The sequence below is a fragment of the Camellia sinensis genome, chromosome 4 (assembly GCF_055761805.1).
Source record: "Camellia sinensis isolate YWXY chromosome 4, ASM5576180v1, whole genome shotgun sequence".
NCBI lineage: Eukaryota > Viridiplantae > Streptophyta > Magnoliopsida > Ericales > Theaceae > Camellia > Camellia sinensis.
In genome coordinates, this window is record NC_138964.1 from 222444620 (window position 1) to 222516708 (window position 72089).

The following is a 72089-nucleotide window of genomic DNA, read 5'->3' on the forward strand; positions in this document are numbered from 1 at the left end:
TAAAATGTACTCCCTTTTATATTTTGTGTTGTTCTTAAACAGAATATCATGTCATGGATGATGAGTTTTGTTAGGCTGGTGCATCAAAACAGGTTGGGATTCAGCATAATTTTAGTGCATTTTAAGCATGTTTGGCTTGTGTTGAGAAAGTTTCTAGGAAGATTAAAAATCGAAATCTATTTGCATTGCTTGTGCCATCACAATGCCTTGTGACCTAAGATGGCGGACTTTGTGTGAGGGCTTGTGGGGTGGTCACGCTAGTGACAGACTTCGTAACAAGGTTCTGGGGCAAAACGAGCTGTTACACAGACTTTGTGAAGTATTTTCAGTCATTCAACCTCATAGATGACCCATTGTTCTTGCGGACTATAAATCGATCAGAGTCTGTTTCCATCAATCCGTGTCTCAAACCCGGGGGGAAAAAAAATTAAACGTACTGCAGATCCAGCATGCAGAGTCAACTTTTTACGAAAAAAATTTTCTTTGGTGATATTTTTTTTTTTATAGTTGTCTAATTTTTTTGTTTTTTTCAGTCCATTTTATGTAAATAAATTTAAATAATAAAAAATTAATTAAATTTTTTTTTAAAAAAAAAAAGTTGATTAAAGACGAAAATAAATATTAATGAGTGTCTTGATTTGGAAATATCTTTAAAAAAATTAAAATTACTAAAAAAGTTACAAAACCATACCAAAAAAAGATTTTTTTTTCTCTTTATTTTTTTCATGTATTTTTTCATAAAAAGTAATAAAAATAAATTAAAAATAAATTTTCTCTCTATTTTTTTCATATTAAAATTAAAAAATTATTATAAACATATTAATTTTTTTCAATTCATATTTCAATTAAAAATTTTAAAAAGTTATTAAAATAACTTATTCTCAATATGTGAGCAATAAGGCCTAATTGCAGTTACCATTTAGTTGAAACTTCGCGTATTTTATTGTACAAAATGGTTCACAGCACCACAGTACACCTAATAAAAGGAAAAAATATAGAATGATTTCAAGCTGACAAGCAAATGATGTGAATCCAATTCATTTCTGTCAAGTCTGGATAAAAAAATGTGACCATTGACAAACATATTGTCTCAATATTATACTCTTTCTGCCAAAATTTTGGTTTCAAAATAGAGCAATTATGACAAGATCCTGAGCCAAAAGAGTATAAATCAAACAAAAATGAGTGAGACAAGGAGCATTAATAGCTCTAAAGTGGTGTGGGTCTCACATGATGGGATGTTTTGCTCGTGTTTTTTCTTTTTTTCTTTTTTTCTTTTGAATTTCCACCTCATTAGTAGCCAATTAGTGCTTCCAAATTAGTGGAATAAATCATTGTTGTAAATCAAATTTCATTTTGCTCAAAAATACTTACAACAATAAACAATTGCCGCGTCTGGGAAACGTAAAATAGAGCTACCAAACAAAAAGAAACCTAATTACCTCAGCCTAAATACAGGTGTCACCCTCCTTCTAACTATGTCCTGGATCTGCTCCACTGAGAAAACTGAGGACTCGTCATCGAAGTTGGCCGCCTCCATCTGCTGGTGCAACTGTAAAAAACACAACACCAAGCTATGAAAGTCTATAGGCATTTTGTGTGTGGAGAGAGAGAGAGAGCGCTTCAAAGGATATCTCCTCTACAACCAGTGTCATTAAAGGCGATAGGCGCCCTGCTGGGGCCTAGGCGCAGGCTTCACCGAAGTGAGGCGGACTTTGTACGGAAAAAAATATATAATTTAGAGTTCAACACAAACAAAATGTAATGTTAAACATTTTTAGTGTTTTTTGGAGATTAAGAATTAAGGCTAATTTTTATTCTATCATTGATTTGGGATTGAATGCCCAATGTATTAGCATCTGTAATGAGAGTAGGGATCTTCTGTAACTGCACCATATTAAATCAATGGTCATATTTTAAACGAAACCAATTAAAACAACAATAAAAAAAGCCCTCAAGATGCAAGCCTTGAGCCAATCAAGCGCTTTATCACAGTCGTTTAGCCTAGAACACTACAAGGCACGAACCTTGGGCCTGGACGAGACTTGGGCCTAGGTGCGACTTATCGAAGTTGCCTAACCTGAAACACAACAAGGCACAAACTTTGGGCCTGGATAGGACTTGGGCTAGGTGCGCCTTTAATAACACTGTCTACAACCATGCAGTATGTGCTGTTTTTAATCAAACTACAAGGCATAAAAGTTAAAAACAACGAAAATTCAATCTCCATCACATGAAGCCCAATCATATGGGTATTAAAAAGGCATAAAAAGAGACACATACATTCTCGAGGATTGTAGACTGGTCATCCAGGTGAAATTTGCGCATGTGCTTTAGCATCTCCAGTTGCTGCAAAAAGAATCAACACTGATGTTATAATCTATCCATTTGCACCTGAATTCCTGTGCAAAACTGAATTAACTTCTACCTGTTCTTGTAATTTAAGTTGCATTTCCATTTTTCCAGCAAAATTGTCTGGCCCAAGCTCAGCTTCCTCACAAGCCAACTCTTCTCTGTCATTTCCGTACTATTAACAACATTAGCCACTTTTGTACAATGACAGATGATCACAGCCTTTTATACCATTTAAATTTTGAAGAAAAAAAAAACAAAAAAAAAAAAAAAAAAAATCAGAAAATATGTGATAGGAAAAAACCAAATGCCAGGACAACCAGAGAATGCAAGAAAATGTGAAAAATGATTGCCAATCAAGAGGGGGGGGGGGGGGGGGCCAGAAAAGCGTTGAAATTCTTGTTTTTTTGTCTTCATATTTTCAGTTTTGTACATTTGATTGAGTGAATATGTATCATTGATTCATTAGAGATGGGCTACTGGATCTTCTTGATTAATATCAGAGTGGCGAAAACTAAAGTGCCAGAGCAATAACAAAATCAATTAATCATGCCACGCATGCATATCATTGTCAGAGGGGAAAAATCTCAGCATGTTCGTCGAATAAACATATCTTTCTTCAAAATTAAAAATAAAAACAAAAAAGTGGAATATGGATGTTATACAGGCCTTTAATGTACGTCGGAAACTAAGGCACCAATCTTTTCGTTTCCTTTTAAGAAGAAATGGTGTTTTGGTGGGGCAAGAGGGGCAGCTCATTGAACTCCTTCAGCATACAAACAAGAAGACAGTCCATATATATTTCATACTCCAAAAGTATATAATTTACAAGAATTGAACACGGATGCTTCAAATGTGAGTAGGAGACAAACACACAAATTATTAGGTCCCAAGCTAGGGATTCGGTCTATAGACCTGGCTCATGAGAGTGCAAGAAAAATGAATAGCAGCCATGCACGCACACTTGGAGACAAACACACACACACACACATATATATATATAGAGAGAGAGAGAGAGAGCTTACTTCACCACAAATCCATAGAAACGAATCATCAAATCTTGATCATTCTCATAAGCCATATTTACTCTTCCCAAGCAAGCTAGACCAAACCTTGGATCTGCAATAGAGGGAGATAAATTTCCAGTATTTACTTTCCTAACCAAACCTTAGAAATGATAATAATAGAAGACAATTATTCTTCCAATGCCATACAATGTGTGCTTTTTTACAGCAGTAAAAAAGATAATCAAAATTGTCAATAAAAAGGACAAGTGCTTGTCTTGATCAATCGTCTATAACAAAGCTTTACAGTTGCAGCGGTAACTCACAGGAAGGGCTTACAAATCCAGACACAGTATATATATAAATATATTTGAGGAGTAAGCACAGAGAAACAGATATCAACAAAGCTTTGAGTTAATAAATACCACACTTCGACCATATTATAAAGTCAACGTATTATAAGTCAGCAAAGCCAAACTACCGTTCCTTTTCCCATCGATCACAACAACATAATCTTACAATCAAACATGCACAAACTTCAAAAATCATTTATTTCTTTATTCACGTGTTAATCACTAAAATGCTTATTGCTATCTACTTCCTTCAACTCACTTCAGATTGAATTCATTCTGTCAGACCTATTGTTATCAACATTACCCGGGGGGGGGGGGGGGGGGGGGGGGCGCGGGATATCAATGTCACAACCCGAATTGTGGAAAGTATGCTAATGCGGTCACAGACTGAGCAGGATGCTTCAAGTGAGACACAGTAACACCACATTCATAAAGATCCATCAAAACTAGGAAGAAAAAACAGTCCAAGCAAATTAAATTCAACCACTTTTCAACTGCAAAAGGAAGCATCATGTATGACGTCCTAGGATGTATTTTTTCATTGGCATCAAACTTTTGCGGCACTGAAGAATTGTAGGGAGTTTGGAATATTTATATTTTTAACAAATTGATATGGAAGGGATAAGAATCATATCCCAAAACCGTGTTCTGCCAGTAAAGCATTTGGATCAGAGGTGTAGTCTGCCTCCAGTTGCATGCAAATTACAGTACATGCACTAACATTGACAAGGAGTAAGGAGTACATGCACTAACATTTTACCCCTTGTGAGGCAAGGAGTAAGCCTCAAGGTATCGAAGCGTAAGCATTTCAAATTTTGACTGTATATTTAATAAATAAATAAATATTTTTAAACCCTAAAATATATCAAAAAGTAAATATAAATGTGTAAAGTACTTTTCTCCTTGAGGTGTCAAACATTTCACTGTTGTGTTTTTTTCTTGGTTGGTCATTTACTTGTTTTTTTTTTTTCATGGAATATAGTTACAAAAGAGGTGCTTCTTTATTTGTTTAAACCATACGTTAGACAGATTTAACAACCCCCCAACGCAAATTCTTCATATGTTTGTGCACAAAAGGTAAAAAGGCACACCTGAGGCACACACGTCAGGTTGTGCTACACAAGCTTTTGGGGAGAGTTGCCTAAAAATCAAAACCTGGATAAAGGATTTCATATTTGTTCTCCTACTATGTCAAGTAAGACAGACTTACCAACTCCCATCTCCAAAAATATCTCCTCTTGGATTGCCGTGGTTACAGCGACTGCTTCCTACACAGTATTAGATTTAAATGTTCAGATGGGGGCAACAAAAAGATAATACAGATATTGCAAGGATAACAGCTTTGACAGAGAAACTTCAAGGAGTATTACATGTTTCAAATTGTCTAACTAACTTTCAAGTCCATATCTTAAAAGGAAAATGTTCCACAGCACATGTTGGTCAAATTTATCCAAACCAGTTAAGCAAAAACGATGCTTGGAGAACATAAGAAAAGGCTATATGCTATTGTGCTGGAGATCAATTAATGTCTAAGTCTTTTACATCACTGTTCTATATTTTGGAGATTGTTTTGGTGGATTATAAGGCATTGAGTGTAGTTCATGGTAGATTCTAGAGGTATTGTGGACTCGATACTCTAACTACGTGAGATTCGGTCAGTACAAGGAGCACACACGCAAGTTTGTGGATTTGTCCAGGGTTGGGTTGTAAGTTGGAACTTGTATTTGTTCTTTATAGTGGAATGGTCAGGTAGACTACAGTCCCGAGATTTTTTCCAATTAAGTTTTCCACGTAAAAAATCATGAGCTGCTTTGTAGTGTGCTCGATTTATTTTTCATGCTTGCAATTTAGATTGTGTAGTTGAATTAATCAACCAAAGCAAATCCATATGAACGAATCTGATTTTTTTTTTTTTTCGTCTCAAAATCAAAGCCACATCATAATGTCAGTATGTCAACTAGTGCTCAGAGGTTGCACCCCTTCTGGAGTGTTTTGAATACAAACTGTTCCCCAAAAAAATGTTGAGGTGCAAGTTTTCCTAGACAATTATTGGCAGATTGCATCGATAAGACAGAATACAGTTTGGAGAATAGATCCCTGAAGAACATTAGCTCAAATGCATATTGCATATTCTTTGCTTCAGATTCAAAAACTATCACAATGTAACAAAACCAAATGACAAAAGTTAATGTGGGAATATAAATATATAAGTACATACTACGTGGCCTCAAATAGCCAACAGAGTCCTTCACAGACTCAGTGTGCTAGTTTGTGCCCAAACCAATAAATAAACAAACTTATGTTGTTTCATGATCAAACAAGTTGGATTACAGTTGCATTCCTAGGGCCATTTTAAACATGAAAACAGTGGGGCTGGTCAAATACACTAATGGAGATAGATATATCATACAGCTTTGTCTGAGAAATCCTACATCAGAGTCTTCACATTAGATTTCTACTATGTTTAGTTTCCACTAACCAAGCACTACCACATGAGTGGATCTATGTGTGAAGCAAAGTCCCACATCGCCAAATTACTAGAGTAATGTTAAACATTCAAGCATAAGGGCATCCTCACCCTCAAAAGCTAGCTTTTGGGGTTGAGTTCTACCCAAGACTGTGTAACATGGTAAAACTGGAGTACTTACGGATGGATAAGATGCATGCCCCTGGCCTACACACTGCAAGTGCTGCCAAGTGAGCACACTGAGCATGAGGGAGGGTGTGAAGTGAAGTCCCACATCACCTCCTTAGTAAAGTAATGTTAAGCATATAAGTGTGAGGGTATCCTCACCTTCAAAGCCTAGCTTTTGGGGTTGAGTTTTACCTGAGACCATGTAACACTATGAAATAGAGCATCTATTCTTCCCTGTACAACTTCCACATCCATGAAAACTTTGCAACCGTATACTGCTAGAGTGATAGTAATTATCATCCTCCCGTGTAGACACAGATAGTAGATAGTACCAAAAATGAGAAGACTCGTAGCATCTAAATTCAATCGATAATTCCTTTTACTCACGAGGCTTCTCCCTGACCCCATCCTATATATCAACACTAAGCCCTAGGGTGGCCTCAAGGGGTAGTTGGGAAAATGCATTCGATGATTTATTCATAAGAGATACAGCAGAAAATCCCAGTGAAAGCCCATTTATCCTCACCACCAAAGCCTCACAAATGACTGTACCAATTCAACTCCTATCCCCCAAAGATTAGTTCGACCTAACCAACATATGCTAACACTTAAATTGATATCACTAATCATGCGAGTTTTATCTATTGTTAACACATAATATCAAACAAACCAAAAATTCTCAGACCAAAGTGTTTCAACTTACAAAATCAAAATTTGAAAGAAAGAAAAAAAATAAGGGATAGGTTAATAATAAATTAATTCGGAGAAAACAGTTCAAGTGAAGAGGGAAATTTACCTGTTTGTCATCCACAGCGTCTGCAATTCGTTTCTTCACCTCTGAATGTTATGCCAAAAAGAAAATAGGAAATGCAGATTATAGCGAGAAAGCTGGAGAGAGCAGATAATCGAAAGAGAAGAGGAAATGAGAAGAAAAATAGTTTTACCAGGTTGGGAGGTGAGAAAAGCGAAGCGATCGAAGAGATGAAGCAATTGATTTTTAGAGAGCATTCCAGAGCTCTGGCACTCGCCATCAGAGCCAGACATTATTATCGTTGTGAGAAGCTTGGTTGCCCTCAATCCTCAAACCTATATATCTGACCAAAAATGCTAAACACCTCACAAATTTTTACTAAAAATTCTATCAAATAGAACTCATATTTTTACTAAAAATTCTAAAATTTTATCAAGTAGAACTCATATGGCGTATTGTAATATTTAGTTAAAATTTTAATAATTATTTTTTTTTTTTTTTTTTCATTACTCATCTGACATTATGTCTGTCATTACTATTACTATTATTACTAAGGTCTTGTTTAAAAATATATTATTTTAATAATTTTTTAATTTTTTATAAAAATCATATAAAAAATTAGAAAAAATAATGTAATAATTTATATTTTTTAAGTTTTTAGCTAAAATATATAACTAACAAACGAAATTTAAATTCTCCAATAATAAATTATTATGTGTTTTATTTATTTTAAATTTGGATATATACTATTTATTTGAGTACTTATTTTAAAAAATGCATTTATCAACCTCTCTTTCACTAATGTTAAAATAAATAAAATTTTGATGTATAAATACATGATTAACTAATTATAAATAAATTATTTACCAAAGGTGGGGATACAATTTTTGTTATGTTTTTTTTGCATAAAAAAATTAAATTCACCCGGTTGTAATTATTTATTTATTTTTATCTTTTATATTGATTTTTAATATTTTTTTATTATTATATGATAGAATGAAAATTGTATTAAATGTCATGAATTAAGAACATCATAGAGAATACAATGTAAATATGAGCTGAACTTAATACTCAATAAATCTTGTTCCAAATTAATAGGCCCATATTTCTAATTTTATTCTCACAATCCAACTCATTAATTCACAATTCTTACAATAAATTCACTGTTTTTTTTTAATGATTAACAAAAAAAAAAAAATTGAAGACTAATATGCCCATAATAATTTCAATAAGGATTTTACCCATTTTTACTATCTTCATTGTAAGCCTAAGCCACTACTAAGGTTCGGCATCAGGATGGCCCAACTCGGGTGGGTCTGCGAAATTGATGCCCAAGCCTGGCAGATTATGTTTTTGGGCAAGCAAGGTTGGGCTGTATGGGCTTGGTCCAGATGCACTAACGAACGAAATGTTATTCTCTTCCACCTTCCACTATCATTTGTTTGATTCTCTTTTTAGTAATAAATTTCAAATTCAGAGCTCGATTACCTTCTCTCGAACGAACTCGATTCAATCACTGGACTGGACACATCGCTCCTCCGATCATAAGAAAATCGTGAGGTTGATTAGCAATGCTTGAACTTCCAGATAGGCCACACACACAGTCTCTTTTTTATTTGCAACTGGCTAGGTTTGATTGGTGGCGGATTCTTTGTTTTTTGTTTGAATTTAGATGGAGAGATGTTGATCGGAATTCACCTGAAGACCACCGTCCATAAATTTCAGTCTCAACTCTCAACTTGTGTAAGGTCTGCTCTGCTCTGCTCTGCTCTGCTCTGCATATTTATTTTTCCCAATTCTGTCTGCATTTATATTCATTCAATCTTGAATTCAATTTTCATCTTTTCTGAAGCTTTGGTCATTGTAAATGTCAATTCTCCATTTTGCTACTGTCCCTCCCTCCAATTTTTAGTATCTGTTGTCTTTTTCATTTAACATTCAAAAACGTAAAATTTTTGTTGTTAAAAATGTTGTCTTCAATATGTTGCCCATTGATTTCTTTCGTCTTCTTGAGAAAACTGAATCTCTAACTTGATTGTCTATTCAAATGAGAAATCCAAGTTGATCTAAACAACTTGTCCGATGTTTTGTTTTTGTGGGCACGAGTGAGATATTACTACACAAAAAATATGCCCAGGAGAAACAAAATAATGTTAGATACCTACAAGCATAGACATCGGGCCGTTTGACACTCTAAGGACCATAGCTGGTGCTGCCTTCCTCATAATTTGAACCCCCCGTGAAACTTGCTCTTGCCAACTGCCTCAACTTCTTCATCTCACTCTTTGGCTCTAGTTTAAGTCCCTTGAGTTGCTTTCCTTCTCCTGGTTTATGCCTACTAAGTGTTGCCTCTGCAGTTGTGAAGCCTGTCGTCTGAATGGTGTCTAAGTTGGGTGATAAACCGGGACTGCTCATAGGGACCACTGTTGCAGTCATTGCACTTAGTGGTTCACGATGTGATGTTGTATTCCGTCTTCCAAATTCTGTCTCTGGATTGAAAGGAGGGACTGGAGCCAGGCCTGTTTTTGGTTGGGACGATCCAGCAATAACTCTTGACCAATGCCTCCTTGGAAGAAAAGGGAGGAGAAGACCCTTGGCTACATTTTTCAAGCCTAGCTTGAAAGAATTCTGTCGCGGCTGTGAGAGTCTAAGAAGGCATTTTATGATGGCATACCATTCATTTATGATCTGAGAAACATAGGTAAGAAAGAGGAAACCCAGCATTGCATATCCAACTTCGTGTTCCCCAACCAAATTTGAGCCATTTAGACTTATAGATAGCACTAAGTGGCCTGCCTCACACAATAATGACACACTCTCCACTGCATGGACACCCCTGCTGATATATGGTTTAAGACTAAACAGACACAGGAACTGTACCAAAGTGATCGTTAGTGTGAAAAGGCTTTGGTTCAAACCTCCTGATGGGTAAGCTCCAGCTATTATCCCGAAACTGACTCTTCTTAAAAGATCAAGAATGATATATGAGGATCTAGTGCATCCCAAGAGCCTCTTGGACATGGGAACTTTGGTTTCTTCGTTACTGTCGTCTGAAGTGACAGCCCTCCTTCTTCCGATCCCACTTAAGCCACTTTCTGCCCATTTGGGTTTGCTATTTGAGTCATTTTGATCTACTAAGACAAACAACGGAGGACCCCTCCGATTCTCGAAAAGAATCCCAAATCGTGGGAGGAAAGATGAAGGCAGACCTTCTCTGTAAAGCCATTTTCCAATGGTAGGCCTACCGGTGAAGAAAAGCCACAGTTTTGTATACCATGGTTCCTTGTTGTGCATGTGCTTGACTTCTGTATACTGAGCAAAGCTCCCAGAAAAGATAGTGATTATAAGAAAGAGGCATACTGATAAAATGAAACCCGCAGGGATGGCTAGCAACAAAGTCCCAGTAAGGATTCCCCCTGTTGTACCACCTGCATATAATCTTACTCTTGAGAGTTCTGAATTTCTTATGAGACAATCAATTTCTTAAGTAGGATAAACGGGATTACTTGCCTCTGATGACAAAAGCCGCAGATTGAGAGATACAAGGTAGCATGAGAATCAGAAGAAAGAGTTCAAACCTCGGTACTGAAAATATCCCGTAAGCTGATGGACGAATCCTCCATCGTAGGAAAAGAAATATCAGTGTGTGGGTTACTAGTAAACCAACTCCTCCCACACCAAGCCAGAACAAATTCATCTCCAAGTCCTGCCATCTATTGAGATAACAAATTTAGCATCATTCTTATCATTGCTATGAATTATGAGTTACTGAATGACCTAGCTGAAAGATAACAACGTCTCTTTCTTGTTGGTAATAGTTGACCATGGATATGGAATTGTGAGATCATTGGAGTATTTCAATTGATCAGTAAATTTTAAACAAGAAATGAGAAAGGATATCTACCCTGTGTATTTCTCCATTCTCTTAATGACACTGCTAGCAGATAATGGCTCTCCTCGCTGCAAGTACAGTGATTCAATACTAGTAAAACGTCTATAATTTATTGAAAATTTTAGTATCAAGCAAATACTCACCAGAAAATAAATGAAATATTCTTTGGAATCTAAGGGCAGCCCATATGGAATGTTTTTCATGGTTATGTTGTGCTGTTGCGGGAGCTCACCACTTTTGGGGTAAATTTCTGTAGGAAAGGGTAGTCCTTCTTGCAAGTAATAAGAAGAGAAGGTTAAATTCAGTTCATATGCATGGTAAGCTCTTTTATGGGATAGGAATCCAATGGGTAAATGATTTTCTTTCATTACAAGCTTGGTTTCAGTCAGATATAAATGGTTGGGCCACATAGAAGAGCTTTCCTTCTTCCATGGAAGCTTTTCACGAGGTAGAAGCCACCTAAGACCTTTTGTTGTCTCGGAATATTCTACCGGTAGGGAATCTGAGAGCCAGTCTGCGAGGACAAACACTTGCAGGTGTCCCACCATTCCCTGTCATGAAAAAACTTACTTGGAAAATAAATACTCCAACTAAAAGTTAAAAGTCATGCAGGAAATAGAATTAACTATATACCAAGTGCCATAAGGAAAATATAGATACTTACGTGCAGATTCATTAATGGGTCAGAAACAACAGTGTCCCCACTAGCTAGAGTGCCTACAGCTCCTAGATTTGCAGAAGAAAGTGAAAGAATGGCAGCTGCTAGTGATGTTGCTAATATACCCGCAGTCATGAACGAGTGGAGTGCGATTGATATAGAAGGGGCCGAGTCTGTGTAAAATTGAGAGTCAAAAATAGGGAACAAGCTACACAAACTAAACATTTTGTTGTTCAAGGAAAAGCAATATATCTTTTCTTTGCATTTGCAAACATAGAAATTGATTACATTGATTACACTGAAACAATTGACTTATGAAATAACAATAATTGTAATAACCTATGAAGCACGGGTACTCCAAAATGGTGTCGTATGAGTACTGGATACTTACCAGGTGCGGGTATACGTACCGGTACGGTGGTACACGTACCGGGTACACCGAATACATGTCGGGTACAGCAATTTCGTTTGGGTACATCCGGGGTACGGCATAGGTACAGCACGAGTACAGAAAGGTGATTTTTTTTTTTTTTTTGCAGCTGTTAGAATTTGTTGTAGCCTTTATTATTATTCTTTCAACTTCAAAAATCATCAAGTAATTTATTTTCAACACCCTTTATCCATGAGTCATGGTTTTGCTATCTTTTGCATCCTATTTTAGACAATCGAAAAAGAAAAAGCAAGAATTATATAATTATTTAGACAAATTATTCTCTTTTTAGTTTTGGTAATGAAATTTTGATTTGTATGTTGGATGTCTAGCCATAAATTTTTTAAAAAAATATTAACATACACCAGCTGTACCCGTACCCTATTTTTTTAAGAATTTGACATATCGACATACCCACATCGTACCCATATCCGTACCTGCACCCATGCTTCATTGGTAATAACTGTTGGGGTGGGAAAGGAGGAAAAGAAATTATCTATACAATGCTTGACATTGAGCACATTAGAAGCCAAGTTCAGGTTTCCTGATATGTCGTTTACTTGTCCTGCTGGAACAATAACCGATACATCCTGAGATACTGCCTGGACTGTCATTGAGTACAGAGCTCTTGAATGTTCTTCAAATCTACGTGAAACAAAATCTCAACTCAGCAACTATTCTTGTTCAACTAACATGGCATTAACTAAACAAGTAGTAAGTAAAATTTTATTCTCTGCTGATATTTCAAATGCCTTCGAATCAAAGTTTATTGTTCTCATTTGTGCCTTGTGTAGCAATATTATTCCAATTTTAGTACTGTTACACAATATGCACCTGCCTTTTGAGACTCCCCCCTTCCACTGCTACCTTTGAAGCCTCAAAGCCGAAAACTGGCTTTGTAAACTCAATTATTATGTTGACATTGGACTCTTTTGTAACTCTCGACGAGCTTGTACTCAAGCCTACCCCAGGCTCAGAGGAATCTAAGAGAAAAACCCATTAGGTAGATTTCAAATAAGGCCACTAGAATGATTTTCAGGAACAACTTTCAAAGAGCACCAAAGTGTGAAATTACATACCGTAGAGGAATGTAATTGGGGCAACAGGGGAAACAGGAGTGCCTGTTCTTCCAATCACTGAAGCAGCTTCTAGTTCAACTATGACTATTTCAGTACTTGAAATATTCTTAAGCTACAAAAACAAATATGGGAAAATAATTGAGGTCCTTTTTACGTAATGCTGATATTACAACAAAATTGAAGCTTGAGGCTTACTTCAAAAACAAATCCTCGATTTCCATGATTTCCACTATGACTAGGTACAAAGTTGCCCGAATTCACATGTAATGCACTTAGAATCTGTTTGGTTGAATTTATAATAGGACTGCTGAAATCCAAGAAAACTTTCAAGTCCTCCATTTTGTTAGTTGCAATTATAGTTCTTGGAACCCCATTAATCACCAACTCATAAGACGGAACAGACATCCATAAATCCACTTGCACTGGTCTTCTATCTAGGACCACCATTGAAGCTTTAGTGCAGGAGTAAAAATTAAAAACACAAACCTTGGCTAGGTAGCACATTTAAGGAAAATGGTGAGTCCGATTTGTCCTTACCCAAGTGAACAATGAAAATTGAACTATTTGTTCTCGTGAACTGGTTCCCTGCCTGGTCAGTACAAAAATTATCTGCCATTTTAATAATGACACGAGCATAAATACTTCTCTGGGAGAAAATAATACTAAGGCCATATTTGATGTCAGGTTTTATGATGTGTAATGAAGAGGCATCTAGATGGGCAGGACCATTTACGATTACCTACAATATAGAATTACATTTAAGATCAAGGCATGAAATTGTATCAACTTATATTATATAACAAGTCTAGAGCGTGTAATAATTTGAGTGAAATACCTACTTACATCACAATTTGATGAGTTAATACACTTGAATCCACTGCAAGCTTCACTGAACGTGATATCAATTTCTACTTTTTCAGCATTTGTGTAACTCTGCTTGCTAAAAATTGTTGCAGTTGGTGGTATTGTATCTATTAGATATGAAACAAAACAACGGTTTAGATGCATTTGAACAGTTCTGTTAGAGGTTTTGGAAGAATAGACCTCATTCCCAACTGTCAGATGACATAAGGACCTTGTGAGTTGTGACTGGATTAGGCTAACAAGGGTCCTTTCTGGGCACAAAGGCCTAGCCATCTGAAATATATTTAAACTTCAAAAGAAGTATATGGGCTTGTTTGGTGCAGCTTCCAGCAATCTGAAAACTAATAATAAAAAACTAAAGGCACCTCTCCTCACTTTTAATAGTTAGCTTTGCAACTTATTTTTATCTCACGAGCTGTAAACAAACCAAGCATTCTGACACAAACTTCAAAAAAAATAAAATAATTTATAAGCAGCTCTATAAAATACACCAAACAACCCTTTATGTATGTGAAGAGATAAGGCTTACCAATGAACCACGAATAAGCCGATGAGTTACTCTTTCCATCCCAAGTTCTGATGTTGAGAACAAAATAGTGTTTCTGATTTACTGTCAAGTTCTTGAATACTATGATATCAGCAGGACATGACCTCAATGTTTGGCCATCAAGCTGTTCAAATACCGATAAAATTCACCTCAGATCACTATCATGATACACAGATAGAAGATTATGAACTTTTAGACCATGTATTGTTTCAAGCATGAACTATTAATAGCTGTTAATCAATGGAATATGTAGGTTTACTGATCAGGAATTTATGTACCAAAGAACTGTATATAAAATCTTTAGGTAAGATATGAAGAAGAGAAGATACAGTTATTCAATTCAGTTGCATAGAGATTTTAATTCTTTTGCATGATGGTTTGGAGATGAACATAGGGACAAATATTAGGTGGTTTGAACAGGTTGAAAGTTGCCCCATATTGAATTCAAAGTAGATTTTGGTGTCAGTAAATTATATGCTCTCATTAATAATGGATAATTTCTTGCATTCATTCTATATTAGGAGTATAAACATTCCCTTGTATGCATATGAAAGTCAACTTTTGAATCAAAAACAAAGAGGAAAAAAAAAAAAAAAAAACTGATAGGATTGTTTACCTTGCAGTGAATGGAACAACCACCGTTCTTGCAAGCGTTGGAACCGTTCATCTCCACGACCGAGTACCGGAAAACAGCAGTGGAGAATCTTGATCGAGTTGGCGGAGTTTGATCAAGACGAATGAGAACCATTGATTGAGTGGAGTTGAACACACCTACCAGCAACAATGCAAAATAAAGATAGAGACGAAGAAGACTGAGCGGACCCATGTTGGAATCTGCTCTGTAGTTTACATTAAAGCAATGATCGGAGAGGATGAGGCTGGTAATTGCTGGATGGTGGAAACTAATGGATGTTGGGGAATGCTATGCAATTCAATGTCATCCAAGTAATGTGCTGAGGATATGGGTTAAGTTTTGAAGAAGAAGAGCAACCAAAAAAGAGAGTAATTCTGGGCAACTACCCACAACAATTGGTGTCAGAGTCATAACTGCTGACTTAAAGAAGTTCATACACCTCCTTAACTGGCCCTGGCGAACTGATGAGGCTTCAAGCCTTAGCTGCGACTTTCAATTTATTGGGTAGGTTCTTTTTTACTGTGTCAAAATTGACTGTTGGTACAGCTTAGAAAATTATTAGATACGCTCGTAGTGACTATGTAGTCTTCTCCATGTGATATTCTCGATCAATAAGAAGCTGAAATACACATTAAGGCTTTGTTTGGGAATAGGCTTGTTTAATAACTTTTTAATTTTTTGGCTAAAATATGATGTAAAAAAAATTAGTATATTTGTGATGACTTTTTGATTTTTTACGAAAAGATGTACAAAAAATAGAGAGAAAATAAAATCTTTGACTTTTTTGTATAGGTTGTTAGTTTTTTGATTTTTTTTAGTGACTTCTTGGCTAAAAAATCACTTGCCAAACAAGGCCTAAGTGATATTATGTCTTCAACCACCTAATAAAAATGAGTTAGTACGTTTCACTAGTAAAAAAAATTTGTTTTGTGATGGATGGAGACTACTGAATAATTTACCTAGTAAAGATTTGAAAGTCAATTAAAATTTGTGGCTAAAAAAATGGAAGTTTTGGCTTTTTGATCTCTCTATAGCCATTGAAGAAAGAAGGAGATGACTTTTTTCTTTTCTTTTTTTTGATTGGGACTTCTTTCTTTTCTTTTCTATAATTGATTGGGACTTTCATTAACTGCTACACTCGTAAATTTTTTACTTCAGTTGCATTGTTGAGCTTTACTAGGTGGACGGAGGAATTTATTGAGAAGACACGCAACACCATGGACCTTGATGGACAATCTCGCTAATTGATTTTACAGTCGTAGCAAATTTTTGTGCTCTGGCGGTAATCTCCTCCTCGGTAGGATGGTTGCCAAGAATACACGGAGACGACGGCCACGGCACCTTTGATGTTTTTGCTTTTTCAAACCACATATGCGATTATTTTTTTTGGATTGTAACTGTTATTTTTTTTATGATTTTGTATTTTGTTGTTTGTTATGATTTGTATTTTGTTGTTTGTAGTTCTTAGGTTGTTTGTTTGACCGTTTAGGGTGTTATTTTTTTTTTTCTTCTTGATCTGTATATTGTTTATTTTTATTTTGAGGGCAAACTTCTTTTTATTCCTGTAGTTTGGATCTTGTATGGTTTAAAACACTAGGGTATTTTAATCTTTTTATTAAATCGTTAATGGACTTAATAATGCATTTTAATCCACAAATCACAATGAGATTATATAATTATTTTTAAATACAACTGCGTTAGGTAGCTCGAAACATCATAGGCTTGAGTGGCTCGAAATTCAAAACATCATAGGCTTGAGTGGCCCGAAATTCAAAACGACGTCGTTTTGGTCTTCTTTTTTTTTTTTTTTTGCTTTTTTTTTTTCATAGTTCGCAAGTTCCATAACTCCGAGCAGAGAGATTCAAACCCAAAAATTAAAAACCAAAAACAATCAGACAAATAAAATCCAAAAATTAAACCCAGATTCAAATCAAAACCAAAAATCAAACAAATCCTCTCTGTTTTTCTGTGTGGGTTTGATTCAAATCAAAACCAAAAATCAAACTCACAAATCAAACCCAGACAGATTCAAATTAAAACCAAAAATTAAAATCAAAAATCAAACCTACCCCTCATCAGTTGCCTTTCTCTTTCACACCCATGGGGAGGGCTGCAGTGTTGTTTCCCCTCAACAACTGTTGTCTTCCCCTCAGACAAAGCCCTCTTTCTCGCATTTGCATTCAATCAACAAGAAGCAATGCTATTATAATTCTGACACAGAGAAATCATTAAACCCATAACCAATTCTTCATTTGTAATGTGCAGGAAACAAATCATCCTTATAATTCTATAAGAAAGGTGTAACCTTACAGAGAGAGAGAGTTCTCATACCCAGTGACATAGGTTGTGCACGGGCACCATTGTGTACAGTATTGGTCTCCTCTGTGTGTATACAGATCCCCCCTCTGTTTTTCTTCTTCTCTTCCTCCTCTCCGTCTTTTTTTTTCTCCTTCTCCTTCTCCTTCTCTTCCTCCTCCCCATCTTTTCTCCTTCTCTCTCTCTCGCCTCTTTCTTCCTTCTGTCGGTTTCAGAGAGAGGAAAGAAAAAAAAAATTTACAAAAATACCCAAAACGACATCATTTTAGGTATTTGAGCCATTTCGGACCAAGTTTTTTCCAGCTCCGAAGTGTTTTCCTTTTAAATATTAGGAGGTAAACTGCACATGACTTAGAGTACATGGGGCAAAGTGAAATTTACCCTTATTTTAATATAAGAGCTTTATAACTTTCTTAACAAATTATAACTTATTAGAGATATTAGTGACCCTGAATGATTTACAATATAAACTACCAACTTTTCATAACAGGGGAGGGTTCATTGTGAATGGTTAGTATCTTTGCTATATATATATAAATATAGAGAGAGAGAGAGAGAGAGAGAGAGAGTTGTCAGAAATTAAATTTCAGCTGCAACCAAGCACTATGGTACATTTGCGAAAACAGCAAAGCCAAAAGCCGAACACTTTATTGGTTGGCCACAAGAAATTGTCCCACGCCAAAGCTTTTTTGAGAAACCATGTACATCAAATTGATTGGGTCTAAAGATGAATATGACATTTCAAGCACAATTCAAGCAAAAGATTGAGAACCAACTACCACTGCTCAAACCTCATTAATGTTTTGAGTTGTTTCAAGTCAAAAGTAGAAGAAAACAGCCTTCACTTAAATTCAATGTCACAACACAGCAATACATGCCAAGGCCGCACACATGGAGAGACAAATCATATGAATCTAAACAGATGGGGTTTGGTTTCAAAGTTCTTTCAGCTAATTGTCAATAATTCTCAACTAAAAAACCAGAGTGTGAATCTATTTAACAGCTAATCAGCTAATCAGAAAAATAAAATATCATGTGTTAAAAATACTAACTTATTATTATATCAGTTTACATGTGGTGAAAAACATAATAACTCAGGCCAAAAATTAACTTGCGAAGTGCAGGGCGATTTTCAACAAAATCGGAGGTAAGGGCTCTGATGGAGATGTATTTCCCACAAATACCTCGGACATGGGCCATAAGCTCAACTTATCTTGGAGGTGGCGGAGGAACATGAGATTTTGCAAAACCCACCCATGCAACAATCCCAACTGCGAGGATTATCCATCCAAATATGTCGTACTTAAGATCAGTGTTCTTCTTCTTCGTGGTCTGAAAGGAAAATAAATACAGTAAAGAAAAAAATTATCAAACACACCAAGCACGCTATCAAACATTTAAGACAACATCAAAAAGAAACTGCAGCACATCATTGGAAACAAAAATATTCTCCCTGCAACTATCTTGCTAATCATCAATTTTGAAATGCAAAAGAGCTTCATAACATTGAAGCGAGAGTCCTTTCTTATCACATGTAGTGTTTTGTAAATGTATTTGTTACAACAGGTAGTGTCTCATTGACGAAATGGAGGAGAGATGTTCCCCATTACAGCTACATTTCTTGGAAAGATATCACCAACTAAACCAAATGCCATGCAAAAATTTCAACTTTATGCTTTCAAGCTTAAAGCCTTAAACACACACAGACACAAACAAACACACAGGTTTTTGCTGAAAGAACAGATATTTCTTATTTCTTGTTCCAATTTCCAAAAGTAGAAAGAACAACACCTTTTAATGCAAAATCAGCAGAGAAGGGTCTCATACACTGGTATGGCATGAACGAATATAATTTGCCAATCCTACATCATCTCTGTGTGTATGTGTGTGTGTATGTGAGACAAGTAAAATCATGGTAACAAGGTGCTGTTCTACAGTGACCTAAGGTAACCATGGTAAGTTGGTGACAAGGCATCACCCTCCGGTTAATTATGATAACAAGGTGAGTTTGGTTAGATGAAAGAAGTGGAATGTGTGGGGAAAAGAAATTTGTGTAAATGAATCAGCAACACCTTTATTTACAGTTTTCCCCTCATAAAGAAGACAGAGAACTAAAAGAAGGACAAGGCTGCCAATAATCTGAAGAAATCACCTTTGCAGTTGAAGAAGTGGAAGGTCCGGTTGCCATAGCCTGCTGAGCAAAACCATGCTTATGTATCTCCATGTGCAATTCAGGAGCCTAGGAAACCAGAAGATATAACCTAATCAATAAATTTTGAAATAGAATAGCATGACAACAAATTTGTTTTGATTTACTGATACAAATATAACATAAAACAGATGACAAATTCCAAATTGCTTCAGCCTTCAGCCATCACCCAACAACTATGAAGCGTGAGTAGTCCGAAAATGTTACCGTACTCATACCAGGTATTGATACTCGTACCGATAGGGCTGCATGCGTATCAGGTACTCAAAATCCGCACCAAGTACTTTTTATACATTCTTTGGCAGTTCGGCACTCCATGGGTACTTCATGGGTACATCGGGAGTATACCAAGCTATGGGACATTGGTGAAGATATGTTTAATTTATTAGAGAGTTCTTATTTACTTGAAATTGCAAATCCTTTACTTGATGTGCCAGAGAAGAAAGATATATTATTCAATGATGAATTTAATGGAAGTGAAAACTAAAATTTCAAATTTTTAAATTTTGCCTAGCTTGCTTTTGGAATGAAACTTTATTTTATAATTTGTCCTATTTAATGGCATTAAAATAGCTTAGACTTTGCTTTGATATTGGTATTGTTGAACTATGATTTCTTTTTTAATTTTGTAATTTCTTCTTTTAGTTTTGGTATTGAACTTTGATTTGTAGATTTGATCTAAAACTATAAAATAAAAAAAATAAATAAATAAATAAATAAATAAAAAATTGACATATCTCGGCTGTACCCGTATTCTATTTTTTCAAAGGTTTTGCCATTTGAGCGTACCCATATCGTACCCACACCAGCATCCATACTTATACGCATACCAGCATCCGTACCCACACCCATGCTTCATAGCCCAACAATGATAATCGGCCAAAAACTATATACTATTTTTTTCATTAGTAGTCAAGCAGTATATAATTGAAACTATCAAGAATCAGTAACCCGTCTTTTCCCCAGCTATCAAAGTTCATAATAGAATTTAGAAAAATATAAGATGGTGCATGCAACCACATAAAATAATTACATTCTTGTTCACAGAGATGAGAGCACACGTGAGCACCCAAACATTTCCTCAAGGTTGGAGAGCTTTGAGGTTAGACAAATCGAGATTAAAATCACATTATATGTGCAGGAGATTTCATGCAAGTACTCTCTTAATAATCAGCATCATACTACAGAAACCATTGTAACCACCACATTAAATAATCAAATTCTTGTCAACAGAGCACACATGAGCACCCAAACTTTTCTTCAAGGTTCGACAGTGTCGTGATTAGGCAAGATTAAAATGGCATTTAGACATTCATAAGCACTTGAACAGAAGTACTTCCATTGATAATCAACAACACTACAGAAACCACTGTTCTTAAAGGCACGTGACTGATTGCCTACAACTACGTCCCTCATAATCAGCATCATAATATTTGATTTACATACTAAAAGATCAATGCAATCAACCCTAATAGAATAAAGTAGAAAACCTCCACTGTAAACACAGCCAGGAGAAGAATGCCACCTACTTTTCCAATTTTATGGCTTCCCCCTCTTCCTCATGGTGAATAAATTGTATCATTTGCACTAAAACTTAAAACAATTAACATGCAATAACATAAACAAACTGCAAGAAATTTGAATAGCACTATAAATATGAAATGTATTGCTTGTTTGTTAAAACCAACTACTTTAGCTGGACTTCCATCACTTTATTTAATGCTAAAATTAGTGTTCCCAACAGAAAAACTATCCTTCCCTCATCATATGTATAGTTTTGAAAAGACCAATTTACAAATAAAATAGATTTCCCCTCAAATAATGGCTGAATGAATCAACAATAATGGTGTAACACATGTTGCACAAGGAATCCTATACATGCAACATACATTGAGCAACTGTAAGGCTTGCCATTAGCAATTAAAAGTATACCAATCATTTGAGGAAACATGGCAAGGAAAAAGGTACAGAAATTTTGCAGAGTACTCACTAAACCTTCATCCTATCTAACAAGCCAAGTCTTGTGTCAATTAGTCATATATAACAATACCAACACAGAACCACTGAAGGGAAGCAGACAAAGCTAAATGGAGAAAACATGAATTTCTTTATTTCATGTCATAGTGAGGGACGCTATCCATCCCAAATATACCCAAAACATTTCCCACTTTGTTAAGCAATTAGAGGTAGTGTAAGCGCATGGTGTATGCAGAATATTGGAAAAGTTGGAAAGTGGTCAATTACAGAAAATCTCTATAGAAAGAAAATTGGGAGAAATTTTTACGGAATTTAACAGTCTCACTCTCATTAATTAGTTTTATCAATCCCCATTTCTCCCTATTTCCAACAAAATCGTACTTTTAATTCAAGTTTTTATATGAAAACAAAATTCCTATAAACCTTCACACAAGCAATAATCCAGTAATCAATCTGCTACAATTTACTTGAAACATTATTTTTTGGAAAATCATAAAATTTTACAATGCTTCAAATTGGGAAGAACACAAAAATATTGTTCTCCCTCTATATTCTATGATGAAACCATAATATCTAACACATGAAAACCAATTTTTTTATGCCAACTACTTATTTGCCTTCATAATGAGCATTGTAACTGTTGTAAAACTCTAGTCAAAATGCTTCACAGTCAATCAGACTTATTATATTTAAATAGGCAACACATGTAATACAGACAAAGAAAATCTTGATTTATAAGACGGATATGGATCAATGATAAGGAGATTATACCTTGGCAGACACTTCTAAGGACTTGCGATAAAGATCATTCTCCGGATCCTACAATACATAAGAAGTCCCAATCACATTTCCAAAACCATACAACAAACTATGAATAGCTACTTACGTAACCTGTACAATAGATGTTATAATTGCCACCAATACATACACACACACACATATATAATAAATATATGAGTTTGCATCAGGTTCTATAACTAAAATTTACCTCATCAACAGCTTGCTGAAAGTACTGGGCTGCCTTATCAAAAGAACCCTTAGCCTCCTCTTGATCAGGGGTCAAAAATGCATTAGAAGTATGAGCATTACCCAAGCACCAGATAGCATCATGCTTTTTCGGATTAACCTTCAAGGCCTCCTCCAGCTTTGAAATGGCATCTACATAATCAGATCATCAATTCCCCAAACCCCAAGGAACTTAAAACCTCCATCCAATTATACCATAAAGTAACAGTCTTCATTAAACTAGAATCATAGTTCAACTTTTTTTTACAATCTGGTTGCTCTTAAATCACCCAATACTATTATCAAAATTTACAAAGTCATCAAACCCCCAAACTGAAAGGCTTTTAAAACCTCCAATTATTATAACATAAAAGATGACAATCTTCATTAAGGCTCCATTTGTTTTGAAGTTTACACAAAAAAATATTTTTCTTGTAAATTGATTTTACATAAAAAATAAATAAATAAATAAAAATTTGTTGTTGTTTTTTTGATGTTTGGTTGATCCGTAAAATAAAAATATTTTATTTTTTAAAAGAAAAATTTTGATTTAATAAAGTGTCGTATTTGAAAAGACTAAATGTGCTGAAAAATCGCAAGAGTAACTTTATAAAAATTGACCTATGGAACTTTTAAAGGTAAGTTATTCATGAGAAAATAATGTAAAAATATTTTCTTTAAAAAATATTTTACCTGCTTTTTGTTAAAACAAACAACACAAACGAGTAAAATATTTTTGACGTCAAAACAACCAGAGCCTAAATCAAAATCATAGTTCAACAAATTTTTTTTTTCCCAAACAGACATTAAAATTTATTCCAATTTACCCAAAAAACACAATTACATGAGAAAAAAAATTACAATTTTGAGTATAAAGTTAGAGTCTTTCTTTCTCTTTTGCCCCTAAACTGAATTATGATTAAACAGAGGGAGAGTAGTACCTTGAATCATCATCTTCGATTCGCTAACATTCTGGAACTGTGATAACTCAAGCATAGCACCTCCCCACCTCGTCAGATTCTGAACAAATTATCAGAAAAAAGCATAAACCAAACAAATCACAGAAGAATCCAAGTCCAATAAAAGCAAATTCATTAAACAGAAATCTATACGGACTTCGGCATCGAGTGGATCTTTGGCGTAGGCGATTTCGGCGGTCTTGCGAGCGTGTTCGAAGAAGAGCATGCGATCGAAATCGTTCCCAAACTCCATGACTACACACACAATGTTGAGGTTTTTCTCGTGTAAATACTCCGCGAACAAGGTTCTAGGGTTTCGACGAGAAAATAAAAGAGAGTGATATAACAAAGTCAAGTAGGCAAGTGAGAGGCGGTCTTTCGAATAGAGAGCAAAAGCAAAAATAAAATAAAACGAACGGGCGGTGACGGGCCCGTTGAGGCGATTTTGATTTTTTTTTTTTTTTTTTAATAAAGGTTGAGACCCCATTTGGGGCCACTCTCTTTGGGGGTCACGCCCTTGACTCCTTTAGTTTTGATTGGTTAATTTTTTTTTTTTTTTCTTCTCATCCAATCCCAACCTCCATGTGTGTGAGGGGTTGTGGGGGTGAGTGTTTTAAGAGGGTCTAAATCAATGTTTTTTTTTTTTTTGATTTTGCACTTGCCCCTTGGCCATTTTTTCAATTTGATTTTCAAATTTTTTTTTTTTTACTTTAACTCTATATTTTAAAATTTTCTCAATTACTTCAAAAATTAATTTATCTTTAAAATTATATAAAAAATTATACATCAATAAACACATGTTATAAAAATATTTTATTATATATACCTCACACTTTTGATAGAAATCAAAATCTTAATATAATTTTTTTTTAATATTATATGGCAGTTACCGTTATATTTTCTTATAAATTTTGACCAAAATTAACTTCCAAAATAAATTGAAATAAAATTTAAAACATAAATGACCAAAATGAGAAAAATAAATTTTAAAGACCAAAGTGATAAAATAATCGGGCATTGTGATGAATGTTTTCGTTTGGCAAGTGTGTTGGGCTTGGATTGGGACTAAAAAAATATAAATAAATTAAATAAGTTAATGATGATGCAGTTCGTCCTGGGTGGATGGGTTGGGCTGGTCCAAGCTCTTCAAGTTCCGATCCAGGCGGATGATTCCACCAAATGACCTGCAAGCAAGTCCAAAGAGGAACGGGGTAGTCCCCTAGTGAACCCTCCGGCAAGCAAATCAGTAGAGGAAGAAGGAAATATAGAGAGAGAGATAGAAATGCTTAACCTTCCTCTTGTCTTCGATTCTTACTTATAGCCTTTGGTAATCATTTCACTGTCCCTTGCGACGTGCCCCCTTCCGCCGAAAGCCTGTGCCGTAGCTTACCTTGTTCAGGGTGAGGGGGCTCTGTTCCGACGGGGAGGTGTTGTCGTAATAAATGTTGTGATGGGCTGCATTAATGGTGATGTGTTGTGGCAATAACTCTGCAGATCTTTGTCTGCTGATGTGGCCTGTGTTTCACCTGCCATGTGCCCGAATGTCATTGGCCCTCCATGCCCAGATGGCCTCCAACTGTTCTGGGCTTTGCCAGCCGGGTTATGCTATGGGTCCCAAGCGATGGGTTTGGGGTTGTTTGCTGTGGGCTGTAAGCCTTATGAGCCTATCCATGTCAGTTAATAAAACATAATAATCACATACAAATTATAATTATTTCATTTTTTTTCTTACAAAAAAAATTAAAAATTCTTTCCAAACAGAACAATTTAGTCATGCTAAATTAGTTAAAAAGGAAAAAAAAAAAAAAAAAAAAGGCAAAAACAGTTATTCCAAAACGAATCCTTAGGCCCTGTTTGGCAATGATTTTTTTTGGCTAAAATAATTACTAATAAAGATAAAATAAGCTAAAATAATTAATAAAACACAATGTCATATCTAAATCATAATTTTTTATTTTTTATCTCATAAACATCAAATCAATTAAAAAAATAATAATAATAATAATGGTGCTCCACGCACTAATTGATATACCAATTAATGTACTAACACAATATATAACATTATCAATTCAAAAACATGAATCCTACCCATTATGCAAATTACAAAAATTTAAAATTGCGTTTGGTAGAGTTTTGTAATTATGATTTGAGAGTATGAGTTGTATTTCGAGTTTGTGAGGTTTGGAATTATGATTTGAGCGTGGAAAATTTGTTTAGTGAGAGTTTTGAAAATAATTTTGAAAAGAGTTTGAATTGAGTAAGGAATATTTGATGTGACATTTGATATTTGATACAAAAAACTTACAACTCATAACTAAATATAAAACTCAAAATTATTTTAAAGCACATAAAAAATTTAAAAAAATTCAGAAAATATTTTTTTCAAATATATAAAAATTAACATATCAATTGCACACAAAAAAAATCACTACTCCAGTCAACCGGCCGGAAGACCGGTTAGGCCAAATTTAAAAAAAAAAATTGAAAAATGCGCTCTGTTTGACAGAATTTTCTGCAGAGTATCCAAACATCATACTCAAACCATCAACCAGAAAACTAGTTTGAAAACACAATCAAACAGAGCCAAAATTCTAAAATTATGTCACTTTATCTGTTAATACATTATTTTTTTTTTAAACTACTATTAATACACTAATTGATATATCAATTAGGACATATGATTTTATTTTAAAAAAAATAATCATCTTTCTAAGTATAATTTTTTAACCAAATTAAAATAATAGAAAAAAAACATCAACTAAAATATTTAACTTCCCAAACCAACAGTGCATGTTTGAGTCTTTTCCACGTATTTGTTGAGAAAATGATTTGGAGCTCGTTTGACATAAAAAGCTAAAAGTTTTTTTTTAGCTAAAATAGTTACCAAATGACAAAATAAATTTTTTAGTTTAATAAGACAAAATATTACAATCAACCTATAATTATTTTTTTTTTTACAAAAGTTAAAAAAAACTACAAATTTATTTCAAATAAAACTTTTTAACTGTAAATTAAAATAATCAAAAATATATATATATATATATATATATATATATATATATATTAAAGAGTCAAAACCACAACCCAAAACAACCCAAGGTTTGGCAACAATGCTATAGACGCAGTGGAGATCCGACCCCATTGACGTGACGCGGCTCTATTGGCTGAAAATATAAAAAAAAATAACAATGCTATAGACGCAGTGGAGATCCGAACCATTGACGTGACGCGGTCCCATTGGCTGAAAATATAAAAAAAAATAATTTTTTTTTCACCCAATCAAAACCTTACACGCACGACCCCAACACCCCCGCTGGGTCGGAGGCATTTTCCCAAGGTTTGGTTCTTAACTTGAATGTTGACTGTTTGTGTGGTGTTATACACGCGCTATATTCGAAATTGGTTGTGTGATTTGTTTTCCTCGTAGGACACACGAAGTGACACGTTGTGCTTACCCCATGGGATGACACGTCACGTCTACAATCGTGGGGGGATTGAGCTAACGGAATTCATCGCAAGTGGCATCGAAAAACAGTAGGCCCACTTGTGGGCTTAAGCCCATCGAATGCTTCCTGACTGGTCGAACTAAGTCGCGGGCCGAAATGTTAATTCCGAATTCTGCCCAATAAGTCACTTTCCACATGCCAACGGCCAAGCCCATAGGCCGATCCACTGGCGCTAAGATTAACTCATATATGTTTTAGGACCAAGTATACTACGAGGTTATTTGGGGTGTCTTAAATAAGTGTATTTTTTATTTTTTTTAACTAAAAAATTGAGAAAAAATTATGAATGTTTAGATTAATTTTTTAACTTTTTACAAAAAAATATATAATAAAAAATTATATGAATAAGTGTATAGGAGAAGTTAGTGAAGTAGTCCATAATGTAGTGGGCTGATTAGGAGATGGGAAATGAACTCCTCCTTTTCGAGCTTGAATTGGACGGTATTGTTCTGCCCTATGGGGGCCTATCACGAGTCTCGTTTTACTAATCGAAACCATTCAATGTGTAGAATTCGTCGAATACTATATGTTTGTAAAAAATCACGTTGATTGGATATCGATAGCTATTTGATTGTGTTAGTTTTTTTGTCAACTGTTAACTGCAACACCATCCATTTTTTATACAAAACTGATTTGATCATATACTTAGCAATATCCGATCAATGTAATTTTTTACAGACATATAGTACTGGACGAGTTCTACATATTGAATGGTTCGGATTATCAAAACGGATCCTTGGTGGGCCCCTACGGGCCCAACATTACCATCAAACTTAGTAAATATATATATGTATTTTTTTTTTTGTTCTTTTTACTGTATTTTCCTTTCACGTCAGTGCCTAGAGTGGTGTAAAATTAGTTTATATTAAAATATTATGTATATTAATTTTTTATATTTTTAATTTGTGAATAGTGATGATTTTTTTTTTTTTACTTTTTGACTTTTTAGATTTTTTTTAAGCACCCCAAACCAGGCCTATACTTTTTTATTTTGACATTTAAAGTTTTTTCTTTTTTTTCTTCTCACTTTAATCCTTCATATTTCAACTTTTTTCCAATTTACTCATAATGTTAACTTATGTTAAAAATTAGAAAAAAAATGACACATTAACAACCACGTGATATAAAAATATTTTATTATATATAATTCACATCTGTAATATAAACTTAAACTTTAATATAATAATATATTTTTCATGTTATATGACAGTTATTATGACATTTTCTATCTAATTTTGAACAAAAATTAACTTTAATAGTAAATTGAGAAAAACTTGAAGCATAAAAGGTCAAAGTGAGAAAAAAATAAATAACAATGCTTGATAGCCCGAATTTTCATAGTCTGAATGGCTCGAATATATCAAAAGGGTGTCGACATCGTTTTGATACATTCGAGCAATTTAGGCCACATGAATTTGAGCTACCAAGAATTTTTCAAAAATAAACTTTAAGGGTCAAAGTGAGAAAGTGGTTAAATATAAAGGGTGCAAAATGTAATTTATTCTAAAATTTATAATATTTTTTACTAGTAAATGTAGTATTGAAATATAATTTAAAGTGGTTGTTTGGGGTGTCCTAAATAAGTGCACTTTTTATCTTTTTGGACTAAAAAGTTGAGAAAAAAATATGAATGTTTGGGTTAATTTTTTGTCTTTTTACGAAAAAATGTGTAATAAATAATGTGTATAGGGGAATAAAGTTGAGTAGGTTGTACGGCTGCCCCGTTGGGGGCAGCGTGTCTTGCACAGCAAATTATTGCCTCCTTCGGGGGCAAAGTGTTTGGACAGTGATCGTCGATCCGTGGAGGCCACCACGGATCCCATTTTAATAATCTGAACCGTTCAATATGTACAACTCATCGAGTATTGTATGTCTGTAAAAAATCACATTGATCGGATATCGATAGCTATGATCAGATTAGTTTTTGTTCAACAGTTAACTATCACACCATCCGTTTTATTTATACAAAACTGATTTGATCATATAATTAACAATATACGATCAACGTGATTTTTTATAGACATATAGTACTCGACGAGTTCTACATATTAACGGTTTGAATTATCAAAACGGAACCCTTAGTAGGCCCCCAAGGGTCCAACATTACCATCAAACTTTGTGGCTTTACATATGTAACCCTTTTTTTTTATCAAAAAAGTGTATGACATGCCTTCCTGTTGGGGCAGTACGACTGACTGTGTAATTCAAACTTTTGTATTACAAAAATGTATAAAATATTTTTTTAATATTTTTTATTTGTGAATAGTAATGACTTTTTGTTTTTTGTGTAACTTTTTGACTTTTTAAATTTTTTGTGACTTGCCAAACCTGGCCTAAAAGTTCCTATCATTTAAAGTCTGTATCACTTAATTTTGAACTTTTCAATTATAATATATTTAATTTTAAATTTTAAATCTTATTCTAAATAAAAATAATTGAAGATACCATTTTCTTTACAAACGGGAAATGCTCCATTTCATAGACAAAATTATCAATTTGATAAAATATAAATTAGTTTGACAAAAATAAATGTCAATAAATTATTTTTAAATTTTTTAAAAATTATTTATACCTATCAAAAATAAAATTATATAAAAATAATAAATCTTTTAATGAATGATGATCATCTAATTTTTTTACCAAATTAGTATGTATTTGGCTGATGATCAAATAATAGATAGTTGTTTTCATTGATATTTTTAGATGGTTATCATATAATAGATTTTTTTTATGGGATTTTTATTGATAAATCTCATTTAGAAGTGTTTTAACCCAAGAAGCCCATGAATGAATTTTTTAACACATTTAGTCCCATGTATGTATAGTTTTATTCCAGAAAGTCATTTTTTTTGATTTACACTATTTTCTTGGACACTTATGCCCTTATATTTAATTTTGATACCCTTATAAATATTTTTTGAACGATTACAATTTTATGATGTGAACATTCATATTTTAAAATTCACATTGGTAGAAATGTAAAATTGGCCCGTGGGCGACCCGAAACTCGCCCGCGAGCCGGGGCGGGCCCGGTCCGTTGACAATGTGAATATTCACATTGACATGTTAACAGTCACATTAATAGGAGTGTAAAATTGGCCCACGTCCCATGGCGGCGCGAAACCCGCCGGCGGCCCATGGGCGGGCCCAATCCGGCCCGTTGGAAATGTGAATATTCACATTGACATGTTAACATTCACATTGATAAGAGTACAAAATTGGCCCGCAGCCCATGGGCTGCCAAAAGCCCCCCGCGGCCCGGGGCGGGCCCGGCCCGGCCCGTTAACAATGCGAATATTCACATTGACATATTAACATTCACATTGATAGGAGTGTAAAATTAGCCCGCGCCCCGTGGCTACCTGAAACCTGCCCACGGCCCGTGGGCGGCCCGGGACGGGCCCGGCCCAGCCTGTTAACAATGTGAATATTCACATTGACATGTTAACATTCGCATTGATAAAAGTATAAAATTGGCCAGCGGCCTAGGGCGGGCCCGACCCAGCCCGTTGACAATGTGAATATTCACATTGACATGTTAACATTCACAGTGATAAGAGTGTAAAATTGGCCCGCAACCCATGGGCGGCCCAAAGCCCGTCCGTAACCCGACCCGTGACATTGTGAATATTCACATTGACATGTTAACATTAACATTGATAGGAGTGTAAAATTTGCTCGCTTCCTGAAGCTTGCCCGCAGCCCGGGGTAGGCCTGGCCCGGCCCGTTAACAATGTGAATATTCACATTAACATGTTAACATGCACATTGATAGGAATGTAAAATTGGCCCGCGGCCCCTGGGCTGCCCGAAGCCTACCCACGGCCCAGGGCAAGCTTGTTTGGGTCCAGGCCTGAGCCGGTGGGTCGAGCCTCGGGTCGGGCCGATGGGCCTGGGCCTAGCCTCAGGTTTGGGTCGGGCTTGGGTAGGCATAGCCATTTTTTTTTAATTCTTTTTAATTTTTTCTACCAAATTTTTGTTATTTTTCACAAAAAAATACACTAGGGCTCGGCACGGGCCGAGCCTCGGATCGAGCCTTGAATGGGCCTTAACTGGGCCGATGGGCTGGGCTGGGCTTCAAAGTGATGGCCTAGGCCCTAGCCTAGGGTCTCGGAGTAGGCTTGAGCTTGGGCCCAAATGAGCCTTTCTCGAGCAGCGAGTGGGCTTTGGGAAACCTACGTTCTTTTTTACTGTTCCATTAAGTCCTATTTGAGGTAAGAAGACCAAAATACCATTTTCATTTACTTATATTCTATTTAGTCCACATTATTTTCTTATGTTTCAATAAGTCCTATGGGAGACATAATTACAAAAATGCCCATAATGTGAATGTTCACATCGTCAATGTGAATGTTCATATCATCAATACGTAGAGGCCCGAGCCGGCCCATATCAAGCCTCATGGGTGTCCGAAAAAATTCGGGCTGGCCCACGGGCCAAAAATTTAGGCCCAGGCCCTAGCCCTGGCACAAAGGTATTCGGGCTTTGGACAGGCCGATGGATCGAACCTCGGGTCGGGTCGGGTCGGTGGGCCTGGGCCTAACCTCAAGCTTAGGTCGGGCTTAGGCGGGCCTCGCTATTTTTTTTAAATCTTTTTAATTTTTTCTACCAAAATTTTATTATTTTTCACAAAAAAAGACATTGCGCCTCGGGCAGCCTGGGCCTCAGACTGAGCCTTGAATAGGCCTTAAGCGGGCTGATGGGCTGGGCCAAGCTTTAAAGTGATGGCCTAGGCCCTAGCCTAGGGTCTCGGACATGCTCGGGCCCGGACCCAAACAAGCTTGTCCCGGGCCGTGAGAGGGCTTCGGGCAGCCCACGGGCCGCGGGCCAAATCTACATTCCTATCAATGTGCATGTTAACATGTCAATGTGAATATTCACATTGTCAACGGGCCGGGCCGGGCCTACCCCGGGCCGCGGGCAAGCTTCGGGCAGCGGGCAAATTTTACACTCCTATCAATGTTAATGTTAACATGTCAATGTGAATATTCACATTGTCACGGGTCGGGCCAAGCCCGCCTCGGGTTGCAGTCGGGCTTCGGGCCGTCCACGGACTGCGGGCCAATTTTACACTCTTATCAATGTGAATGCTAACATGTCAATGTGAATATTCACATTGTCAACGGGTTGGGTCGGGCCCGACCTAGGCCACTAGCCAATTTTATACTCTTATCAATGTGAATGTTCGCATGTCAATGTGAATATTCACATTGTCAACAGGCCGGGCCGGGCCCGCCTCGGGCCGCCCATGGGCCGTGGGCGGGTTTCGGGCAACCACGAGGCGCGGGCTAATTTTACACTCCTATCAATGTGAATGTTAACATTTCAATATGAATATTTACATTGTCAACGGGCCGGGCCGGGCCACCCCGGGCCGCAGGCCAATTTTGTACTCTTATCAATATGAATGTTAACATGTCAATGTGAATATTCACATTGTCAACGAGCCGGACCGTGCCGCACCATGGGCCGCGAGCGAGTTTCACGCCGCCACGGGACGCGAGCCAATTTTACACTCCTATTAATGTGAATGTTAACATGTCAATGTGAATATTCACATTGTTAACGGGCCGGGCCCATCCCAGCCCAACTCGAATTTTTTCGGGCACCCACGAGGATCGACATGGGCCGAGCCCCTACACATTGACGATATGACCATTCATATTAGGGGTATTTTGGTAATTATATCACCCATAGGACTGATTGAAACATAAGAAAATAATATGAACTAAATAGAACATAAGTAGATGAAAAAGGTATTTTGGTCTTCTTATCTCAAATAGGACCTAATGGAATAGTCAAAAAGAATATGGGTTGCATGAAATAAAGCTCTTAGAAAGTGGATTTATCAAAAAAGTTTCCTTTTTTTTTATTAACCTATATTTTTTAATGATTATCATGTAATAGATGGTTATTAGATTTTAATGTGTAATCGACATGTTTAATACATAAAATGTTTTTAGTTTTGAATTTTTCTAATAATAAATTGGTTTAATAATGACATCAAAGTTGTCCCTATGTTTGACTTTTGAAGAAATAGAAACTGATAAAAATAAATATGAAAATTAAAATTTTAATTTTAAAAAATTATTTATACCCTCTCAAAAGATAAAATCATTTTAAAAAATAAGTTATATGATGACTTTGTCCTTGAAATGGATCATTTGCAAATGAAATATCTTTTATTATCCTTATTTTGAACAATATTCAAAATTCATAGATCAAATATATTACAATTAAAAAATGTTAGGGACTAAAGTAATATAAAACTCAAACTATATGAATTGTTAGTATAATTCACCATATCTTTTAGTTTTTTATACATATGATAATTTACATGTCAATCCTATATATGACAGACTTAAATATTTATAAGTTCTGGATACTTTTTTAATGCACTAATAAATTTTAAAATATTTATTTTGCTCAAATACTTTTTGGGATATTGATAAATAAAAAAAAAAGAGTCGAATTTATAAGTGCATAAGATTAGTCGAATTTATAAGTGCATAAGTTTAATCAATAAGACTTACAGATAAGTTTCAAAAAAAAATTATGGGAGGGACTCATATGCCAGTGACCTAGTCCATGCTCGTGATGTAACAACCCATACTCATGTTATAGTCATGTTCATATTCATTTACATAGCTTTGCCTTGTTAAGTTTGCATGCATGAATCTTGTCTTGCTTTGTGTTTATGTGTTATGTCTAAGTGTTACTTGCATGCCTTGTCCTTTCCCTCCTATGTTAAGCCTAGGTTATGTCAAGCTTAGATCATCCCAAGCCGAGGTCATCTTGAGTTGTCTTGGAACCCCTTTGCTGGACCTTCACCTTTGACCTGACATATTGGCCGAGATGTCATTATCTAGGCCGAGGTATTCATCACCAAGGCCGAGATATGTATTATCTAGGCTGAGATGTTACCTTTGCATCCAAGTGACTTTGTCCTGGAGTGGTATGACCTAGACCGAGGTGTGGCACATCTAGGCCAAGGTGTGCCACAACTTAGTCAAGTGTTGTCCTTCCTAGCCGAGGTCATTGTCACCTTAGTTGCCGGAGTCATGTTGTTAGCCGATGTCATCACTTGCCGAAGTACCTTGCCGGGTAGTTTGTTAGATACACTTTGTCATAGTCTTATCTTGTTAATCTATCACTTTTTTGAAGAGAGCCAACCAGCCGTTGCCACGTGTCCGAGCTGTGTGTTAAGTCAGCCGGCAAAGGGAGAAACCCATCATTTTCTATATTTGTTTTGAAGAGGAGAGAGAAGCTCTAGGAGAGGGAGAAGAGTTCTTGAGGGAGAGTAGATTTCCAAGCTTGATTCCTTGAGATCGAACCGTTAGATCCGTGTTCTAAGGTTAGATCTGTAATCTGCTCTTATCGTTCTTTATGTTTATGTTATTGTATTGCATGATTGAATATGATTTGTAATCCATGCATCGCTTTAAAGTTCGGTTTTAGAAAGAGAAAATAGTATTCATGTGTTCATCAAGAAAAGTCATGTTTTGATCCGAAAGTTCATGCCAAGATTCATGTTTTTGTGTTTGTTTTCATATCATTTTCAAGTATGGGTACCCAGGTCCATGTTTTCGAACTCATAGCATGAAATCTCAGATTTTGTAATAAAGAAGTTATGATTTTAGCATTCATGTTCTTCATGATCTTCATGTTCATGTTCTTCCTGTCCTTCACGGGTGGAAACCCAGATCTCCAGACCTCACTTCCCGAAGTGTAGTCGCCGAGATCACTCTCACCTAGACCTCACACCTAGGCCAAGCATCGTATCTCACCTTGGCCTACCTTGCATGATCACTTACACCTTTAGTTGTCTTGTGCGCACCTCGGCATGCAGCCGCACGCCGAAGCCTATGTAGCCACACCTCGGCCAGGAGGTGTGGGACCTCGGCAAAAACCTGGTTGGTACCCAGCATGTCTTCCTGACAAGTAAAACAGTGTTTTGACTACCAGCATGTTTTCCGAGATCATTTGCATGTATGTAAGACTTGTTTCGAGATGTATGTTCAGTAGATTTTGCCATGTGTTTGTAGGACTTGGACCCTTGCCTTGAGCCCGACGTCCCAAGAACTATGTGAGTGGTATTTTAAATAAAGCTATGTTATAAGGTTTTGATAAAGCTTTGCCTTGTTTTGATAAAAGTATTTGTTAAGCATGAATGATATCCCTATTTTATGTATCAAGTATAAGCTTTGTTTTGGATGACATTTTTGGAACCGTCCTTTCGTGTTAGGGGACGTTAAGCCTAAGTAACACCATCCTTTCGTGTTAGGGGACGTTAAGCCTAGGTAACATAGTCCGTACGTGCCAGGGGACTTTAAGCATTTGTGGCACTAGTCCGTACGTGCCAGGGGACTTTAAGCATTTGTGGAACAAGTCCTTCCGTGCTAGGGGACTTTAAGCCTATGTAGCATAGTCCTTCCGTGCTAGGGGACTTTAAGCCTAGGTAGCACCGTCCTTTCATGCTAGGGGACATTAAGCCTAAGTAGCACCCTTGTTAAGATATCGGCCACCGACGGACTATGAACGGGTGTGCTCGATGCCGAGGTTATGCTTTTGTTTTGTCGAAATGTTATCACCCCATATTTAAGATTAACGTATGTTAAGTAAGTAAGTAAGTAAGTTTTGAAAGACCAAGGTTCGATTGATGTTTTATTTCAAGCCAAGCTAAGTTATGTTATGTATGGTTTTGACAAAGATATACTATGTATGTTTTGCAAAGATCTCGGGTATCATTCATTTAACCCCTTTATTACTGGTACCATTCACTGAGTATCCAAGCTCACCCTCCCTATGTATGTATGTAGGTAACAAGGAAGAAGTCGGCTACGCTGAGATGTGTGTTTTGCAAGATGTTTTGGATGCTTGTTATGTCGGCAATAATTATGTCGGCAATCCTGAAGATTATGTTTCTTGACTTGTATTTCATGTACTTTATTCATGCCGGCTTGAGAAGCCTCTTACCAAGATGTAGTATGTATTTTTGTACTTCATTTCTATTTGTATTCAAGTTGTAAAGCTATGTAAAGTTGTATGCCATTCCATTGACTTATGCATAGCTCTTATGGACTGCTTAGCTTGAAATTTATTGCTTCCGCATTTGTAAGCCCCATATGTATACTTTGATTGTGTGTGGATTTTTGAAAGTTGGCCTTCGGTAATCACGAATTACTGGCCATCATGGCACCATTCTACTAGGGGCAGAATGGGGCCGTGACACGTGACCATGTCCATGCCCATGCCCATGCCCATGCCCAATACAGGATTGGTTCACATGGACTTAGGTTGGACCATATGCCATCCAACTACTATAATTCTTATATTCATGTCTCGTTTAGTAATCTTTTGTTTTAGTCAAAAAGTAACTATAAGTTGTTACATCATTTTTTTTTATTTTTTTGTATATCTTTTCGTAAAAAATCAAAAAATTACTAAAATAACTTATTCCCAAACAAAGTATAAACAAATAAGTGGAGCATAATAATAAGGAAAATTTGACTATAAACCCTTCTTACCTTCTTTTTATTGTTAAAAGGACCAAGAAAAAAATTGTACTTTTAAAACCCCCTTATAATTATAAAGTCTTGTATAAAGGACAAAATTTATTATTTAAATATTTTATCAGACTATTATACCCTCAACTAAATCTTTCCTAATCACCATCTCAATCTCTCAAGTTTCGTCTAATACAACTATTGCTTATACATAGACGATGACGCCATGGCTAGGGTTTCAGAGTAAATCTCCCCTCATTCTTTCACGGTTGATCCACCACCACTTCCGCCGCTAGCCTCCCATTCTTCTACTCTCGTCGTTGCTCGCCTCCCTACTGTCCTAAAGGAGATTCGATTCCGGTATCGTCCCCATCATCTCCCTCTCTCTCTCTCTCTCTTCTTCATTTCGATGCCATTGATGATCATAGATGTAGTTTTTGGGCTCTCTCAGAACTTGAGCAACACCGTTTCAACAATGTCGAAGTAGAGAGATGACAGATTGTTGATGAAGATCTAGAACCGTGGGACAGAGGCACGTAAGTCTTTGACGAGGTCTGAACTATCTCCGATTCAATGAGATCTGAACCATATCCAATTGGGCTAGAACTCTTAAGAATAAAAACACCATCGCTCTGTACAGTGTATAGAAAAACGAAGAACGTAACACATTGAATTTCATTACTGAAGTGTGTACTTCTGGTAATTTGAGGGAGTACCAAAAGAAACACAAATATCGATTTTTTAATTTGTAGCAGTAAAAGCAAGAACAATGAATCAAAGAAGAACTTCAAGTTTAGTAAAGTCCTGTTCAAAGAGAGAGAAAGAGAGATTGATTGTTGTTTGTAATTGTTTTTTTTTTATTATTATTATGTGTTAATAGATCTAAGAGTAAAATTTAACTCTGATTTGTTCATTTAGTACGTATTTTATTTTTTGTAATAGTAAAATTTTATTCTAGTTAAAAATATGTTGATTTGCTCAACGATATAAAATTTTATTCTGATCCAGAATAAACGTTACTCTAATTCAGAGTAAAATTGTACTTTACTCTAATTCAGAGTAAAATTGTACTTTTAGAGTAAAATTTTACTTTGAATCAAAGTAAAGTTTACTCTGAAATACACTATGAGGATGGCTTAATAAGAGAGCTAATAGATATGAGGGTAATATAGTAAAAGAAACAAGTTTTAAAATATTAGTGGGTTTTAAAAATACTTATATAATTATTGTCTTTTTGAAAGACAAATTAAATCTATCACCAAATCTCCCTAATAATAAACTATTAAAACTTTATTTGCAGACTTAAATAAATATAAAAAACATATTCAAGTTTTACTTTGTTTAAACGTAACGAACAGTTATTAAATAAACTTTTAACAAATAGAATGACAATTCTTTTGATGTTAATCACACACCATAATGGTCACATGACAACGTGGCTCGCCAACTACATATAAAATAAAATCATAGAGAGAACCAATAATAGAAACATTATTATAATTTATAAGTGAAAATTATTCAAAAGCTATCGTCTTCATCTTAGGGAACAACATAGCTAGACCCATTATCTCACAAGTTTCACACATATATATTTTTTCCCTTAATCAAACACAAGTTGGATAATTAGAGTTGTAGAATTCATCTACCTAGAACATTGGATATGGACATATTAACTCCCCAGAAAGATAGCTGGCAATTAAATTTTGAATTGAGAAAACTTATATTTTGACAATATATTGATATTACAATATTATCCTTGGATGCATGATCATTTATTTATTTATTTTCAAAATTAAAAGATCACTAAAATACTCTTCTGTTTCTACAGAAATTAATGCGTATTTTTTTTTTTTTTTATAGACGTTTATTACAATAACTACGGTTTAGAAAAATTACATTTTATCAATGCATTTTATTATTATTTTTTATTTTATTTTTTCATGCTTTTATACAATTAAATACCATATGTATATTCATTGTCTTAAAAGTGATATAATTGTCACCGGATGTATTTCATTGTTTTATTTTTATTTTTTATGTGTATTTATACAACAAATACTATGTATATGTAGGATCTAGGGTTGTTCGCAGTTCGATTGTGGCCAAAAAATCTCTAATCCGTCACCCGTCTGCCGGATTGGCAAATTGAAAAAAATAATATACATCCACCCACCGGATTAACGGATGCGGATTGAACGGATTGACGCGAATTGGTTTGGCAGTTTAAACTTTTACAAATTTTGAACATAATATAACTTGTCAACATTTTTTTTTATAACAATCCAACTCAACATAACCAAAAGATTATCAAGTAAATTGTCAAATACCAATAATAAATTTGTATAAAAAAATCATGCATTATCAAAACTATTTCATTACTTTTTTTATTCAAAAACTATTTAATTTGATTTTTTTTAAATGATAAAATTAAACCTTATATTTTTCACATAAAAATACCAAATATCAACACTTGTCATTTAATACAAGGATTTTTAAATTGAAAACACAATAGAATAAAATACAAACAGAATATCTAAACAAATTGAAAATATAAAATCTTACACAACCACTACAACAAAATTGAATTTTTATGACTTACAATGCATGCCGTAAAAGCTTTTTAACGGCATATACACAAATGTCGTTATATGACATGCCGTGAAAAATTAAGTATCATTTATGGTATATAGGTAAAGTAGTAAAAAGTAATAAATTAAATATCAATGACATACTTTGTATGTCGTATATAATTTTTTACGACATTTTTGTCATGCCATAAATCATCATACTTTCTATGGCATTTGCATGCCGTAGAAGGTTATTTTTAATATATTTATGACATATTTTGTATGCCGTATATGATATTTTACGACATTTTCTTGCATGTCATAAATCATCTCACTTTTCACAATATAATTTTGTATGCCATAGAATGTAATATTTAATATATTTATGACATACTTTGTATGTCGTATATAATCTTTTACGGCATTTTGTTACATGTTATAAATCATTACACTCTTCATGACATAGTTTTATATGCCGTAAAAAGTTATTTTTAATATATAATATATATACAGGAATATAACCTTGCCTAACAGTACGTAGATAGTAGCTTATAAAATGTAGCCTGTTAACAAACCAAGCAGAAGCAACAACTATGAAGTAAGCAAAAAATTCTAATATTCATACACCAAACAACCTGCATACTAATTTTCATCGTCTATCATATCAAGCTGATAACAACTTCAAAGATACAAATCAAAAAAAGAATCCAAATCATAAGTTTCATTTATCAACATGATGTACACTATGAAAGATGGCAAATTTTTGCCATCTGATTATGCATTTATCCAGAGTTTTAAATCACATGATCTACACTATGAAAGAATTGTCCAAGTTTTGGGATCCAAATAGTGCCCAGTGATGATTATGATCACCATTCTTCACAGCTGTTGGCAATGCAACACTCATCACTTAGTTGTAATAATCAGCTTTCTTGTTTATTAGACACCATGGTGTCAACATCTCAAGTCTCAGTCACTGAATTATTATCATCATCATCACCATCTTCACTTGCTGCAGATAACACAACAACAAGCCATTTTGAGACCACCATATCTCCACCATTTATAGACTTACTTGGATTGGAGCTACTTGAACTACTTGGAAAAAAATAGAGAGATTTCAAAACTAGAAGGAAAAGATTTGGGTGCAAAAATGTATGACATATCATTAGAGGTGAAGAGAAAGAATAGTTGTTCATGAAATGGTGACAGAGAATCAGTTAGTATCATTTCCTTGTAATCTTAATTACCTTTGTAACCATTCTGGCCTGAAATCATTTTCAAAGCTGAGACTGATAAAGAAGTGCCATAGTTTATTCTCTCAATAATGCTGAAAGCATGGGAAAGTTTGCACAGAAAAATCAATGTCTACGCCCATTGGGTCTTGCTTTTAGAAGAAGAAAAGGCCAACAAAGTTAGAATTTCAATATACACATTATTTATACATTTTTTATTGTTATTTACAAGCCAAAGGGTTGGTATTGGCATTTTCTTTGTTATATTTATCTTCTTTAGAGTGTTTATTTAATCTGAATAAGAATAGAGGGATAACTAATCCTTAAAATAATATATGATAATTCTAAGATTAAATTTGTTTGATAGGAATATATATTATTCAATGTTTAAGTTAGGATGAGGTAAATACTGGGATAAGCTATAGGGCCAACCATTTCTGACCATTAGATGGTGTGTGGGTGTGCCGAATTTTATTTTTCTCCTTCTAACTAGTCATAGGATATGACATTAGTCATATCCTCCATTAGTTGGATGGTTGGTTAGATCCAATTTAGGGTAGCCAAAAGTTAGAATATGATATTGTAGCTATTTGGATAAGGCATAATTGAAACAACTCAACTGTTAATTTAGTTGTAAAAAAACCTGAAATACTATGCACATCACTTCTATCATTGAACCACATAATCCACTGAAAATAATGCATGAACATTAAGTCATGACAGCAACTGTAACCAGCAAAACCTCTGCCCTGATTCAAAGTGAAAGCAAATCCTATGACTAGATGCCATATTTTGGTGATGAAATGTTAAACTAGCATAAGCCATGTTTTTGTGAAAAGGCAGAGCAAGCACAAGCCCCAAAACCCAAAGCTTTGATTCATAACAACATGCAACAGCAAGTAGTAACAGTAACCAGCCCCGACAGAAAGGAATGAATGTAGTTTTACGTTACCAGTTGAAAGAAATAAATGATAGTGTCGAAAATACCTTTATATCAGATATCATCCAATCAAAATCCAAACCAACTGTTTTTGGATCATAGTAGCGGTATTCAGACCAAGGAACTCTAGCATCATTGAAAATATTCTTGTGGTTACCTAGAAAATTGATCTTTATTTTAAATTATTAGACCTTAAGACAAATTTTACCAATTAGACTGACAATACTCACCCCAAGTTGGGGATGATATTACAACTTTTGCCCTAGGGAGATATCTTTCAATGAGACAACAAGTCGAAGAGAACCAGTTCCTAAAAGACCTTGAACAGTAGCAACCTGCAGAATTTTTTGGTTTAGAAAAATGATTAGTTAAAAAGGCCCCTCGACTACGTTAGAGAAATTTTAAAATCATGCATACCCTTTGCTGTTCAATTACTGGGTTATCTGGGTCATAGGCATTATTGATCATACTAATGCTAATGTCCAGCAAAACACCAATGTCAAGCTACATGGAATAAATTGATTTTTTTTTTGTTTTCTTGCATTTCTTCTTCTACATGAAGACTGTTGTTTTGTCCTTATAGATATCCATAAAACAATGAAGTAATAGAGTCTGATATGATCCAATCAATACTCTGAAATATAACCAAGCATTCCCTATAATTACCATTTTTTGTCCTCGATTCATTTTTTTTCCCCCTTCTATCTCACTTAAAAAAAAAAAAAAAAAAAGATGTTCAGGTATTCATAAATTTTGACCTATAAGCTAAACATTTAATTTTATTAGCTTCAACCTATTTACTTTGTTTGAACAATCCACATTATGATATATAAAAGACTATAACACAATTACTTCTCTAGAACTTGTTAATCCCATTAATCGCTTATGTCTAACAATTTTAGAGTAGAAGAGATGATATATGTAAATGGCATGGAGTACCTGATACAGCAGCATTCTCTTGAGTGCTAGAGGAAAGTTCTCCATCAATTCCACTATCTTTTTGCCCTCTCTGTAACTAGCCACTGTTTCCAAATGATGCACAACAAGTATGATTACTAATTCCAGAATAAAGAACAGATTACTAAAGAAATTTAAAACCAAAATATTCAAGAAAAAATATTGATATATAGGGAAATGGAAATTTAGACAGATATGACAAAAAACTAGGAGTGTTTACCTCATCAACATCCAGTATACTTGCCAGCAAAGGAATACCCTTGGATTTTGCCCACATACGTGCACCTTCACCAACCAAGAAGCTAGGAAACACAAAAAAATGCCTCATAAGAAAACAAAAAACTGAGGGAGAACAACAAATGGCATGCCCTAGTGAGATGCACTAACTCCTCACCAAGGATCAGCAGTGTAGCCAAGAAAAAGAGGAGTTAGTGCATCTCACTAGGGCATGCCATTTGTTGAAGTAAGAACCTAATTTATCAGAAGCTTGGAATGGACTCCTCAATAAATCATTTCTTTCAAATTTTGAATTAAAGACCAAATCACTGTAACTAATTTCACCCGTTACCCTTCATGGTTTCACTTTATTTGAGTTTTACAAGCACTAAATATGTATAGAAGGCAGATTCATATTCACTATACACACATAATATGCATTACATAACATCTCTAAAGAAATAATGTTTCATACTCATAATTTCCAATGAAAAATCCCTAACTCCTAACTCATGGACATGATATACAATATGAAATATAAACTGAGATGCAAAAGAAATAAATAATAAGTACTGTGACAATGCTGCCAGAAAGAGGTAATTTGCATATCAAAATTCAAAGATAAACACAGCCATAATTACTAACAACGAAGATGGACTAAACATGCTCTAATAGAAATCCATATAACTTCTTCCATAAGATCTCTATTCTCTCATTGGTCCCAATTCCATCTGCAACCAAGTCATCCAACCATTAATTAAACCTTTCAAGCTGCCTAAGGAAACTTGCAATTTCAAAGTCTAGATAAAGGGAGTATGATCTTATGTAGTTTGATGAGAACCTGCATTGCTTTGTGGTTAACATTGTGACCTTGCGAATCTTAGGAATGTTCTGATCAGAGATAACGAGCAAATCTGAGAAAATCACCATAAATCAGGATCAAATCAGAGAAAAACAAAATTCATGATGAGTAAGAACAAGAAAAACAACTCTCACATCAAGTATACATGATTTAAGCTCTAATCATAGAAAAACTCGAAACTAGGGTTTCGATTTCCAAAATTTCAATCAACGAAGAAGAGAGAATAGATATAGAAATTACCTTGAGAATACGAAGGTCGAGACTTCGCAAGTGTCTTCAATGGGGGAAAGATCGAGAGAGAGAGCAAGGATCGCTAAGAGAAAGAATGAACCTGAATCTAAAGAGAGAGAGACCCAATCGCCGACAGAAACGAAGATGGAGCACTGTCTAAATAATCGATTTGTTGTGTTTGTTGTATATGAGAGAGGAGACTAACTAACTATCAATGTGCCTAAATAGAGTGGGTATACAATACAGAGACCTCGACCTTGACCTCTTCGACTGTATCTCCATTCTTAACATCCTCTTCTTCTTCTTCAGCTTCTAGGTCGACGTTAAATCAGGGAGGAGATTGTAGAGAGGTTGAATCACTAAATTCTTTTAATTTTCCAAAAAAATCACTAAATTCAAAGAAATATAAAATTTAATATATTTTCATATATATTATATTTCATTGTATTTTTTTTTATAAATATTTTACTTTTTATTCATATTAGGCACATTTTAAAAGTAAAAAAAAAATTAATTATTAAAAGAAGGAAAAATATCAAATCAAGATAATTTTTTGAAAAAAATAATTACAAATCAGTGAGAAGTAATATAAATATTAATAATTAAAATTATAAACTTTTTCATGAACATGTAATTTTTTTTTCCTAAAATCCCATTGGGTGCAATTATCCCTTAAAAGAATACACTAAATTATAAAATAATATAAAATTTATTTTTTACATTGCCCTCAATTAGGAAAATTTAATGTGAGAAGCTTGATTGAAATTGTTAGCTTTTTAAAATTAAAAGCGAATAATCGGATTGAAATTTTTTTTAATAAAAGTTTTCACGACAGGCTAATGTATGCCGTATAAAGTTATAATATTTTACAACATGAAATATATGTCGTCTTAAGTGCAAATATTTTACGACATATTTTTAGATGCTGTGAAAATATACATTTTTTACGGCATACTTTTGCATGCCATAAAAAAAATCAGATTGAATTTTATTTTTTTTAAGAAGTTTTCACGACATGTTAATGCATGCCGTGCAAAGTTATAATATTTTACAATATGAAATCTATATCGTCCTAAGTACAAATATTTTATGACATATTTTTTAAGTCGTGAAAATATATGTTTTTTACAGCATAATTATGTATGTCATAAATATATGAATTAACGACATATATGGTATATATGTCGTTATTGAAAAACCATTAACGGCTTTTAAAAAAAAAATGACGTAGAATGTATTACTTACGACATGCACTTAATGTATGTCGTAAAGTTGAAGCCATAAATAGTTAGTTTTGTTGTAGTGTATTAGGGGTATTCGCGGTTTGGTGGTTCGGTTGCGGCCAAAGGAACCTCAAATCCGTCATCCGTCCAAAACTAAGCGGATTAGAAAAAATCAATTCGCAACCGTCCACTCGTCATCACACATTCTTTCAAAATATGACATATTGATTCGGTTCGGCCGATTTAGATGGATTGAAATATCTGCTACTCACTCCTAATATGATCTAGGAAAAAATACATTAAAATAAGAATAACTCAAAATAATGGTACTTTTATGAAAAGTGTAAACAAGACTGTGTTCCATATAAGTGAAAACTGTGGCATTGGACATAATTTTGACTTGGTCTGACTTACACCTCCACAAAATTACAAAAATTTGGAGTTATTATTTTAAATACAATTTTTTAAGGATCTATTCTATTTTCAAATAAAAGGATGAATGAAAAACTACACAAAAATTGTGTAAATTACACTAACCTCCATTGCGGTTTGAAAAAAATACATCAAGCTCTCTTAAGATTGTAATTTGTATAATATTTAGTCTATTTTTGCATCAATAATTGATTAATTATATAGATATTATTATTTAACTAAAATATATATTTTACCTTATTTTCATTATTTTTTTGTCATTTTAACCTAACGAAAAAAGAGGTTAGTGTAATTATATTAAATTTATAGCGCTTACTATATTTTGGATATTTACGCCAACTATTAACTCATATCACTTACTCTCACATCTTTGACCATGTACATTTTGACCTCTCAACTATAAAAATCATATAAAAATATTCTTTTTTAAAGTGGTCTATAAGGGTCTGCAGGGATGGAAGTTATATATTTTTATAGTTAAAATAATCAATATGTATAGATTCGTAAATGAGTAAGTAAAATAATATTCACTAATAATTAAATGAAACTTGGCGTAATTAACCCCTTATATTTTTTGTAAACTACAAGAGTAATCAATGTAATTTATCCTAATTTTGTATGATATAATATATAAAGAACTTTCAAATATCTATATATATAAATGACTCTATCCTGCTTATGATTTGTCTTTTTTTTTCTTATTTTTTCCTTTTATTTTAAATAATTTACTAATAGTGATCTATATATTGAGTGAAGGATTTTTTTCTTAATTATGCAAATATTCTTGGTCAATTATGAAATATAAATATTTTATTTTTTATCAAATTACAAATACACCCATAAGGTTTGTTTAAAATATAAATTGGTCTTATAACATTATAAATTACAACTATCATTTGTTATAAATTTTAATTTAACACAATAATTAGGAAAAAAATAATTATTCGTCTATACAATAATAAATTATCAAATTTATTTATTTAAAAATATTTCTCATATTATTAAAAACTGTTAATTGACTTAATGCTTTGTTTATTAACAAAATGGTTAACTTAAAAATATTTTTCAAATCATTAAAAATTGTTAATTTACTTAATGATTTACTTATCAATAAAATGTGTATTTTCTTCTGTTTCTTTATTAGTTCAGTGAATTATCTTAATAATTTTTTTAGATGAAAAAATTATTTTAGTATTTGTTTTATATTTATCTTTTGAGAAAAGTTACACACCATAATTTTTTATTTTATTTATAAAATCAGAAGAAATGTTAAAAACTCGTAAATTCACAAAAAATGATATAATCATAGAATTATAGTCTACGTCATTTGGTGTAAAATAAATCAAAAAATGATACATATCATACCACATAATTGTAAATGAATTGTGCGAGCTTTTGGAAGTCTCAAATGTTTTCCAACCATGTAATGGGGGAGTTGGGCTTTATATCATTAGATGCGTAACAAATTAACAAACTTAACAAAAAAATAAAACTCATAATTACTCTCTTATAAAACAATCGGTGGTGCTATATGCATCAATTAGTGTACACAATGTACCAACTAGTGTTATGATATTATTATTGACCACATTTATTATACAACTTACAAATACCCAAAACCATACAAATGATACCACATCATTTGTTAGTACATTAGTATGTACATTAATTAGTACATATAACATTATTCTACAACAATAAAATCACCAGAATTGTTAATTAAAATATGTTTATGATATCATTAAAACTATTGTAACGCCCTCAAAATAATAGCATTAAACCAACATTACAGACATGCATTGATACAAAAGAAATCCACCATTTCTATTCATCAGAGTAATTTTTACAACTGTACTACATGTTAACAACAAAAGCAAATGCCCTAAGGGCTTACAGCTTTCCAAGTTAACACTTGGTTACAAAAAAAAAGAGTACTAACTCAATACATATTAAGCCCTTGGCTTGAATTTACATGTAATACATCAAAATAAACAAAAGAAAGAGTCTTCAACTCTCATCATCATCCAAGCTATGTCCTTGGAGGTGGCATACTACCTGTACCTGAAAATAATGTCCCATAAAGAGTGAGCCAACGCCCAGTAGAGATATGCTAAACACAGTATGAGCAATGACTAAGATATTAGCAATTGATATATGTTCAGTTTTCATAAACCAATTCATAACCTATTACCATTTCATTTCAGTTTCCATTTCTTATTAGTTTCACAATTCTTAACAACGACCCAGAATCTGGCCAACCACTTATATGAGACAATGACTCATATTAAACATTTTCCATTTTTCAATAGATGAACATATTAGTTGTATCAACATCTCAACAGATAAGCATACAAGCTATATCCATATTTCAACAGACATGCATATTAGCTATATCAACACTTCCAATGACAAGCATATGAGTTGTATCAACACTTCCAAAGATAAGCATATGAGCTATATCAACACATTATCTGACAAGCATATGAGCTGTATCAGTGGAGTCCATCCCCTATCTCCTTTCAAACAACATCCGGTTTAGAGGTCCATCCCCTATCTTCCCCTAAACCGTGGAGTACATCCCCTATCTCCTCCCCCACACACAATGCATATATACACAAAGGTCATATACACAATCAATCAATACATAACGTTAATGTATTCTGTCAACCGTCATACTCTATGACATATCCAATTGATTAGTTTTAGTTTGCCTAATCATCATGCATTGTCTACAACAATCAAAACTACCCTCCATCGGTAGCCCAAGCAATTATTTATAAACAGATAATAAAAGCTCCAACAGATAAAATATCAATGTTTTCAAAAGTGAGCGATTAACAAATCTAACTCCACTATTCAACCATATAATGACGCAATTCCATTATTTCCAACTCGATTCCATATAACCGCAATATCCTTAAATTAATCATACCAATTAATTTATACAACCAATTAGGGTTTTCTACCCCATTTCTCAATATTGACCCAATGGTCTATATTTCAACAACCAACAACAATAACACCATTTTGAAACTCAAATACATATTATGAGCCCAAAATCACAAAATCCTCTTTAACACATTTTGAAACCCTAAGTCCCAAAATCACCCAACTACAACACTTTATCAAAACTACCAAGAATCTATGTCAAAGACCATAAGAGTGAGTAGGAATCCCTACCTCAAAAGATGAGACCCAAAGAAGAAGATGGTGAAAACGAAGTTGCTCCAAACCACGAGTTCCTCAGATCAAAAGATAGCCCTCGACGATCAACAACCTTTTTGTAAAGACCAAAGGTGAGGAAAACACCCTAGCTAGATCAAAATCTAGAGAGAATGCAAGGTTTTAGAGAGAAAGGCTCTCAAATAGCTTTTTGGGAAAAGTAAGAGAGAGAAAAGATGAGAAAAAGTGATTTAAAACTGCCTCACAACCAACTGATATACGACATTCCCGCTCGAGCGGAAAACATAACGCTTGAGCGTCAAGAACAAAAACTAGGTCCGCTCGAGCGCAAAAGGACCCGCTCGAGCGCCAAGACACAAGAATAAAGTAAACCCGCTCGAGCGCGAAAGCCAGTCCGCTCGAGCATAGATTTCCCCCTCCTAGAACTTACACCCAAAGGTACTACCCGCTCGAGCGCCAAAATACCCGCTCGAGCGCCACCGCTCGAGCGCAAAAAAACCCGCTCGAGCGTAAAAATCACACCTGCAGAAGTTTTGCAGGGACACGGAATACTGGGGGTGTGCAATCCCCGCTCGAGCGCAAGAAAACCCGCTCGAGCAGACCTCCTAAAAACTAGGTAACGAGGAATTGAAACAAAGGCCTAACCAACCTGTAACAACCCTGCTCAAAACATCCTAAAACTCAATCAAGCAGAATTAAAGGACAATAACAAGATAGATACAACTACCGTCATCACGGAACCGAGTCCGGAATACAACAGAACAGTAAAGGGACAACCGGGATCGTTATAACTATTGACTGTCTTATTGGTTAATTAATAAAATTAATCATTTGTTATGCAATTAAAAATTTAAAAAGGTGACATTTAAGTTTCAAAATCATAAGTTGCAATTAATGAAAGTTGAATGATCATTCAACAGTTTTCAGATAGAATAACCATTTCCTTATAATAGTGAATAATTCATTTTTAATGCATTTTTCATCATTTGTGGGAATTAACATTTTAGGGGATTAACATTTTAATTGATCATTCTATTCCACCTTCATTTTCGGTGAACTGAACACTATTGATAAAACTCACCACATTGAATAAGTATTGAATAACAAAATGAACTAACCCAAACGACATTTATATAAAACAAGAAATTATTGAATAATTAGTTTGGTGATTATTTGAAGTTGATATGCATTTAGACAATAGCACAAGTGGTCATACACAAATACTTGAGTGTTAAAAATATATTAACTCGTACAAATTTGATATAATTATATTGGACTCTTTCAAAATTTTGATTTACATAATGTAAGATAAGTTAATTTAAGCCCATTAAATTAATTAGGCCCAATAGTCCAAGGTTGGTGGGGCCGAATTTATCGTAAGTCCAAGATTGGTGGGCCCGGATTTATCGCCATCAAACGGGCTGAATCGCTCTAAGCCTCGAAAGGGTTCGGATCCACGAATTTAGAGACTTACTCGGCTTAGACTCAAAAGGGTTCGGATCCACGAACCTAGAGATCCGAAGCACTTGGCTTCGAACGGATTTAGATGCAATCTAGGAGCCGCTCCATTAATGAGTCCCAGAACACTTGCGGGCTCGGAGCTTTCCAAGATCTACACACCAAAACCATGGGGCGAAATGGAGTTCAAACAAATGACCCGATCCCGAAGACGGTGAGTGGAGATAAATTCACTCCTCGGTTAAACTAGCCTATACCCAGGTCGATGTGGCACGACCTCGGGAGGTCCATGAGACTCGGCAATATTTAGCGGCGGGGGGTTCTCTAGGACTACCTCGACCCTTTGGGATGATTGGGGATCATTGGTTAGGTGTCGCTAAGAAGAAGGGTTCGCCGAGAGGTTGATCTCCTCTTTGGGGTTTTTCTTATCCTCAGAGAGGTCACTTCCTCGAACAAGGTGGTTAGAGAAAATATTCCCCCATGTGCCTTGCACATGGGCTTCATCCTACATCATGAGATGCATATAAATAGCACCCACCCATAGCTTTACAAGGGATGGATTTTTTTGAGAGAAAACTCTTGGGAAAGAACTAATTTCCCTTCTCTATTATCAACCTTGAGATTGAAAGTGGGAGATCCATGGGAGAGCCTTGCCATTATTCTCTCTCTAGCTACTTTGCCTTCTTCTTCACCCAATTTCTTATCTCCATCATCTCTTTACTTTTGTGTTCTTAATTGTGACTATTGAAGAATCTAAGCCTCTCATCATCTTCTAGAGAATTCGAATTTTTCTTCAAAGATCTTCGAAAATCTTCGAAATTTCCAACGACGTTCTTGAACCCTATCATACATTTGGCGACTCTGCTGGGGAGGCGGATTGGTTAATGGTCTCAACAAGATCTGGAATCTACACAACTCCGGTGAAGATGACAGGAAAAGAAGAAGTTCATCAACAAGGCTCTTCTAATGGTGGTGATGAAAAGACTGAAGTTCAAGACTCACCTCTCATCCTAAAAGTCATTCAAGGACTCCAACACACTCAACAAGAGATTCTCACGACCCTTTAAAATCTCACCCACACCATGTTGGTGATGAGTTCGAATTTCGCACCACCAGCAACAAATGGAGGTCAAGTTGGCGCCGACAAGCATCAACAACTTCATGGTAATGTTGGGAATGATCAAAACCATCAAGATCCACCCTAAATTCTCCCTGAAGATGTACAGAATGGTGTGCAAAATCAAGTGCTAAGAGAAACAAGTCATGGCCAACCTGCGGCCCATGGAGCGCAAAATCACGCACCTGGAGGATCGAGCGATGGTCTAGCGGTGATTGGAAGAGTTTCTGGCGCGATGAATGGTGTTCCAATAGTTGTGGAAGTTCAAGGAAGGCCTACAGAAATTTCTCTACAAAATGGTGCCCTATCCATGCCTAATTTTGTTCCACCGATTGTAAATTCTACTCATGTACCAAGTGGGTCTCTTTTGGCTCCGACTCCAAGTTTGCAAGTCCAACCCAGTATAGCCGTGGCATGCAATGAACTTATGGGACCCAATGCAACGTCCTATCACCAAATGGCATGTCCGTAGGTACCGTGGCCAATATCGTCATGTGTCTTCACTGATGATGAATTCCCAACACTCAAATGGCCAAGTCACTTTAAGTTCAGTCTTCGGGTCGACAAGCCAAGTTCTAGGAATACCACTATCAAGTTTTTTTCCTCAACAATTTCTCACTCTTGTCGTTGTGCAAGCCATGTTCGATCTCGAACGGGGCAAGAGGACTTTACCCTCTTTGCCCGATTCGGATGTCAAGCCACCATACCCTATCGAGATATTAAGTTATCCATACCCGGAGGGGTATATAGTGCCGAAGTTCATCAAATTCAATGGCAAGCAAGGAAATGCTCGAGAACATGTTCGGTTCATCGAGACTTTAGGGATTCATGGTTCAAATCATGTCCTCCGACTGAGAAAATTCTCCAAGTCCCACACCGACCGAGCATATAGTTGGTACGTTAACTTGGCCCCAAACTCTGTTCGAAGTTGGGAAGAGATGGTCAACAAATTCCACGCCAAATTCTTTCAAGTGGCCGAGAAGGTAACCGCACTTACCCTATGTAAGGAAAAGCAGCAAGAGGGTGAAGACATTCTCGAATATGTGAAAAGGTTCCAAGACAAAGCGGTAAACTGTCACGAGACTGTAGAGGAAAGCTACTTGGTCCAAATCTGTGTTGAAGGGGCAGTGAGCCGGTACAAGATGCTTCTTGTTAATCACAAGCTATCCACTTTCTCGGCACTAATTGAAGCATCTCGGAACATCAACATACCTCAATCTCAGGAGATCGGGTTCGAGACTAGTTATAAAACCAGCTTCAAGTCATCCCGAGGACCTTCTGTCACTGCGGCTTCCGCGTCTTTTACTCGAAAGTCGCAAGGGGAGGAATTCAGAGGTCAGAAGAGGAAAAACTGTGAAAATGACACTCCTTTTTCGTGTAGTGTTGAGGAGGTGAAGGCCTTAGTTAAAGAATATGTGGTAGATGGGGAATTGAAGTTGTCTCATGTGGAAGAGCTTTTGCCGAAGAAGGACTGTGAGGGTCCTAATTATTGTGTTTTCCACCGATCACTGGGACATCCTACAGAAAAGTGCAGGACACTTAAAAAGATCTTTAGAAAGAAAGTCGAAGCAGATGAACTAGAATTCAAAGAACAAGGACCCCAGGATATCTTAGAAGACATAGCTATGATGGTGTATGACGGCCACAGCCCGAGCAGCTGGTGAAAGCTTTCCAAATGACCTTGCAACTGTAGGGGCAAATGCCAACATTCTGTAAGAGAAGTCTATCTATGACATTTACAATTTGTATTTCCTACATTGTTCAAGAATTTTCTATCTTTCTTTCTTATGTTATGAAGAAAGTCATTTCCTTTATATTGTGTATCTCTATTAGAAGTTATTTTCTCTGTATTGTATATCTTCATTGTGTTATGTTACTTAAAACAGTCTGTAATTTTTGTTGCCTCTCGAAAAAGAAAGAGGAATAGCAGACTCGGTTACCAACCTGAAGGGACCTTTCTTAATGTAGTAGAAATGTACTCTCATTCGGACCTCCGAAGAGCATCCATTGCTTCCATCAATGCAAGCTTTGAGGGTCTTTCTTGCTGAAGTAGAGTGTGTGCTCCCACTCAGACTTCCGACGAATAGCCCTTGCTTCCATTAATGCGAGCTTCGAAGATCTTTCTTGCTAAAGTAGAGTGTGTGCTTCCACTCAAACTTTCGAAGAATAGATCTCGCTTCCGTCAGTGCGAGCTTCGAGGGATAGCATTTGCTTCCATTGATTGCCGAAAAAGAGAGTGTACATCCACACAGATTTCCAAGGGACAGCTTTGCCTCCGCTCAGATTTCCAGGGACCAATCTTTACTTCTATTAGTACGGGCTTGGTAGACTCAGTTGCTTGCCAGAAAGGATCTTTCTTGCCGAAGTAGGGTGTGTGTGCCACTATTTGGACTTCTGTCACCTTGCTTCTGTTCGGACTTTCGAGGGACAACTTTTGCTCTCATTAGTGTGGGTTCGGACTTCCGAGGGACAGCCCTTGCTTCTATTCAAACTTCTGAAGAACAACATTTACTTCCATCAGTGCAAGCTTCGAGGGTCTTTCTTGTTGAAGCAGAGTGTGTGTTCCCACTTGGCGAGCTTCGAGGATCTTTCTTGTTGAAGTAGAGTGTGTGCTCTCCCTCAGACTTTCGAAGAATAGGCCTCGTTTCCATTAGTACGAGCTTCAAGGATCTCTCTTGTTGAAGTAGAGTGTGTGCTCCCACTCAGACTTTCGAAGAGCAAATCTCGTTTCCATCAGTGCAAGCTTCGAGGATCTTTCTTGTTGAAGTAGAGTGTGTGCTCATACTCAGACTTTCGAAGAACAGACCTTGCTTCCATCAGTGCGAGCCTCAAGGATCTTTTTTGCTGAAGTAGAGTGTGTTCTCCCACTCAGACTTTCAAAGAACAACCTTCGAGGTGGCCTATCAGAAGGGATCTTCTTGCCAAAGTAGGGTATGTGCTACTATTCAAACTCCTGAGGGACAGCCTTGCTTCTATTTGGACTTCCAAGGGATAGCTCTTACTCTCATTAGTGCGGGTCCAAAGAATAACCGTTGCTTTCATCAATATGAGCTCTAAGGATCTTTCTTTTCAAAGTAGAGTAGACTCCTACTCGAACTCCCGAGGGATAGTATTTGCTTCCATTAGTTGCCAAAGTAGAAGTGCGCATCCACTCAGACTTCCGAGGGACAGCCTTGTTTCAGCTAGGACTTCTAAGGGAGAGGCTTGTTTCCTGTAATAACCCTCATCACTGCTTACCGATAAACATTGATTACCGTCAAACTGAACTGATTATGACTGATAATTGAACTGATTAAAGTACTGAACTGACTTACTGAAAACTGGAACTGAATTGACTGAGTATGTGTGTTAATCTGTATTCTATCTGTTTGATTGTTTACTTGATCTGTTCACGTTTTATGTTTAAACTGCTAATTGAAGGCCTTATCGGCGGCCAAACCGGGAATTGATTGATGTTTTATGATCCTCATAATTAATGTGATCTTATGGTGTATTTATCTGAAAACTGATTAGGTATGATTGAATTAGATTAAATATTGATAGATTGCATAATTTGACTTAATTACCTTAATGCCACTTAAGTGGCCCACTACTTGAATTATCTTTGAGCCTCATTGCACTCATACATACACATTTCATCAGCTCATTCCTTAGACTCAATCGACCAAGATAGAGAGTGAGAGAGAATTGAGTGGATCTTGAGTTCATTGGTAGAATTGCTTGAAGAATTGAAGTATAGCTTGCTAATTTGAGCTTCTAGTCTTGCATTGAAGACCTAAGGTAGAGTAACTGCCCTTTTGTTCTTGAGTTTAAGTAATTCTTGCATGCTTTATAGCAAATTGAAGCCTTGAGCCAAGTTATGGCTCTTACATGTTAAATTGTAGCTTAATTGTTGCATGCATGGCATACTCTTGCATTTTTGAGCTTGTTCTTCATAAAAATTGTACATGCATGCTCATATTTTTACAAGAGACCATGAACTCATCATGTTTTTGAAAGATTTGGCTCTCTAGAGCATGAAATTGAAGCTTTGAATTGGTTTGAATGCATGCATGTTTGTATGTTCATCCTGTTCTTGAAAATGGGTTTGAATTAAACACCCTTGGGCTTTGATTTCTCAAAGTTGAGTTTCGAATCATGTTTAACTATGTGTTTACAAATGTTTTCTGGAAATTCAGCCCAAGAGGTCGAGTTTTGAGTTGTTAAAACTTGGTTTTTGCCTTGGAGGTGCAATCTGGGTTTTTCCAGATTTTGCACTTTCGCTCGAGCGGGGACAAGTGGCGCTCGAGCGGGGAATCCGAGCCTCCAGTATTTCTTTGCACTGTTTTACAGTCCGCTCGAGCGGAGGATTGGACGCTCGAGCGGAGGCATGTGTCTCACGCTCGAGCGGGCGTCGAGCGTCCGTCGAGCGGAGATTTCACCCATCCAGTACTTTTACAGTACGCTCGATCGGGGGATTTGACGCTCGAGCGTGTACCTTTGTTGCATATCCGCTCGAGCGGGGAAACCCGAGCTCGAGCGGGACTCTGTTTTTCTGAAAATCCTGAAACTGTTTTCTGATCACATCTTTGCATCCTCATCTCATTCTAGGCATTCTTAGGCCTAGTTTAAGGCATCTTAGTGAGGATATAGATGTAGAAACACACCGAGGCAATTAGGGATTAAGTTATTATTTTCCCAACCGTGTAGCTTAGTGTGTGTTGATCTGTAACTGTGTAGGTTTGGCTTTCCGAGGAGACACGCTCTAGTATACTGTAGCCCAGAACTTTGTGAGTAACGTTTGTGTAAAGATATGTTCGCAAATGATTATCTTCTGAACAACTGAACTGTACTGTTTTCTGAACTGATTACTGTTAACTGAATGAATGTATGTCCTATATTCTGAACTGTATTGTGGCATCCTTAGCACCTACTGTTTACTGATACTGCTACAGAGATCTCTGTCGGTTCCCTTGTTGGAACCACTACTGTTTACTAACTGATGGCCATCATTACTGTTATGCTAATGGGTGTACCACATATGACTGTACTGATTGAACGACTGAAATACTGTTTAAATGGACTGTTTTCATTACTATAAGGACATTCATTCTTAACCTCTTTATGCATTATGTTATTCACTGGGCTTTAGCTCACTGCTCATATATATATGTAGGTGTACAAGCACCAGACTGCGGCTAGGAGCGTCAGGGTTACTCCAGTTTTGTCAAGCCAACTACCGTGCCTCACTGCGAGGTTCCGAGCCTATCATGCTAAGGCTTAGGGGTGTTTTAGGACTCCCCCTTCTGTACTGTCTTACTGTTCTGTTATAACTGAATGGATTGTTTAGGCTGAATGTTACTATACTGTTATACAGGGAGTAAGTCCCTATTCTGAATGATTGTATATATGTTGTGTATACCTTTCCACTGAATGTAAATATGTTTTGAAAGTCTTTTCGCATACAGACTGTCACAGCTCATTGGACATTGTTTATTTACTGTTTTGGCTTCCACCAGGCCCTGTACTCTGTTTTACTGTTCTACTGTTCTGCAGGCCTTCGGTAATCTCGGATTACTGGCCGGTTACGGTGCTAAACCCATAGGGCCGGGTTTGGGTCGTGACATTTCCGCTCAGACTTCTGAGGGATAGCCTTGTTTCTGCTTAGACTTCTGAGAGACAATCTTTACTTCTGTTGGTGTAAGCTTGGTAGACTCGGTTGCCTTCCAGAGGGATCTTTCTTATCGAAGTAGGATGTGTGCTACTATTTGGACTCTTGAGGGATAGCCTTACTTCTGTTCAGACTTCTGAGGGATAGCCCTTACTCTCATTAGTGCAGGTTCTGAGGGCCCTAAGGTTGTGGCTTTTGCTTCCATTAGCTGCCAAAGTAGAAGTGTGCATCTACTCGAACTTCCAAATGACAGCCTTGCTTCCACTCAGACTTCTGAGGAATGGCCTTGCTTCTACTCAGACTTTTGAGAGACAACCTTTACTTCTGTTGGTGCAAGCTTGGTAGACTCAATTGCCTTGTAGAGGGATCCTTCTTGCCGAAATAGGGTGTGTGTTACTTTTAGACTCTTAAAGGACAGTCTTGTTTCCGTTCGAACTTCTGAGGAATAGTCCTTGCTTTCATTAGTGCGGGTTCTAAGAGCACTGGGGTCGTGGAGCTGTTATAAGAATTTGTTCTCCTCAAATAACAAAACTGACAACAAAACGAGCAATATCAATTTCAGATCATGATTCAGGCATTACAGAATGGGGCAATATTAACAATAGTAATGATCTATTTAAGCTGCAACAATTTTATTCCTTTAAGCGAGTTCATGAAAATGCAACAATCAAGGTTTTGTCTCTCCAGGCCGGTTCTTCTCAAGCCGACGTAAAGCTACAATGGTCACACAAAATTTTGGCATCAGCTATGTATTTCCCAAGCATCCACAAGATCAACAAAACGACAATCAATCATTCAACAACAAGGTTTATATACAATATGAGGGCCTCATTTCCACGAGATTTCATCGACAACAACAACATTTATTTTATTCGTCCCATTCAAGCAAAGCTAGCAGCAACACTCACGTGGATTACATGTTCTTTCTCAACATCAATAACTCATGCAAGCATCAAGTATTCTATTAATATCAGCATGGTCAACACAAGTGCCAAAAAAAAAAATAAAGCTCAATATTCAAAATATTCAACATAGTCCCATCTTGCTTTTTCTCAATGATAAATGCCAACAAACCATATTCAAGTCAAGTTCATCTACAGAGTTTAGTAGCTCAGACATGGATTTGAATTCTGCTTTTTTTTTTTTTCCTTCAAAAAGTTATATAAATCGAGGCAAGGTCAACAGAGTATTACCTGTCTTAAGCAAAAAATTACAAATTCTCAGAGTATTACAAATTGCAAATTTTCAGAGCATTAAATCAAGTTGTACAAAACCTGAAGTCAAGAGAAAAAAGATTTTGAAAGAAATGAAATTAGTTGAAAGGAAGACCAAGGCCCACCAAAAATGAAGGTCCAAAAATGGGTTTTAGAGCAGGTCGGTGGCGGCGCGAGCAGCATGCGCGAGCAAGATGCTGGGCAGGCCAACACCGCGCTGAGTGGGCGGCATGGTCAGCGTTGGTCGATCGCGGCTGGTTCTCTTGAAGGCCGATGACGTCGAGTGATGACAGTTCTTGGAGCAGAGGAGCAAGGCAAGGTCGCGGTGCGAACAAGGTACACGTGAGCCGACAACACTCAGTTGAGTAGATCAGCGACGCAAGATGCGAGCAGCATGCGTAGGGCCAGCACAGGCAAGGCCGCAATGGAGAGGGCTGAGTTGTTGTGTCCCTAGGCTGTGGTTGACGGCGGCAGCAGGCGGTGTGCAAGCAACGGAGTAGCTAGGCAAACCAACGCCACGTTGAAAAGGCGACGTCGTCGGCGTTGGCCAAATCACGGCTAAAGACAGTGGTGAAGTTGCAGGTGGAGAGCATGAAGTAATGAGCTAGATGGTCACACGTACAGGGTGGAACTCCGACCAGTCGAAGTGAAGGAAAACAAAAAAAAAAAAATTGAGGCAGTCAGCAATGAGCAAACGGTGAAGCGGAGTTTCTTGAAGAAGAAGTCTGAATCTGAATCTGCCTCTGTTAGAGAGAGGAGCAAGGATCCTGTAGAGTGATTTTTTCCTAAAGTTTCCTAGAGTACTACATTGTGTGGTTGAGATTTATTGGAAAGTCACATCAATTTTTGATGTGACTTTCCAATAAATCTCAACCACACAATGTAGTACTCTATAAAACTTTAGGAAAATTTCACTCTAGAGGATCCTTGGTGTAGAGAGAGGGGGATGCGACTTGCCAATAAATCTCAACCACACAATGTAGTACTCTAGAAAACTTTAGGAAAATTTCACTCTAGAGGATCCTTGGTGTAGAGAGAGGGGGCTGAGAATAGGGTTTACCAAAAGGTATAAAGATATACGTGTTTATAATGGGCCATCAAGGTTTTAGAGAAGAAAATGTGGGCTTCCAGAATTTGCCTTGGAGAAAGGGAAAATGGCCTTCGAATCTGTGAATTTGAATTTTTGTAAGTTGATAGAGAAAAAAAAAAAAAAACCAAGTCAGGTTTGACTCTAAGTATATATATATAAATAAGTAAAGAACATGGTTGGTTCTGGTGGTCTCAAATATTTGAGAAATAAATAAAAAAAATGGGTTTGACTATTTCTTAGTGAGAGAAATTTAATCCTTGATCATTCTTGGTGGGTGCTTGGTGGGTGCTTTATTCTTTCCTGGAGTGGAGAAAATATTCTTTGTATGTTCAAAAAAAAAAAAAAAAAGGTACAAAAATATGTTGGCCAAACATGGCACAAGAAAAGAAAAAATCTTCAAAAAAAAGTTTAAAAAAAAAAGATATTTATTTATTTATTTATTTTTTAATATTACTTGTCGATTTTATCTGTAAATTACGGTGAGTCCTCAGCTGTATCCTTAGACTCTGTCAAGACCAAATATTCCTGAAGACGTAATGTGAAACATGGCTGATAAGGTGAAATTATGCATGTCCGAGAAAATTACAATTTCTCATACATGCAAGGGGCAAATGTAAGAGGAGCTAATTTGAGCCCATTAAATTAATCAAGCCCAATAGTCCAAGGTTGGTGGGCCCGAATTTATTGTAAGTCCAAGATTGGTGGGCCCAGATTTATCGCCATCAAACTGGCCGAATTGCTCTAAGCCTCGAAAGGGTTCGGATCCACGAACTTAGAGACTTACTCTAGCTCAAACTCAAAAGGGTTCGGACCCACGAACCTAGAGATCCGAAGCACTTGGCTTCGAACGGATTTAGATGCAATCTAGAAGCCGCTCCATTAATGAGTCTCAGAACACTTGCGGGCTCAGAGCTTTCCGGGATCTACGCACAAAAACCATGGGGCGAAATGGAGTTCAAACAAATGACCCGATCCCGAAGACGGTGAATGGAGATAAATTCACTCATCGGTTAAACTAGCCTATACCCGGGTCGATGTGGCACGATCCCGGGGGGTCCATGAGACTCAACAATATTTAGCGGCGGGGGGTCCTCTAGGACTACCTTGACCCTTTGGAATGATTGGGGATCATTGGTTAGGTGTGGCTAAGAAGAAGGGTTTGCCGAGAGGTTGATCTCCTCTTCGAAGTTTTTCTCATCCTCGGAGAGGTCACCTCTCAGACAAGGTGGTTAGAGAGAATATTCCCCATATGCCTTGCACATAGGCTTCATCCTACATCATGAGGTGTATATAAATAGCATCCACCCATAGCTTTACAAGGGATGGATTTTTTGGAGAGAAAATTCTTGGGAAAAAACTAATTTTCCTTCTCCATTATCAACCTTGAGAGTGAAAGTGGGAGATCCATGGGAGAGACTGGCCATTATTCTCTCTCTAGCTACTTTGCATTCTTCTTCACCCAATCTCTTATCTCCATCATCTCTTTACTTTTGTGTTCTTAGTTATGACTATTGAAGAATCTAAGCCTCTCATCATCTTCTAGAGAATTCGAATTTTTCTTCAAAAATTTTCGAATTTTCCAACGACGTTCTTGTACCCTATCATACACATAACATTTAATTCAATTTTTATTAGTAATTTGTTAGTCATATAGATGTAAAATATTTTTGTTAATGTTATATTTATTTTATTTATCTTTGTATCTTCACACTCTCGACAATAATTTTGGTCATTTTAGCCTTACTAAAAAATAAAAGAGTATAATTATGTTAAAATGATAAAACTTATTATATTTTTTCTAATTGCTAGTATTTATAATACAAATTATATAATTCTATCATATATCTAATAATTTATTCTATTTAATTTGATAGAATAATATTATTATTTTTAAAAATTATCAAAATATAAAATTTAACTATACTATAATAATCCGTACTTTACACGGGCCTTTTAAAACTAGTATATATATATAAACAGAGAACTTTTATTATTTATTAAAGTATAATTAAAAAAATAAGGGAGCTTTTTTTTGATAAATTCTCTTTCTGAGAGTTTTATTCCATCCAACCCATATTCTTTTTGCCTATTCCATTAGATCCTATCCTATTTGAGGTAAGATGACCAAAACACCCACAATCTCTCCTGTCCCCTATTAATGTTGATATTTAATGTTGATTGTCATTATGTTTTGGTAGTTCCCATGTATCAGGATGTTGACTATTATTATATTCATAGTAATTTGAAATAATTTTTTGTCATTGTGTTGTTAATTACATGACATGATGTGAATATTCATACTAAAACATACAAATGTGAATGTTCACATCACTACATTAGATGAGAGAAAATGTTTTTATGTTGTGAACGTTCACATCATTACATATTGTGAATAAGAATGTGTTGTTAATTAAAAATATAATGAATGTTATTTTTAATGTGTTGTCAATTAAAAATAAAAAGGTTCACATGTTGTGAACGCTCACATCGCTACATTAGATGAGAGAGAATTTTTAGGAAAGGTATTGTGAACGTTCACATCAGATGAGAGAGAATGCTCACATTATTTTTAATTTGTTGTCAGTTAAAAATATATTAACATCAGATGAGAGAGAATGTTCACATTATTTTTTAACGTGTTGTCAATTAAAAATATATTTACATTATATAATAATATAAAAGAATAACATCAATGTTATTTAATTTGTGTATAAAATTTCATATACCTTGATCATTTCTTTTCTCTCTCCTCCCTCCAACATTAAAGCCTGGTTTGGGTACCCATAAAAAGTCAAAAAGTTAAAAAGTTATCATTATTCATCCAAAAAAAATATTAAAAATTTAATTTTACACAATATTCTTTTTCAAACAACTCTGGAGGTAGAGCAACGGAGGTAACATTTGGGAAAAATTGCACTTATTTAGGTGTACAAATAGCACGGTATTGTTCGGCTCGTGGGGCCCATTACAGATTTCTTTTTAATAATCCGAATCGTTCAATATCTAGAACTCGTCGAGTATTATATGTCTGAAAAAAATCACATTGATCAAATATCGGTAACTATATGATCAAATCAGTTAAAATTTATAAAATGGATGGTGTTATAGTTAATGGTTGAAAACAAACTAATCCGATCAGATAGCTATCGATATCCGATCAACGTGATTTTTTACAAAAATATAGTACTCGACGAGTTCCACACATTTTACGGTTTCGATTAACAAAACGGGACCCGTGGTGGGCCCCCACATGCCAAACAGCACCCCTAATTCAATGCCTGAAAAACAGGGAATCATTTCCCAATCTCTACATTGCTAACTCTGTCCCTAAATTCAGCCTATCCGACAGTCTGTTCCATCCAATCTTCTTCTATACACTAATTTATACAATTTTTTAATACATACTTTTTTTGTAAAAAGTTAAAAAGTTATCCCAAACAATCATCTTTTTTCCTCAACTTTTTAGTCCAAAAAGTCAAAAAGTGCATTTATTTAGGACACTCCAAACAAACCCTAAATATCAACACTAAATATCAATATTAAGGCCTAGTTTTGGAAGATTAAATAAGTGCACTTTTTGACTTTTTATGAAATATGAGTTGGGTTTGGGTTGGGTTTGAAGTGATGTGTTAGAGAGGTGATGTGACTTAAATAAGATGATGTGACTTAAATAGGATAGTGACTTTTTGACTTTTTGTCTTTTTTCAATCATGCCAAGCTTAGCCTAAATATAAGGGTATAAGAGTCTAAGGCTTCGTTTGGGAAGAATGGGTTGCATGGGTTTGAGACTATTTAGTCCAATAAGACAAAATATCACATCTAACCTATAATCATTATATTATTTCTCTCACAAAAACTCAAAAAAACCAAAAAAAACCCTTCTTAAATGAGCCGTTTTAGCCTTAAGCTAAAAAAATTAAAAAACCAACCTACTTTCCAAACGAACCCTAAGAAAATAGTGTAAATCAAGAAAAAAGAACTTTATAAAATAAAAGTATAAATATATAAGACTAAGTGGATTAAAAAATTTCTTTATAAACTTTTTGAGTTAGAACACTTCTAAATTAGATTTATCAATTAAAAATCTCAAAAAATAAATATAATGCAAAGGTCTAAGATTAACATTATTTTTTAGTGGGTGGGCCTCACCTGTGGTCAAACGTCATGCGATGATCGAGGGAGGCAGGACCCAAAACGGGCCCACTATAAAGTTTTCGGTCCAATTGTTGGCCCCCTTGGCTTGGGCTCCACCAACCATTCAAAACTTTTTGACCATTTCAAATGGATCCAACGGGCCACAATTACTTTACCGACAGCACTAATAAATACGGAAAAAATATTTGGGAGCACTAAAAAAGAAGTACTAGGAGGAGCACTAATGATATGATAGAGGGTCCTGTTTATTTTTTATGCCTTATTTTTTTTTATTTTTCACTATTATCAATGTATTAGTCTATTAATGATATATTTTTAGTAATCTAAATCATTGTTGAAAATACGATCACTCACCACTATCATCCTCAAGTTGCCAGCACTACACAGTCCTGTTCAGAAATATTGGCCCATCATCCGCTTTTAAGCGCGTTACTTTATTTTTTTTTCACTTAAAATAGCATAAATGTTAGGAAAATTTTTTTTGGATTTGATTCAATTTTAAATGGAGAAATATTAAAAGAGTAGAGAGTGCAAAATTAATTTTAAAATAATAGAGGTATAAATAATTTATGTATTAGATTAAGTAAATAAATCTTGTACATTCATTACGTAAAAATTATCACCATTACCAATCTTAAGTTGCCAGTATAACACAACCCTGACTATAGTAAAAATATCACTCATCATCGGCTTATAAGTACGTTAGTTTACTCTCTTCACTTAAAATAGCATAAATGTTAGAGCTAGCATAAATGACTAGCATATAATTTATAAGTGCTGCTATTAGTATTTATCAAAATTCTTTGGACCCCCCATTTTATAATTTTTTTTTATTACAATTGTATTCTAAAGTAAAATTACATTAAAAGACATTATTAAATGGACCACCCACCTATCAATAAGAACTAATACTTTATAATATTGGACCCCCATCCCCACCTCCACCTCCAACTCCAACTATACGTATTCTATGTTTGTAAACCCTAAACCTATTACTTTTCATAATCAACTAATATAAACCCTAAATCTATTATTTTTCATAATCATCTTAAATCCTGAATATGCCATCTTCATCACCATCATCAACGCTATTGAACTTGAAAGTTTTGCTTCAAGTATAACGCATACTTCATCATTTATTTTACTGTGTAGAGCAATGGAGGACGAGGACAACAATTATAGTGAGACCGGCGTTCTATTAATAAGTTTATCTGTCTTGTATTAACATTCTCGGTCATTTTCGGTCATTCTTGTTTCGTTCAAGCTATTTGGTACCAGTTTGTTGATTGTTAGAATTATGTTCGGTAATACAGTACTGAATATAATTCTTTCGCTCAATACATAGGTTCCGAACATTAATACAGATAGTCAGTTATGTAATTTTCTTTGTTAAACTAACTTAGAATGGAAAAGAGTGAATTGAAATGGATTTAAGTTATGTATTTTGAATGGATTTAATTCATGTTATTTTAAGTTATGAATTGGAATGGATTCAAGTTACACAGTGATGAACAAATTTTGTTCGAACATATAGTGCTGATAGGATCATTATTGTTCGATAAAACCGTTCTGAACAAAATACATTTTTTCGGCTATACAGTGGTGAACAAATTCAAAATCATCACTCGAATCTGCTGATCTCCTATCGAGATTCTTGAATTCAGGGCATTTAGATGAAAGCTTTAATCTGGTTATTCTAGATTGTCTCCAAAAACCCAGATGTAGAAACTGAGATTCTCAAAGAAATTAATGAGAAATCCGAAGCTCCGATCTACAAAGAAGTGAAAGACATGGTTTACACACACGTGTCGCTGAGCGAGACCATGAGACTCTACCCACCCATCCCCATTGACGGAAAGCAAGCTTTAAAGAACGACGTGTTTCCAGATGGGACAGTAGTGAAGAAGGGTATGAGAGTGAATTACCATCCTTACGCAACGGGGAGGTTGGAGGAACTGTACTGGACCAAAGCTCCAAACTCTGAAGATTGAGTGAGTCAGGAAAGGAGAGGGATGGAAAATTAGGTGGATGTGCATTTCATTGTGAAAATATTATGAATATGGGTAGATTTGGTAATAAGTGGGGTGTCCAAAAAAATATTATTAAAATTTAGGGTTTAGGGTTGGGGTCCAAAAAAATGGGGGGTCCAAAGAATTTTGGTAGGTACTAATAGCAGCACTCATAATTTATTTATTTATTTTTCGATGTGAGATTGTAAAATAAAAAGTAAATAAAAGGTATTTAATGAGTATTTTCTTAATTTTTTAAAATTAAAAAAATTTAATAATTTTAGAATGAGGATTTGGAACTTCTATAAGGCTTTTTCCAAAAATTTCATTTTTCTTATATAATATATAGATTTGTTAGCCAAAAGTATTATTTTTAAATATTTTTAAAATTATAAAATTAGCAATTTTAGTTTTTTCTAATCTATAGTTATTTTATTAGCCAATGGTACTATTTTTTAAATTACAAAAATTAGCAATTGTGGTTTTACGTTCTTCTTAATCTATAATTTATTTTTTTAAATTAAAAATATATAATTATTTTATTATGAGATGAGATTTGTGTGTTTTTTTTTTTTTTTAATGTATAGTTAATTTGATATGAGATAAGATTTAGAAAAGAGATAAATATTGAGTGGAGAGATTTTAAGAACTTATAATTCAAAATTTTAGGTGATTTTTTATTTTTTTTAATTTATAATTACTTTGTTAGTTAACAAAATTTTTTTTAAAATTACAAAAATTAACAATTATGAAATGAGACTTTGAAGTTCTTACAAGCCTTCTCATTAAAAATTCATTTTTCATTATATAATATATAGATAGATAGATAGGTAAAAAAATAATTTTAAAATAACAATATCATAATATATATTAGCACGCTAATTATTTTTTTAATTTGTGCATATAACACCAGTGATACGATTTAGTTTAAATTAAATCGATTTGAGATTTTTTTTAATTTTTTTCGTCAGCCCAATAAATGTCGCGCACGCATTATACAAGCGCGTGCGACTAGCATATAATTATCACCGGCTAATCACTGCTTAAAAAAATTCAAAAACAAAGTGGTAGTTTTGCAATACCGTTGAAGTGTGTGGACATTTCAGTGAGGCAGCTTTCCATAAATACCGAGAAATCTGCTGGTTTTCTGTAGCGTCTTCCAGGTTTCTCAGCGGAGAGATAAAGGTGCCTCTCTCTCTCTCTCTGGATCCCAAAATCTAGGGTTTCCCTTCTCAAGATCGAGCTCTTTGATTTTCTGTTTCAACTTTCAGTACTAAAATTGTAGCTTTCTGTATGGATAATTACTGACTTTACGTACTATTTGGTGAGTTTAATCACACAAATTTTCAATTTGGTGTGTAACCTGTGATATCATTTTCAACTGATACAATCAATAAGATCAAGATCTATGATTCTCATTTCAAGACTGAAATTGAAGATTTTTTTTATTATCTGCCATTAGTTGTGTCGATCCATGCTCGCAATTGCTGTACTTGTACTGATTACATTTTGTGACATGGCACACAAATTTCAAGTTAGCTCGAATAGAGTTTGTGTAATATGTTTATCGAGTGGATTTGTTTATGGTTGGTCTGGATTTAGAGTAATGTTGATTAGTTTTGAATGAACTACTCTAGAAATTAGAGGAATGATGAATGTTTGTTCTTTCACAGCAATATTTGATCCTGTAGCAGTGGAAAGTTTTTGAAATGTTATCGATTTGCTTCAGAAAGAATTTTACTAAAGAAAATACGGGATCTTTTTGTGATGTGTATTCAGCCAGTTTCAATTTCTTTTAACACATTTCAAAATTATTGTTTTTTTTGGTTGAAATTTCTTATCCAAAACATATGAAGACTTAGTTTTAAGGTTGAAACGGGTTAATACATGTTTGTTTTTATGTATCTGCTTTGGTTTTCCCATGTGGTTCTTTGCATTTTGTGTGGGATCGGTACTGTGATGGCTTCCGAAGAAGTAAGAAGGGTACGTTGTAAATATATTTGAGTTCACAAGGATTTCTTGTGCATGTTAATTCATCAGGTTTTGTCAGTATGGAGAGCATGAAGAACTTTTGTCAACTGGGTGATGAGCTTCGAGGACAATTGAAAACCTCAGAGGATCACAAGTGGTTAATGGTTGCTTCTAAACTTGCTGATCAGACCAGATCAAAGGGCGAGCGAAGGAATAACCTTGATCTCTCAAAGGGCCTAGCTGAAATAAGGCCAAGGGATAATTTTGTCTTTCAGGAAGACAACAAATTCGAATGCCTTAACTTCAACATGTTAAATTTGGACGCCAAAATGACAGAAAATGTGAACAAAAGTTCGACCAGGAATGGTATGTACAATATGAATGCTGTGTATCAGAAGAGCAATGGCAACAATGTGGGAAGCATGATTGGAAGCAAGTATAGCATCAACAACCTGAACAAAGAGCTCAACAGCAGCATCAACAACAACAACAACAACAACAATAACAACAACAATGATAATACCAATATGAGTGCAGTTGACAAAAGGTTCAAAACCTTGCCTGCAGCTGAGACACTCCCGAGGAATGAAGTGCTTGGTGGATACATTTTTGTTTGTAACAATGACACAATGCAGGAAGATTTAAAGCGACAACTATTTGGTAATAATAATTTTTTTTATCTTTTTCCATTGTAGCTTTGATTTAATTGGATTAATTGGTGGGAGCATCTTATTTGTGTTATTTGATATCTATTATGAAATACAAGGTGAACATGCTCATCAATCTAGAGGCGTTTTATTTTACACTTATTTTTAGATGGATACTAGCCAAACTAATCCTTGTGTTCCAATCAAGTGGTGTTGACTGCTGGAGAACTAAAATGAATAGTTTATTGGGATGTTAACTTACTGTCATCCTGAAACCCTACCAATTGTTGTTTGAGTTGTGATTTCGCCTATATTTCTAGTTGCCTGATGTAATTTTTTTATGATAATATGCTGGTCATGATCATAATCTTCTTCTTTTTCTTTTATAAACAGTTCTGGCGAAATTTATTCGTGCTTGTTGATAAATCACACCCATTTTGTAGGTTTGCCACCAAGATACAGGGACTCTGTCAGGGCAATAACACCAGGCTTACCTTTGTTTCTATATAACTATACCACTCATCAGTTGCATGGGATTTTTGAGGTTTGTCATTAACTCCTTTTCAAATTGTTTGTTGGTTGATAAAACTTTAATGATGATTATTTATCGGGAAAAAAACACTTTAATGATGATAAAATTGTCTGGTGTGTCGTTTTAGTATTGGGATTAGAGAGCTATTTTTGTGATTATCACTTTTCCCTTCTGAATTGAGAAATGAGCCTTGCATATAATTATTTTTCTTGTTTTACTAAATTGAGGATTGGGTGGTGATTAAGCTTGCCGTTGATTAAATTAGTTTGGCTGGGAATCCTTTTTAAATTCTCAAGTTATTTTTGTTACCGAGTTGCTTCTTCCTTTCAGCAAGCTAGAATGTGTAAATTGTAATATTTTTTGATTAGTTTAGCAGTTTTGCAACCATGTGGTAGTTGCACAAATTTGTGAACAATTGTTCCTAAAATTGTTCTGTACAGGCAGTGAGTTTTGGAGGATCTAATATTGACCCTACTGCTTGGGAAGACAAAAAATGTAGAGGAGAATCCAGGTTCCCTGCACAGGTAAAATCTGGATGTATATGGATTTAAACACTTTGATTCTATAAGCTTGTTGGAGGCTTGCAACTGACTGTTCTGTTTTCCTTTTCAATTAGGTGAGAATCCGTATTAGGAAACTCTGCAAGGCTTTGGAGGAAGATGCTTTTAGGCCAGTCTTGCATCACTATGATGGGCCCAAGTTTCGACTTGAACTCTCAGTCCCTGAGGTATGATGAATAGCAGTTTTATTTAAGGGTAGGGGTGACAAACTTATCCTGAAACTGTGAACTCATCCAATTTCACCCATTTAAACACATTCAAAATCATAAACAGGTTTAAATGGGTTGCATCTTTTGAAACAATTTAAAATTGGGTTTAAATGGGTTGGACATGGTTACCAGTTGGCTTTGGATAAAAAATAAGCAACAAAGCTAGGAACCCCTCACCACCCCACCACCGTCACAACCTCCACACCACCGTGATCACTCAACGACCTCCACCATCCTGCTACTACCCCACTACTTCCTCCTCATAAAGTAAAAGGGTTTGTTGGATTGATTTGTTTGACCTGTACTCAATTCAACTCAATCCGCTTAAACCCATTTATTAAAGGAATGGGTATGAGTTGGGTTGTCGTAATGCATAACCAGTTTTGACCCTGTCTGTTTGCCACCTCTATTTAAGGGTTATGCATGTCTCTGTTGTCTCTCTCTATTAATTTTTTTTTTTTTTTCAGTATGTTGAAACTGATGGTTTTGGATATGCTTGGTATATTATTGCAGACGCTGGACTTGTTAGATCTCTGTGAACAGGCAGGCGTTTAAAGTCCAGTTGCTAACATAATCGACTCTCCTGCGCAAGCAAGTGTCAATAGTATATGTGTATCGTGGTAGGTTTTGTGGTGCATGGAAGCTGTTTACTGCACAGATTTTCCGGTAAAGCGCAAGCTTGGGAGGTAAAGTCTGGTGTGGGAATCTCTCGAGCAGAGAAGGCTTGTACCCCAGTCAAATAAGTTAAATTTAGTATAAATTGTATTGTGAAGTTACTTTGTGAGTACGAGAGTACTATGCATTCTATAGCGAAGTAAATCCTATGGATAATACTTGTTTGATGGAAAGAGACTAATGGCCTATGGCTGTGTTACTGTGTAATGGTTTAGTCGTCAAAAGATGGCTGCCTTGTTATGTTCCTACTAAGTGCTATGGAATTACGTTCCTAATAAGATAGCTGCCTTGTTGTGTTTGATATTGAATTTGTTGTATTTTTACTTTTTTCAATCGATCGATATAAGTATTTACAAGAGAATTTTAATCGGACAATCATAGTGCAACAGATATATAAGTCCAACAAATAGCTGATGAAGTGCTTGCGCACAAGTCCAACAACAACTTGAGAAAGTCATGTAATAGAGAAGAAATAAAATTACACAACAGGATTTGATCTCTGTCAAATACTTTGTTTTTTGTTTGTTTTGAGAACCGGTCTCTGCCAATTGAGTAAACTCAATTTGAATTTTGAATTTGAAGATGAATGGAGTTAAACTCAGTTTGGATCTTGAATTTGAAAATGGTTTTAAGAAAAAAAAAAAAAGAAAGAAATGAAAATGGATTTAAGAAAAAAAAAAGAGGAAATGTAAAACAATTAATTTATATTTCATTCATATTTTTCATCTCCCAACCAATCACTCCTCAAATATTAAATTCAACCACAACTTACTAGTGTCTGATTTGCTGAATTCAAACATGTGAAGAGTTTAGTGTAAGACTAAATTATTTATTTAGTCATTATATTGACCCATATGATATGGTAATATGAATTAGAAATTTGGCTGGATTATAATTTCATATTTTTTGCTATAATTAATTGGTAAATAAAGAAGAGTGTTTTCTAAGTATTCTACTTTGATGGAAAAGTGGAAACATTGTTGAATAAGGAAACTGGTCCTCTCTCTACCTATTAAAGGACATTCAAACTACCCATCAACTTAATTATGAATTCAAGGTATTTTAAAGAAGGTCAAGAGAGAGAAACCCTTTTCCACTAATATTATTATTAGGTTTATGTTCAATCAATTTTGGGTCACTTGAAGGTTTCGCATAATTGATCCGGGTATGTTATTTATTTTCCGCATTATGTTATTATTTGTGAAAATCATGATAGTTCACGATTTTGGATTATGAAGGTTGTTATATGAATAACACCATAAAATTAATTTACATGTGGTATCAGAGCTCATGTTTCAGAACATTATGATTTTCCAATTAAGTAAATATCAATTAATTTTGATTACAATTATGATTGTCTCGATTCAAAATTTTTAATTTGCTGAACATGATATGAAATTTAATATGCAACTCTTATGTTCCTACTTTAGATTGGATTGTGTATTATATAAATAATGTTTATTTAATGAGTGCGAACTCCTTAATGATAAACCGAATGTTTTAATATTTTAATAATTGAATACTATGAATGATTTAATTATTTTTATTATGGGGAAAGGTTTAGTGGATAATGACCATTGCATTGTTTGATTTAGTAATGCCTAAAGATATTCGCATTACATAATGAATCATTATTATTCATGTTTTGCTAAATTTTATATTATCAAAGTTTACTGTGAGGCACATTAAAGTGTTATTGTGATCTTTATAGTACTGAGCATATTACTATTTATGGATCTAACTGTAACCTCTAAAAATTATTTTAGTACGATGTTATTACCACCATTATGTATAAGCTTGATTTTTATAGGTGGTTTGATGAGGTACAAAAGTATATATTCTTTTGTGATATAGAATATGAATTGTGTTAATATTTATTGTCTTAATATTATTCTTATGATTTAGTAATATGCATCATGATTATGATGATGAATAATTGTGAATAAATTATTATTTATTCAATAATGTCCATGCAAAGTTTTTATTGTGATTTGAAATTTAAATTATGATACGATTGGTAGTTGCCAAAGTGACCCAATCGGAATGACACATTGATATCAAATCAAATAATTGAAATTTAATATCCTTCCCAAGTATTAAAAAATAATGACTTTGCAAATCACAATTCTTTAATTACAAATATATTAGGTTGGCCCAAAGGTGCATCGCTTCTAAGTAATTGTTGAATTGTAATAGGATAGTTGATGGGTATACATAATTGATATTGGAATGAATACCCAAAGGTAACAGACCTACTTAATTATGAATATTTTATCAAT

General features: G+C 35.2%; 4 protein-coding genes and 1 long non-coding RNA gene across 21 annotated transcripts; 1 reads left to right on the forward strand and 4 right to left on the reverse strand.

The window, feature by feature from the left end:
- Window positions 1-1334: 1334 nt before the first annotated feature.
- LOC114298964 (plant/protein) lies at window positions 1335-9396 on the reverse strand. Of its 4 annotated transcripts, none has more exons than XM_082867650.1 (8): window positions 9261-9396; window positions 7289-7438; window positions 7141-7181; window positions 4920-4977; window positions 3378-3471; window positions 2429-2513; window positions 2284-2346; window positions 1335-1552 (listed from the first exon to the last, which is right to left on the reverse strand). In XM_082867650.1, exons 2-8 carry the CDS (start codon window positions 7386-7388, stop codon window positions 1439-1441), a joined length of 555 nt encoding a protein of 184 aa, XP_082723776.1. In that variant the 5' UTR covers window positions 7389-7438; window positions 9261-9396; the 3' UTR covers window positions 1335-1438. The 4 variants fall into 4 exon arrangements, with proteins under 4 accessions (XP_082723776.1, XP_028099423.1, XP_082723777.1 ...); XM_028243622.2 differs by having other exon boundaries at window positions 2284-2349; XM_082867651.1 differs by lacking the exon at window positions 1335-1552 and adding an exon at window positions 1784-2080 and having other exon boundaries at window positions 2284-2349.
- On the reverse strand, window positions 9102-17722 carry LOC114298962 (uncharacterized). The gene is made up of 15 exons (XM_028243612.2): window positions 17531-17722; window positions 17269-17366; window positions 15182-15336; window positions 14548-14689; window positions 13998-14125; window positions 13692-13893; window positions 13350-13606; window positions 13155-13266; window positions 12914-13058; window positions 12578-12720; window positions 11652-11818; window positions 11131-11538; window positions 11000-11055; window positions 10606-10808; window positions 9102-10523 (listed from the first exon to the last, which is right to left on the reverse strand). Exons 2-15 carry the CDS (start codon window positions 17273-17275, stop codon window positions 9289-9291), a joined length of 3360 nt encoding a protein of 1119 aa, XP_028099413.2. The 5' UTR covers window positions 17276-17366; window positions 17531-17722; the 3' UTR covers window positions 9102-9288.
- Window positions 17723-18443: 721 nt separating this feature from the next.
- Window positions 18444-24094, reverse strand: LOC114298963 (mitochondrial import receptor subunit TOM20). The gene is made up of 6 exons (XM_028243616.2): window positions 23823-24094; window positions 23648-23726; window positions 22690-22859; window positions 22473-22520; window positions 19668-19754; window positions 18444-18847 (listed from the first exon to the last, which is right to left on the reverse strand). Exons 1-6 carry the CDS (start codon window positions 23916-23918, stop codon window positions 18725-18727), a joined length of 603 nt encoding a protein of 200 aa, XP_028099417.2. The 5' UTR covers window positions 23919-24094; the 3' UTR covers window positions 18444-18724.
- Window positions 24095-37239: 13145 nt separating this feature from the next.
- On the reverse strand, window positions 37240-44092 carry LOC114307735 (uncharacterized). Of its 13 annotated transcripts, none has more exons than XR_014328479.1 (8): window positions 43695-44092; window positions 43434-43506; window positions 42597-42678; window positions 42359-42441; window positions 41650-41754; window positions 41467-41545; window positions 40495-40574; window positions 39948-40339 (listed from the first exon to the last, which is right to left on the reverse strand). It is a non-coding gene; the product is annotated as an uncharacterized LOC114307735 (long non-coding RNA). The 13 variants fall into 13 exon arrangements; XR_014328474.1 differs by having other exon boundaries at window positions 39948-40256; window positions 41467-41576; XR_014328472.1 differs by having other exon boundaries at window positions 41467-41576.
- Window positions 44093-66221: 22129 nt separating this feature from the next.
- On the forward strand, window positions 66222-70111 carry LOC114307737 (B2 protein). 2 transcript variants are annotated; one of them, XM_028253154.2, is made up of 6 exons: window positions 66222-66401; window positions 67257-67847; window positions 68278-68378; window positions 68807-68890; window positions 68983-69093; window positions 69649-70111. In XM_028253154.2, the coding sequence occupies exons 2-6, from the start codon at window positions 67268-67270 to the stop codon at window positions 69688-69690; spliced, it is 918 nt and encodes a 305-aa protein (XP_028108955.2). In that variant the 5' UTR covers window positions 66222-66401; window positions 67257-67267; the 3' UTR covers window positions 69691-70111. The 2 variants fall into 2 exon arrangements, with proteins under 2 accessions (XP_028108955.2, XP_028108956.2); XM_028253155.2 differs by having other exon boundaries at window positions 66292-66540.
- Window positions 70112-72089: the final 1978 nt, after the last annotated feature.

Excerpts from the sequence above, each read along its gene's own strand:
- LOC114298963 (XM_028243616.2), bottom strand. The coding sequence starts at position 23,918 with ATGGAGTTTGGGAACGATTTCGATCGCATGCTCTTCTTCGAACACGCT. Across the intron at positions 22,521-22,689 it reads TTCAGCAAGCTGTTGATGAG|GATCCGGAGAATGATCTTTA; the intron begins GTAAATTTTAGT and ends TATGTATTGTAG. Across the intron at positions 18,848-19,667 it reads CCACTTCTTCAACTGCAAAG|ACCACGAAGAAGAAGAACAC; the intron begins GTGATTTCTTCA and ends TTTTCCTTTCAG.
- LOC114298962 (XM_028243612.2), bottom strand. Across the intron at positions 13,059-13,154 it reads CCCAATTACATTCCTCTACG|ATTCCTCTGAGCCTGGGGTA; the intron begins GTATGTAATTTC and ends TTTTTCTCTTAG. Across the intron at positions 10,524-10,605 it reads TGCGGCTTTTGTCATCAGAG|GTGGTACAACAGGGGGAATC; the intron begins GCAAGTAATCCC and ends GATTATATGCAG.
- LOC114298964 (XM_028243622.2), bottom strand. The coding sequence starts at position 7,388 with ATGTCTGGCTCTGATGGCGAGTGCCAGAGCTCTGGAATGCTCTCTAAA. Across the intron at positions 7,182-7,288 it reads TTTTCTCACCTCCCAACCTG|AGGTGAAGAAACGAATTGCA; the intron begins GTAAAACTATTT and ends CATAACATTCAG. Across the intron at positions 2,350-2,428 it reads AACTTAAATTACAAGAACAG|CAACTGGAGATGCTAAAGCA; the intron begins GTAGAAGTTAAT and ends TTCTTTTTGCAG.
- LOC114307737 (XM_028253154.2), top strand. The coding sequence starts at position 67,268 with ATGGAGAGCATGAAGAACTTTTGTCAACTGGGTGATGAGCTTCGAGGA. Across the intron at positions 68,379-68,806 it reads AGTTGCATGGGATTTTTGAG|GCAGTGAGTTTTGGAGGATC; the intron begins GTTTGTCATTAA and ends TGTTCTGTACAG. Across the intron at positions 68,891-68,982 it reads AATCCAGGTTCCCTGCACAG|GTGAGAATCCGTATTAGGAA; the intron begins GTAAAATCTGGA and ends CTTTTCAATTAG.